General features: G+C 41.3%; 3 protein-coding genes across 11 annotated transcripts; all 3 read right to left on the bottom strand.

The window, feature by feature from the left end:
* Nucleotides 1–946: 946 nt before the first annotated feature.
* LOC117759303 (SHC-transforming protein 4-like) lies at nt 947–13,749 on the bottom strand. 3 transcript variants are annotated; one of them, XM_034581369.1, is made up of 14 exons: nt 12,606–13,749; nt 12,387–12,436; nt 11,744–12,299; nt 9,537–9,607; nt 8,617–8,677; nt 8,419–8,538; nt 8,257–8,307; nt 5,936–5,987; nt 5,681–5,807; nt 4,858–5,047; nt 4,478–4,550; nt 3,967–4,054; nt 3,738–3,885; nt 947–3,661 (listed from the first exon to the last, which is right to left on the bottom strand). In XM_034581369.1, the coding sequence occupies exons 1-14, from the start codon at nt 12,672–12,674 to the stop codon at nt 3,533–3,535; spliced, it is 1,785 nt and encodes a 594-aa protein (XP_034437260.1). In that variant the 5' UTR covers nt 12,675–13,749; the 3' UTR covers nt 947–3,532. The 3 variants fall into 3 exon arrangements, with proteins under 3 accessions (XP_034437260.1, XP_034437259.1, XP_034437261.1); XM_034581368.1 differs by having other exon boundaries at nt 8,257–8,310; nt 12,606–13,748; XM_034581370.1 differs by having other exon boundaries at nt 8,257–8,310; nt 12,387–12,470; nt 12,606–13,747.
* A 451-nt stretch (nt 13,750–14,200) lies between these two features.
* On the bottom strand, nt 14,201–31,216 carry secisbp2l (SECIS binding protein 2-like). 6 transcript variants are annotated; one of them, XM_034574867.1, is made up of 18 exons: nt 30,905–31,216; nt 27,083–27,315; nt 25,242–25,569; nt 24,965–25,124; nt 24,172–24,395; nt 23,341–23,365; nt 23,074–23,189; nt 22,223–22,333; nt 22,003–22,113; nt 21,344–21,511; nt 21,000–21,141; nt 20,617–20,792; nt 20,369–20,501; nt 20,110–20,272; nt 19,039–19,259; nt 18,519–18,697; nt 17,998–18,217; nt 14,201–17,546 (listed from the first exon to the last, which is right to left on the bottom strand). In XM_034574867.1, exons 1-18 carry the CDS (start codon nt 30,923–30,925, stop codon nt 16,921–16,923), a joined length of 3,357 nt encoding a protein of 1,118 aa, XP_034430758.1. In that variant the 5' UTR covers nt 30,926–31,216; the 3' UTR covers nt 14,201–16,920. The 6 variants fall into 6 exon arrangements, with proteins under 6 accessions (XP_034430758.1, XP_034430785.1, XP_034430769.1 ...); XM_034574894.1 differs by having other exon boundaries at nt 18,543–18,697; XM_034574878.1 differs by having other exon boundaries at nt 23,074–23,186.
* A 133-nt stretch (nt 31,217–31,349) lies between these two features.
* Nucleotides 31,350–37,150, bottom strand: cops2 (COP9 signalosome subunit 2). 2 transcript variants are annotated; one of them, XM_034574934.1, is made up of 13 exons: nt 36,945–37,150; nt 36,434–36,547; nt 36,265–36,342; nt 36,060–36,185; nt 35,887–35,976; nt 35,712–35,789; nt 35,406–35,580; nt 35,139–35,317; nt 34,891–34,943; nt 34,274–34,371; nt 34,094–34,176; nt 33,572–33,630; nt 31,350–31,942 (listed from the first exon to the last, which is right to left on the bottom strand). In XM_034574934.1, the coding sequence occupies exons 1-13, from the start codon at nt 36,996–36,998 to the stop codon at nt 31,798–31,800; spliced, it is 1,332 nt and encodes a 443-aa protein (XP_034430825.1). In that variant the 5' UTR covers nt 36,999–37,150; the 3' UTR covers nt 31,350–31,797. The 2 variants fall into 2 exon arrangements, with proteins under 2 accessions (XP_034430825.1, XP_034430816.1); XM_034574925.1 differs by having other exon boundaries at nt 36,060–36,194; nt 36,945–37,101.
* Nucleotides 37,151–60,948: the final 23,798 nt, after the last annotated feature.

Here is a 60,948-nt window from a genome sequence, read left to right as displayed (position 1 = left end):
CTGTGTTTTATTGTGAAGGGGTTTGGGGGAACTTGTGTGTAACACTGTCTTATTAGACTTTACCAGTGATCCGGTTTTATTTGGATCATCATTAAATCAGTTTACAGTTGGATACAGTTGTGTTTTTGGTGGTTCTAGATGTCATAAGTATGGCCGCAAGTAATTATTGTTCATTGTTGACTCCGCCAATTTTGTTGGTTAATTTTTTCAGCAGGATTACACAAAAACTACTGAACAGATTTACACAAAACTCAAGGTCAAGGGTCAAGAAAGAACCATGATATTTACGAGTGAGTACATTTAGTTGCAGATACAAATAAAAATCTGGATCTAGCGGATTTAAATGTGTAGGCTTTTTTCAGCCCCTGTATTGTAAACTATAGGGCGACAAACCGTTATCAGTGTGTAGCTGGGATAATGTTATGTGGCCTTAGCGAATGGCCAAAAGGCTAAAAGGGAACTGTTGGGCCTCGGAAGAGGTATGTGCTCTACTTAGGGACATTCTAGTCGATTAATCAATTAATTTTAGAAGTCTATAAAATGGGTGCTGATTGGAAAGTGGTACATGCTGAAAACAAGATTTCACCATATTTAGCTCCAAAGAAAAAAAAAAAGTGGTGTATTTTGTAAAGCCACATTTTTTTAAACCAGATTTACGCAATTTGTGGTCTGTCATATTCACTGTTTTTTTTTTTTAAATAAATATATTTAAAAAGTAATTTATCATTTCAAAAACAAACATTTTGAAGCTAAATATGGTGCAATGTTGCTGTTATTTTATTTTTATCGGCACCCCATAAATATCTACATCACGATATTCCTCAAAATCAAGTTGGAGCATTCAGATTTCTTGATTATATGACTGGTCCAAAACCCAGAGTTTCATTTGATTGTAGTTACTATATTGTGTCCACTTTGGACATACAGCTCAGGTACTCATCTAATATTATCACCAAAATAAAGTTAACCAAAATAGTCAATTACCCTTTAAATCTGGAAGTTAAAAAGGATTTCAAAGGCCTAAATGTTTCGGCACAAATTCCCATTAAACCAGAAGAAACCTGCCTTTTATGCTGAATAACGAAGGTTATCTGACCAGTGACGAGCAGAATCCCTCAGATACTGACCCAGTTCATGCTCCTCCCATAACCCACAGGCTGCCAGATGCTGCTCAGACATTAATGATTGGGTCAGAGGTCAACCGGTGAGCTCACAGGTTTGACAGCATGTGATCATCAGCAGGCCTCACAAATGTGCAAGAATGGCATCACACACTAGGTCATTGTTGTTCTTGGTGAGTTGTTTCGGGCGAGGTCCCTGTGACTCAGAGAAAATCCAGAGGGACGTAATCGAAGCAGGAAAATAACTTCGCTGGGCTGAAAAAAATGGCTTCATTTCACAGCTATGATAGCTTTCATCTTAGTGGATGATGGTTTTATCAGATTTTTAGTCGGGGGAGAAACACTTCGTCTGTTTGTTTACTGACGCAATCAGATAAGAGAGTGTAGGAAAGTGCACAGATAACATTTGAAGTGTGTTCATTTCCTGCTCATTGTCACACGACAGAGAAGTCTGCTTTCTGACACCCCAGAAGCTCGTTCTGTGCTCACATCTGACACAGTTATCTGAACAGAAAGGCTCCGAGTGTTGTTTTTCCTTCAGATGCCCTCTCAGAGTTTATCTCTTTCTGTGTCAGAGCTGCTTCTCTGCACATCAGCTGCCAGTGGTTCCCTGATCTCAGCTTAACAAGCCGCGCCGAGGGTGATTAATGTGGGCGAGACCCTCCGAGCCTCTCTCAGAGGATGACGAGGGCCACAGCCCGAAAAACAGTCCACCGCATACTTTCAGCACACAGTCATCTTTTACTCCAGCAAAATGTGCATGTGAGGGGCTGCTGAGAACTGAGGGAGAAGTGTGGCAGGAATTATTATCCTACATTCTACATTATATTTATCAATCATTTTTACTGGTCTTTCAGTAACCAGGGACATGAAGGATGTCGCTGTAGCATAAATCACTGGTTTGATCATATATGTATTGGCCATGTTGCATCATAGAAAAACATGTTACATATAAGATTCATGAGAAATGCAACAGCCACATAAACAAATGGAGAATTTCAGAAGTTGAGCTAATGAGTGTTTGACCAATCAAGAGATGGTATGGTAAGCTCTTGTGTAGACAGATAGCACCATCTTGTGGTGTTAAGAGTCTGGGCAGCTAAGAAAGTTAAATATATAAGATCTTAGGGCTATGAATCACTAATAATAACTATATATTTAGGTCATTTGTCTCACAATTTCGTCTATAAATTGTCTGAAAACTTCCAAATCCAAATATATTTAGTTTCATATCATGTACGACAAAGAAAATCATCAAGTCAATGCATTTGAAAGTTCTTCACAATAACTTTGACGTCAGCAGTCTTGTGGATCTCAGGTTTTATTCGAGGCCGACTGGAGACAGAAGCTGCTGAGCCTCGCCACGCGGTGTCCGCCGAGTTTCCTCGACTACGGAGCGACTGAGGCTGGTTGAGTCTGAAGACCCCCTTGAAAACGAGATGGTGCGAAGTGGTTTGTCCTCAAATTACATTTTCAAATAAACAAGACAACAAATTACACTGTTATGTCTCAGCTGGACGTGAAAATAAAACACTAAGAGGTTTTTACTAAAAACCTAAGAGTGAATGTAGTTTTGATGACATTGGAATATTTTCTTCCCATGAGCTGATTTAGTTTATTCTACTGACTGGAAGATAAACCAATACTAATAATATGTCAGTCACCTGAGTTGATTTGTGTCATTTCATTTGTGTGTCTATCTGAACTCTACGTAGTTCTACTGTCCACGTGTGAGAAGAGACACCAAGAGAGAAATATCTGTTATTGTGAAACAGAACTAAAGATGTATTAAACTACAATGAATGGGCAACAAAAACGTTATTATTTGATATTTACCAGCTTATCTGAGACTGGACTGCAATTCTGCGGCTGGTTACTAAGAGTATTTGAACTCCATATTCAGAAAGTAACAGAAAAGTGGAATGAAAAGTGGTTTTCAAGTTTAAAGAAAGGCAGGAACACAGAAGAATAACAAATCAAAACAAAAAACGAATGAAAGATGAGTTGAGCATGTAAAGAAAGTGAATCTGAACATCTGCCAACATCCTGCTCAGTTCCTCCCGACACCAGTGATTGTGCTTGGACTTTGAGTAAACACCAACAAATTCATCCTGAGACAGAGAGAGGAGGCTCTGCAGGCCAGCAGCTGTTCTCAACCCAGGGAGAGGCACAAGTTTACTTTCAGGAACTATTCACTGAACATATACAACACATGTGTTTTCATGGCCAAATAATAAAATACTGTGGAAAGTGCTGGATGTTCACATGTTGAAATTGTCAAGGAGCTAAAAGTGTTTAAAGGTTTTAGTTTTTTTTTTGGTACATTGTCCCTCATCTCACAAAAACGCTGAGACCCACCAGTGCTGAAGGCTAATGTCTGCACGTGTGACTACGGAGCCTATGAATGTGCATCAGTGTCTTTGCAGGATCGGCTGCTTCAGCAGCAGCTCGCTGCTTCCAGAGATGATGGGCGTCTGGTTGTCCATGTGGAACCGCACCAGGTGACCGACACTCAGAAACACCTGATCACGGGTCCGCACCTGCTCGCACAGAAAGAACAGAGTGTAAGCCAGCTGCCGGTCGGTCGTCCTCCTGCGTTCAAACTCGCACCTTTACCTTTCCATGGGGGTCGATCAGCAGCAGGTGCCGCACGGTGGCTCCCTCCATACCGCTGAGGACGTACTGACCAGACGCAGAGCTGCTCTCTCTGACCAGGAAGTCCCCACTGCAGGTGAGGAGGGACTCTGCCTGCTTTCGTCCCAAACTGGGAGGAAGGACACAACGTTACTGGGAGCAGAAGAGGGAGAGACACACCAGCAGACATGTTCAAGTTGGTTATTCATACCTGCCGTGGAACCAGCCTTCCTCCTGGATCAGGTCCTGGATCAGTGACTCAGAGAGAGGAGAGCACTGTCCACTGACCTCACATCCCACTGAGTTCATGGAGACACAGGAAGTCAGTCGCACCAATCAGGTTTATATCTTGGTTTATTTTACTATATCTTTAACTACAACATCACTCAGTAGAGAACATATCACAGCCAAGGCCCAGCAGTCCCCTTAGAATCAATCAAGCAGCACCTCATTGGTGTCAAATTAATTTTTATGAAGAGCAATGAATTTTTCCTTGGCAGATTGTTGAAATGTTGAAAAATGCCAGATCTCACAATGTTAAACAAAGTGATTTTTAAAAAGTCCCTGGATCTGCACCAACATTTTATTAGAATAAATAATATATATATATATTTCAGATTTAAATAGATTTTTTTTTACTGTTTTCTTATGCAGATACAGTTCAGTGTACAGGAGATATTGTGGTTTGGGAGTAAGACTGGAAATATAGTGATGATTTTCACCTCTAGTTGGAGCTGGAGTTTCTTCTGTGATGGAGCAGTTCTCATACAGTGAAACAGGCCGAGGCAAACAGACCTGCAACAGCACGAGATGAGTCATAGACACAAGACACAGATCTCCCTGTGTGTGTGTGTGTGTCTGTGTGTGTGTTTGTGCGTGTGCGTGTGTGTGTGTGTGTATTAGTATGTAAATATGTGTGAAAATTGATGTTAGGATGTGATTTACAAGGCGATTGGGGGGTTACACCTCCTGTACAACACCCCAAAAGTCACACTGTCACACTGAATGAAACATATTGTCTGTTATAAATAAAGTGGTTTTGACAAAGTGGTTGGTTTTCTCGATTGAAATGAATTAGCAGCACCAACAGCCTTTTAAATACCTCTTGAATGTCAGCATCTTGCTTGCTCTCCTCCCTTGTGATGCGCAGGTCCTCTATCCCACCAGGAGGGGGCGTCTTTCCTGGGATCACATTGTAATAGTCACAGTGCTCATGGGCTTCACCTTCCTGTTTGACCTCCTGCTCTGTTGTTGTCTCCTCTGTCCAATCGTTACTGATTCTCACTGCTGACCTGCAACCAGCGAGGCACAGGATGTTAACCTCACGCACACGCACACAGACACACACATACAGCAACACGTAACACGTAAAAGCACCGATTTCTTGGAATTAGTTTGTGAACACTGATGAACAGCTGAAAATTTATAATTTTCATTATTGATCAGTTAATCCACGAATCCTTTTGGCTGTGAAATGTACAGAATTATGACAAATGCTCGTCACTAATTATCAAAGCCCATACTAACACAACACGTTTCTTTTGTCCAACTGAGGACAAAACTCCAAACTAGGACTTCTTCACTGAATACCTACTGACACACTTTAACACCCACATTTGTGAAGCTTTGGAACAAGTAAATGTTTCAAATTGTTGCTTAAAAAATGACTCAAACAACAGATTAGTAAAATAATTAGATTCTCGATAAATGAACTGATCAAACTTATTTTCAGCCGAACAGAAATATGAGAAAAGTCTGGACCAAACTCTAGAAGTTCTACATTTACTATGATAAAAGCAAATCTATGGTGAGGCATTACTAAACTGCACCTCTGATCAGATGGGTGAAATATGCAGTGTATTAAATGTGTGTTAGTTTATTGTGTCACATTAGTTAGATACAGCTACAGTGCACAGAGGGACGACCTGGGATCGGTGCAGAGGAGCGAAGGGGTGTGGCTGAGGAGTTGGTGGAAACGATTCTCAAAGGCCTGACCGATGCTGTTGATGAGCTCGCAGGCCCGACCCTGCGGACACTCCAGGATGTGACACGCTGACAGCGACAGAGAGAGAGATATCGTGTCATCGCATTTGCAATTACACGACAAATTCAGCAAATCCAATGGAGGCGCAATTCATCCTAATGATAAGCTATGAGAGGAGCACCAAGCTTCTGCCTACCTCTCTGATTGGTGAGGTCTTTGGCAACGTAAGCGATGTAATCGACCACGTCCTGGAAAGAAAATGACAAAAAATAATATGCAAAATGCAGCTGAACAGTAAATTTGAATCTTCAAGTCAGAAATGAAGCCATGATGAAGTTTGTATTCATGGAAGTAATAAACAGAATCACTGTAAAGTTTGTATGGGGAGTGTCATGTGCAACTAATCATAGAGACAAGAGACAATATGAAAATACACTTATATCTGCATTCTTGCCGAGAGTTAGATGTAAAGAATAAAATCTTTCTTCCTCCCAAATCAAAAATGTTTTTTTTCCCCCATTTTGAGAATAAAGTCGTAATATTAGGACTTTATCTTCATAACATTACAACTTTATTCTCATATTATTATACTTTTTTTCTCATTGTATTATGACTTTTATTCTTGTACTATTCTGACCCATATACTTTTATAGTCTCACATAACTTATTCAAATGAAAAATTTACATTTGAACATCCGTCAGTGTGATAAGAACTACCGGACATGAAATAAACCGTCTCTGAATTTCTTTTTATATTTGACGTGTACTTTGACTTATAAGTTTGGCCTGTGTTTCGTCCACTAACATGGAGGAGTTGTGATTTATGACCTATACTGCAGCCAGCCACCAGGTGGTGATTGTGACGCTTTGGCTTCACTTTTTGGGCGCTGTCATGTCGTCCATCTTTATTCACAGTCACACCAGTTTAAAAACTTTGAATATTTCCTATATTAAATTGAGCTGGGTGTTTTATTTTATTTTTGCCCTTTAATCAAACTTTTCATTTGTTAAAGAATGAATGTGTTGTTGTTTTTGTCTGTGTCTGTGATAATAAACCTCCCGACTGTGTTGTTGTGCAGTTCAGTTTACAACCTGTACATGTCAAGGGCTTTAGCATCTGTAATCAGCTGCTCCATTCATAATTTTATCACCGAATCACTGAAAACCAAAGCGGACATTTCCAGTGACTGGTGATTTGTGTGTAATCACTGTTTAATGAATTCACTCCTTATCAGTTGTTCTCTGACACAAGAGCAGACTCAGCTGTTTCACCATAAAGCCTCGGTGGCAGATTGATTTTAATTCCCTCGCTATCTTCCACGCGTCCGATACAACTCGGCGAGGCTTAGAGCACACGACAAGATTATTGCAGCTAATTAATTAAACAGCGAGCCATAATCCCGTCCAGAGCTTTTCGCCAGTGTTGTTCCCCCCAGAAGAGAAACTACCGCCCCACTCCCTCTAATCTTTGGCCATTGCAACCTCACAGTATCCAAACTGTTTATTAACCAGGGTCTGACCCAGACAGCGGCTAATAACTGACACTTCCTGTTGGCTGCACTGACATTAACAGAGCTGCATTGATTTTCCATTTTTTCCGATAGAGCGTGTATTCATTCATGAGGGTGAAAAACCCAAGTTCTGTCACATGGAATTAATGTGGGCCTGGAGGGAACAGGCGGGACAGTAGAGTTATTAGTGTGAAACAGTCGGGACGAGGTGTGAAGCTCATGAAAGCTCCTGCAGGCTTTGACTGTCGCATCAAGCCAAAGGAGAGGATTTCTGGATTTGATGCGCGTGTATTTGTCGAATGCTCCGAAGAGACAACTTAAGAATAGAGCAGATATTTACTGAGTATGAAAAATATATGAGACACAATTATCAAGTGACTCATTAGAGCATTCCTCAACTCAAGTCCTCATAAGACTAATAATACATATGTTCTTTCTTTTGCAAATACCTCATTTTCTAAACTAAACAACTATTTATAAACATATATAGGTCTATCATATATATTTATAACATGCATAATTTGTTATGTTCAGACAATGTTTCCTTTCATCCTCATAAATGCAATAAAAGAAAAACAAATTATTAAATGTTTAAACAAATATCAAAAGTACGTAAAACCTATTGTACTATTATTATTCATCATGAACGCAGATATCATTTACAGTTATTTTTAAACAGTGCATGTCTGCATCTGTTTCCTTCTCAACATCTGGTGGCTCTTTTAACTTAAGAGCGATTTTTAGATCAAAAACATCTTCTTCTCTTAAGTTTGCAATCAGGACTAAAATCTTCCACTTAAGTCAAATATTTCCTTTTTAGTTGCTCTGATAAAAATAGACTCTGATCTTCCAGAGCCGAATAAAAGCTTAAAAAGTTCAAGAGGCAGGAAATACAAATAAATACTTAACAAATGGCAGCGAACCAAGTCGTAATCAAACACAATCAAATTATGTGTGTGTGTGTGTTCCCATGTTAAACATATGACATGTGAGGAAAGGAACATACTGGTTCTCCTCCCGAGGCAAATGAAATGGCCTGCATGGGGTGGTGGGCGATCTTCTGAGGAAGAGAAGAAAGGAAGACGAAGAAAACAGGGTTGGTTTTCAATACGTCAATACTTCTGATGCATGACAGTTCGAATTTGGTTCATGTGTGTGAAGCTGTCACCTGTGAGGAGGAGGCGGTGATCAGAGTCACGCTGTCTGTGGAGACGGTGACGATGATCCTGCGCCCAGAAAACTGCAGGTTCATCCGACCAAGAACAGCCGACGGCCCCTTGTACACAGACTGATGAGGACAAAAATCACTGTTACTCAGTGTGTGTCTGTGTGTGTGTGTGTGTGTGTGTGCGTGCGTGCGTCATACCGTTTTAGTTTTCACTGCTGTCTTGGCTGACGTCCTCTCGCACAGTCTGCTAATCGCCTCTCTGCACGCACACGCACACACACACACACACACACACACACACACACACTCTCTTTCATATTTCATTTTCATATATTCTATCAATCAAACATTAACCCGATATTTAAAGTTTTGTGATTGTCTTTTTCTTCATATTTGATCTAAATCATTATAAGTTTGTTTTCTATGTTTTAAGCCTCTGTGTCATGTTCTATTTGGAGCTGGTCTCTTTTTGAAAAGTCTGTAAATTGAGCGATTTCCTGCTTAGATAAAGAAGTAATATACAAAAAAAGAGCCAGATTACAGCTAGAAATGGTCTGAAAAATAGTAATAGAGAAAAAACTGAAGAAAAAAAAGGTCTGAGTGAACATATTCCCAGTTCTGTGGCTTGGGTCAGAGAGGTCAACAGATACAAACACACAGAGAACCAACATCCCACCACAGAACAAGACAGGAAGGGCTTTTCTTCTCACTGAAAACAAATTGTATGTGATGGACCCAGAGATCCTGAGACTTTGGAAGATCATTAGGGGGAATTTCATCTAATTAGATTTTCTACCCCATCATTAAGGAACGTTGCTGTGAACAGAAGTTGCTCTGTATGATGATGATGGGGAGAAACCCATGCTAATGAAATGTTATACATTTAATTAAATTTCCCCTTTTGAAGTATTTTATTTAAAGAAGCCACACATGTCTTGATAAATACATATTGATTTAATGTAGTCGGTCAGGTTCAAGCAAATGTTTGTTTCCTCCTCCGTTCATCAGCAATTTATTCATGCACAGTTTTATTCTGATGTCATATTCTCATATGTACAGTATATATATATATATGTAAATATCTTTTCATATTGTGTGGTGGTGGAGGGACATCCTACCGTGTCACTTTCATTCTCGTATCAAAGTCGAGGTTCCTCATGGACTGGGTTACCTCCACACTGCCCATGTACTTGAAAACACAACCAAACACCAGTTATTCAGATGTAATGTGATTCATCTAGAAACAGTCATGATAAGAGTCTTAAGTGATCTCAGACAGAGTGCAGATTTACATTAGGCACTGTTTCCGTCCTGCTCCGTCTTAATCTAAGAGTCCCCACGGGACTGAAAGATAAATCTGACAGACTCGGAGAGAATTAACAGAAAAGGAAAGAGAAACAAATAAAGTGTAGCAGACATGACTGACCTCTTTTCCTTTTTATTCTGCAGTCTGCAGTTTAGATTTACCCCCAAATAAACACAATAAAAACTCTCTTCACGCTTCTAAAAGTCACATTGATGTGAAGAGGAAAAATGACTCTATAGAAAAGTTGAAGAGTTCATGACCCATTTAGATTACACATGCTTTAACATGATTTAACATTTTGACTTCAAGCGATAAAAAGCCCAAAGGTCTGGAAACCTCATTGCACTGTAGGTTACTACTCCCCGTTCCTACTGGGAGAGAAAAAACATTCTCAACAGAGGATCACGATACAAAGGTTGGAAAATCAATGATTTAGTGTTGGAATTATTTGTAGCATTTAATTTTGCAGATTAAATGTAATATAAACCTTTCACTTTTGTCTTTGATCTATTAGCCTCTATGCAGACGACAGTTAACTGTATACCATATCTTTTCTGAATTAAAATTTCTGTCAAGCTTCTTCTTGGCTATTGGACCTACTAACACCAGCTAACATCATTTTTTTTTTTTTTCAAAGGGAATGGATTCAATTCCTGGGTCAAATGACAAGTCATTTGATTTTCAGGTTGTACGTCAAAGAAACTAGATGAAAAATTAAGGCAAGAGTTGTTGCAATTTTTTATGAGGAAGGTAACTGTTTATCAGATTTCATGGTATATTGGTTTAATAGTTGAAATACTATTATTTCCACTTCCATTTTTCACTAGGTAAAAGTCAAAGATCGTTTTTTTAAGAATTTAGTTCAGAAATTTGTCAAAATCTGTGTTAGTGAGCACTTCTTCTTTGTTGCTAAAATAATCCAGGCCTATATAGTTTACAGAAAAAGAAAACTTTGATTGGGAGATCAGCAAATTAATGAGGATTCGTCAAGTCACGAATAAAGAAAAATGTCAACCTCATGGTGGCGCTAGAAGAGAAGTCAGGAGGCGACTGCCCAACCTTGCAATCCTAAAGTTTCCTAATGGTTTTACAACCTTCTTCTTATATTGTTGCCTTGGGTCAAAGAACCCTGGAGTTAATTCTATGTACAATTGGACCTATGAACCAGAATCGTGCTCTTTAGAAATTGTTTATTTTATTAAAATAGTTTTTCACATCCCGACATGCTTTGATAATAAAGAGATGAGGAGGCTGGAGGAGCTGTTAACACAACCAGGCATCATTTAGGCCACGTGCTCAGATATACGCCTGGCCAGTCACATTTCTGGCTTCGGCAGACCCCACAGGCTGGAGGCAGGATGAGTAAGTCCATTGATGGAGACCAGACTTAAATCAATACATGTGTGTGTCGGTGGAGTGGTTGTGCAGGAGAGTAGTGTATGTACGTGCGCTTGTTTGTAGAGGACAACCAGACAGTCCGTTCTCATTTCCATCAGTGGTCAGCGCGCAGGGCCCCCGCTCCTGATCACCCATGCGGACACACCTCCGGTTCTAGGAGGGCATGGGCTCCAGTGATACCGGATACACACACACGCATGCACTCAAATACACACACGCAAGCAAAGCTGATGTAGAGAGGAGCAGAGAGCCAGGATGAGTCACTACTGCCTACACAGGAAGCTCCATCTGAGAGGGAGGGGGGAATGTACGAAAAGGAGTGTGATAGTGTGAATAGAGCACAGGGAGAGTGTGTGCGTGAGTGTGTGCGTGAGTGTGTGCGTGAGTGTGTGCGTGTGTGTGTTGGCACTGGTAATACTGTGCCACAACTCTCTGCTGAGACCCTGGATATGACATTAGCTGCACTTTCTTTTCCTTTGTGAAGTGACGAAGCTTTGCACTGACACACGTTCGCCATCTTTTTACATTCATATTTTTAGCCAAAGTGAAAAAACACAAGATTAGTCAGGGAAAGTAAAACTCCTGTGTCCCATGTACTGGTGAGCATGAGGGGATGGGTACCTTGATGTTATGATGAACTGCTCTGTTTGCCGTCACTGTACAGTCATCTGCTGCAGAGGAAGTCTTCACACAGCACGGACCACCTCTGTGCTGTGGGCAGGGAGGACAGCCGGGGGTCCAGGGGAGGCTGGCCATCCGGTGCAGGGTGATGGGTCTTTTTGCGCAGAGCAGGGCTAAGTGACTCCGGCTTTGGCCACTGGAAAACGGCACATGAAGGGAGGGTTGGCTACAAATTCTCTGCTCGGGTCCTGATCCCCATTGTGTTCCTGAACAGGGTCTGTCAGCGTGTCCATCAACGCTTCTGTCCCCTGCTGTGTTTCTCTGTCCCCTCAGGCCAGACAGAGGGAAGGGACTCTGCAGCCGAATGTTGGCCACTCGAGGGATGAAGTCCCTCAGGGTGGATAGCCCTTGGTGTGGGGGTGCCCCGGGGTCCAGTTGAGCAAAATCAGAGTCCAAGGGGAGTTCCCTCTTCAGGGGCGGCATCCTTTGGGGCCGATCCTCTGGAGATGTGACGGAATCGTTGCGAGACGACTGTATTTGGTGCGCTTGAGCAGGCATGCGGGAGGTGAAAGTGTCACAATCAAATTGTAATAGCTGCAAAAGAGATGAGCTCCCTGTAAAGAGTCCTGACTGGGATGTGTACCTGGGTAAGGTTTGCTGTCTCATAATCAAGTAACTGGACCGACGAGAGCACTGGGAAGTAAAAGAGAGGAAAAACTAAAAAACCCTGCCAGGAATTAGACGACACACTGTTGTTAGGTTGGACTGGAGACTGCAGATACAACAAGAAACGAGAAAGGCAATCTGATTAATCAGCTGATCACTGGGAGATTATCTGGCGTACTGTGGGATTCCTACTCACCAGCGTGGGACTGTGGATGTCCTGTGTAGTCTGAGGTCCAGTCGGCTCTCCTCTACAGTCCCATCTCATTCAGCCTCTCCGTCGCTCTCCAGGCTTCCAGCTCTGCTTCACCTCCACATCTACTCGCCTTCTCTCCCTCTGAGGCTCGGCACAGAATTGTGCAGCTTTTGTGAATGAACTTTCTCTTTTTTTTTTTTTTTTAATGAATGAGAGGCTCTTGCTCACTTCCTCTGTCTCTCCGTGAAGGTGCATGCGGTTGAATGTGTGAATGGAGCGGAGGGGAGATTGACAGACGGCCCCTAACTCTCTCTCCCCCTCCCTCACCCACACACGGCCATCCAATCACAGGCGGGTAGGGTGACTCATGCTGTACACACACACACACACACACACACATGCACACACTCTTAATACACTGAAGTAGAGCCAATAGAGTACATGAGCGCTCTAATCCTCTCTTCTAACATCACTTGCACCTCAGAGATGCTGTTGAAGTGGGTTATTAATACATTACTAACTTGGCTTTAACCTCAAAATGGTGTTTCCTGTTAATTTTCAGGGGTGTAGTGATTGTAGGAGCAGCTCAGATTGACTTGACTTGACAGTAGGAGAGTGAACCTAACGCATGTGATATTCAAATGAGCTGAAAGAGCACAAGAGGAAGGGATTTAACTGAGACATTTGCATTTCCGCGTGATTTATCAGAGCAATATAACCGACGCCGAGCAAAGTGTTTCACATCCTGCACTTATTCTTGATTAAAATATTATCTTCCATCCACAAAAAGGAGGGAGGGTAAACCGGAAGATTCATTCACTTCACAAATATAACTCAGCATGAATAAGTATTTCTGACATCTGGATTTTTCTCCACAACAACGTGATTACAGGTAACTTGACGTAAATAGGAAGATAAGATATGAGTGCATTCAAATTCTGTGCAGAGGAGCTTTGTCACTTCCTTGTGGTCATTCAGTAAAACTGCAATCTGGGCCTGAAATAAATTCATTTTAGGATCAATTAATCTTATGGCTGATTTCTCCATTAAGCAGCGTTTACCGTTGTTACCTCCGCCACGGAGGTTGTGTTTTCATCTAAGTTTGTTTGTTTGTTTGCAGGATTACGCAAAGACTACAGAACAGATTGACACAAAACTTGGTAGAAACATGCAGTATGGGTCAGGGAAGAAGCCTTTACATCTTGGTGAAGATCCAGAAAAGGAGCCAGATCTAGATGTTTTTAAAGATTTTGTTTTGTTGACATTTTCACCAAATTTTATGATAATTCATGTATCTTGATTTAAAAGTTTGACTGATTTTAAAGGGGACTGTTGTACCATTCTAGTTTTGTCAATAAAATACTAGAAAATATATTTATGCCCTTACATTTTCTTGGAGCTAAGCGGGATTTGATCTAATTACTTGTTTTATTTACTAAAAGGTCCAAAACAGAAAATAGTCCATTTACTCTCATAGACAAAGAAACAGCTTCAAAACCTCGAAATGAGACTAAAACTATTTTTGTTGTTGTACAGAAACTAGTTTCTGTACATGATGAAACTCCCGGGGGAACAAAGCATGAGGCAACAATCCAATGATGTACTTAAACAGACATTTTAATGATGTTAATCACCTGTTCATATAGATTAAGAGCGATAACAGGATTATGGGAAACAGCCTCTAACAATGATGCTAGTGATGTACAGTCTGAAGGAGACGGCCTTAAATATCCATATAAAGACGAGGAACACGCTGAAAAAAGTACTTCATCGAACCGTTTTTTTTTTTTGTTGTGTGTTTTTGTTGTTCACATTAGTTACAAGACCTTAACCAGTACTATATTTACATAGTGCAAAAATACACACTTGCTGTCAATTAACATACTTCAAACACTGTGATGGAAGTCATGGCAACAAAAAGCCTACACACAGCGTACCTTGAATCAAACCAGAAATACTTTCATCAGTAAGACATTCAGTACACCGTCATCTCCTATCTCAGGCTTCACATTGCATACAGCCCGACATACTGCATATACACGGCGCACCATCATAGACAGGCTGAGATCTCACCATGATTCACTATCAAATACCTTTTTATCAAATTGGATTCCAACTGTTAAAATGTTCTAACTATCAAATGGCTTTAAGAACAGGACGACTGTAATTTTTTTGTTTTTGTTGATGCAAAATCAAAGTCTCTTTTGTACACTTGTATTTACAAGGGTTTATCGTTAGCATGTGCATGACTGTGGGGTGACTGGTTTGACAGTGGCGACTCTGCCCGGAGGAGAGAGCGTCTCAGCTGTGGTGACGTGACTTTAAACTGGAGGTTGCAGTCGGGTGCCGAGAAAAAGTCTGAGCTCTACAAGGATTTTTTTTTTTTAACAGGCTTGGGCACTTGTAAACTTCATTAAGACGAGTAAACACTAGCTTGTCCTTTAGGTTAATTTGATTTAAGTGTTTGTTTGTTTTGCCCAGTACTTTAATATTGCTGTTAATGACTCCAGTGAGTAACTTAAATACAAACTGCATACTTTTGACTTAAAAAGATCAATTTGCCCTTTAAGGGCCGCAGGAGGAGCCAATCCCATCCGACACTGAGCAAGAGGCAGCGTACACCCACATGCAAACCCCACACAGAAAGGCCCTGGTCAAACTGGGGAGAACCTTCTTGCTGTGAGGTGACAGTGCTCAACACTAAACTTGACGTGCCACCAGTGATGAATCAGGTAAGGTTGGTGAGAGACAGCTGGAGAGCTCCGCCCCAATCTGAGAACAAACACCACCACGGAGAAGAGGAGGAGCATTTTCTTTTTTTTTTATGAAGCACAGGCAGCACATGGGAACTGAGGTCAATCCCAGTCAGAGGAAACAAACCCCAAACAGCTTCACACTTAGCAAATCAATGACACACCATTACACACCGTAGTAGAACCACCGAGAAGAGGTTATATACACACACAAAGCTTGTTTCGCTTCTTGGAAGTTAAGTCATTTGAATCATCTGAATACAGAACGGAAAACAAATTAATTTGAATGTTAAGAAAACAAAAAAGGAAAACACTCTCAGAAGACTGATGGGTGGGAGTGGTTTTGGTAGAAAGACAGAACCCCTGACACTGTAATGTTCTGTGAGGAAAAGTAAATACCAACCAAGCAGGGATACGAGCTACATCCATACGACAGCGTTTAGGTAGGGAAATGGCGTTTTCAAGCTAAAACGATCTCTGTCCACAAAAGCCTTTTGGCTCTATGAAGAGTTTTAATCCCTGTTCATACTAACACGCCTGAAAACGCACGTCACCACTCACACACACTGGGCACGCACCTGCCAGAGTAATCAGGAATCTACGACAGTCGTGACGTTGTAAAATGAAGAATGTAACTTCACAACAGCTGTTAGCAAACACAACAGTTAACATGTAATTAATTATCCATGTTGTGTTCTACACTGATAATCAAGGCTAATGCCGGTGGTTTTCTTCTAGAAGGGGGTCAGGTCATGTGATAGGAGCCTGACGCATCAGCAAATTGCCCGGAAAGAGCCAATCAGCAAGCGGTCTATGTCATTGTTTCCCCTCAAATGCCGGAGCAATGTGGATGTCAGGTGGATCTGCAGCAGGGATGAGTTTCAAACGAAAATGTAGTGGTATGGATGTAGCGTAAGAAATGCACGTCTCTCCTGCCCTCAGTGAGGTGAGAAAAACACATGTTATTTACATAAATAAAACTAATAAACACAGCAAAAGAAATGCAAACTACATGTGTCTGTACACACAGACACACGCACACACACATCCACGCACACACACACACACACAAATACTTGCAGAGCTGTAAACCTTCCTGGGCTCTGTTTAAAGTAAGATGGGAGCGGAAAGGTTCCAACCTTCCTTCTCTGTGAGCTACTGACAGCAACATTTCTTTAGCGCTCATCACTTGCTCCCAGAAAAGTCCTCGGCTCTAAAAGAGTTCAGTTAAAGAGGAGGAGAATCAAAAGCTTCCCTCTGATTTCAAGTGTAGCAGGTTGTGGGCAGAATAAATGTCACTACTATCCTTCATAATGTGTTGGCTGTTGGTTGGTCTGCGAGCCTGTGTGTTTGTAAGTTGGTCGGTTCCTCCGTGACACGTTAACGAGCTGCGTGTGAGTGTTGGTCAGTTGGTTGGATACCTGAGATTATGTCTAAGTGTCAGGGGTTAGAGACAGAGGAGAGAAGCTGCTGGTTGCTGTGAAGAGGGATGTGTGAGAGCCAGAGGACAGAGCGGATGACTGTATGTAAGAAAAGAGGGAGGAGGAGGAGGAGGACAAGTGGTTTCAGCCAGTGACCTTCTTAGCCTCCACTTGCTCTTGGTCCTCCGACGTCGTCTCTGCGATGTCTGCTGAGTCGAGGTCCTCCTCATCCTCACTCTGCCCTCTCTCCTCCTCCTCTTCCTCCTCCTCATCTTCTTCCTCCTCGTCCTCCGTACTTTCCTGGCTCTTTCCCAGCTGCAGGTTTTCCAGGGTCTTTGACACCCAGGATTCGATGCGGCTGCTGAGGGTGGGCACCTCCACAGAAATAGGTTCAGGGGTGTAGTCCTCTTCCTCCTCTTCCTCCTCCTCTGCCTCTTCCAACATCCCGGGGACGAGGGTGGAAGTGGTGGAGGTGATGGAGGAGTTCAGTGGACCCCTGCAGCTTCCATCCAACGAGCCCGTTTCTGTGCTCTGCTGTGAGGCCAGCTCCAGCCGATCGTCCACCCGCACCTCATCTCTCTCACCGGTACCCTGCGTCATAGGCCCTGCCCGGGACTGGAGAGCGGTGGAGGCAGACGGAGCTGCGATGGTGGGGGCTGCCAGCGGCTCACTCTCCTTCTGGCAGACTGTGGGAGGTGCAGGGCGACTCTGCTCAGCCTCAACAGGCTCTGGAGCATCTGAAGTCTCCACCATACTCCTCCAGTTGGTCTCTGGTGAAATGAATACATTTGTTAGGCTCAATTTTCTTATCTCAGCTAAATTACAGTCAGGGGTCAAAGCAAAGGACATTAATTCAGAGTTCTGTACTGTAGTTGGAAGAAATTGCACTTATTTCCATGATACTTTATACTTCTAATCTGCTACATGTCGGAGGGATGAACTTTTTACGCAGCTTTTATCTGACAGGTGTAGTTGCTAGTTACTTTTCAGACAAAGGTTTTGTATAAAAGAAATGACAAAATCTAATAAAGATTAAAACTAAACCAGAGGTCCCAACTAGACACTGAAGGTGGGACCTCTGGTTTAGTTTAAGACACAAGACACACAATCCCATCCTTACACTTTTAATTAAGTACATAATTGGAATAATTCTGATTAAAGATACCCCTTAAGAACTATGACAAAGGTGAAAAGCAGAGAGACAGAAATGAGGGATCTTACCATACTCCTTTTCATTGACTTCTGAGATGGGCTCAGAGAAGATGGAGCAGAAGGAGATTGCAGAAGCAGCAGAGTGGTTACGGGAATGCCCCATGTGGTGTGGGACTTTCTTGTCGTTTTTCAGCGCCTCCTCGGCCTGCTCCTGCTCCAGAGCTGACACCATGTCCTTATAGGCCTTCCTGGCTTCTTCTGTCAGAGCGACTAAACGGTTGAAGAGACCCTGAAGGAGGTGGAGGGATTTGATCGAGTTACAAAGAGGCAAAAAAAAAAACGGAAACTCAATGGCTCTCAGCCATAAATAAGTCTGATGTGTTACAAAAGTGAAAATGTCAATGTCAGACAGGGAAAACAACCGCCTTGGTGTTGTTAATAAATAAAAAACACAAGCTGCTCCAAGGTCCCTATATGTCTCTACAGCTCTATATTGTATTTTATATCTAGATTAGTTCATCAGACGAATGTACGAGTGGGTGGTTAGGTGAGTGGGTGGATGGATAGAAAGCAATTTATAACAACTTTACTTTTATTGGCTGCCAGTGCGTTACCTCGGCTCCAGAATAGTTGAAAATGCCGACCACGCTAACAGGCACTAGTTTGTTGACGCAGCGACCAAGAGCTTTTCTGCCCAGGGCAAAAACAAATGGGATCTCCTGCTCCCGAGCCATGGCAATCACATTGTACAACGCTTCGTCCAAACCACCTGAAACACAGGAAATAATTAGTATTACTCAAGTGAATCAAATTCAAGAAATGAACAAAAAGAACAGAAGGCAATGACTTTGACAGTGAGTGAAAACCCTGCTGTTTTGGTCATTTCTAAAATGAGGGCTGCAGAACTTGGCATCTATTAATGTGTGACTGATGAAGCTGGAATGCTGAACAAGCTGCTGCGACTCGCTCAAAAGCTCAAGAAACAAGTCAAAGGAGGCTGCAGATTTAGGTGAAACTTCTCTGCAGCTTTAAACATGTTCACAGCACAGTCAGACAATCTGATCAATAATATGAAGCTGTTGCAGTAGATGGGTTTGTGAAATTCTTCACCTTTGGCCTGGATCTTTTCACAGTTTGGAGAGATGATGACACACTTAATCTTGTGCAGCTTCATGTGCTTGGTGACCTCTCTGAGACCCATGACCAGGCGGCGTTTGGACTTGGCCTTGGTGGGATCGTTCTGGTAGACCCGCTCCTGGAAGCGAACCAGTTCCTGTAACAGCATAGTCACGCTCTCGTCGATCTCCTTACTCAGAACCTGGTTACAGTACCTGTGGAGAAAAGAAGACGTGAGAGGGCAGAGGAAAATAAATCATGGAGGTATTCAAAACATGTTATGACAGGCTGCCACAGTGTAGGTAATTAATCGGGAAACACTGAGGTTAATGTGTAGTGGTTGCTCCCATAATCGTGATTTGTTGATTTTCATCTACAGGTTTTGGGAGTGTGGGCTTATCAAAACAAGCCATTGAGAAAGTTTCTAAAGCTTCACAGACCAAACAAGTAATTGAAAAATACAATCACTATTATGATGATATATTATGATTGTTGACTTCCTTAAAATTACTTTCCCTGCATGTTTATACAGATATTCATGAAATCTTTTTTTGTCATGTTGACACCAGAAAACATTGTTCTACTAACTTTGTAGTAAATGAAATATCTTTCACAAGGTTGACAGAGCGGTCTGAGGAAAGAGCATCAGGCTGGTCAGAGCGGAGGGGCGGCGTTTGGCTACTGAGGCTTTTTGGAGGCTTTAAATGCAAAATCAGTTCGAGAGGGGTGGGCTGGGACAAAAGGCCGACAGCAGAGGACACAGAAGGACAAAGCTGTGTTTGTGACCACTGGCATACATTTTTGCTGAGAAGGGACAGTGTGCTAGGCATCCTTGCCGTATGCGACAATTCTTTATTGTACAGTTCCGCCCTTAAAAACACCAGTTAACTTTCAGTGCCAAGGCTCTGCGAGTTTTGAGTGGGACAAATATTTGCTTCTCAAACCCTTTTTTTGTCACCACATTCTGCATTTTTCAGACTTTCTCATGCCAGGGATTCCTACAAAAGGTCTTTCCTGTTCCACGTCCCGTTTCTCACTCCATGTGGGATAAGAGTGTGAACTTACTCTCTGAAACGTCGGCTGTGGATCTTGGTGATCGCGTTGGAAGCCATGGGACTCCCGATGCCAGAGCTGGCAGGAGAACCCTGGGACACTGGAGTGATGCTGTACGGAGAGTTCTGGCTGGCTGGGGAAAGGGACGCATCACTGGGCACACTCAGACCATTCTCTGTGGTAGAAACAACGGACCAGAAGTAATTAGGAACTGTTTAGTGGATAAAAAAAAATATAGGTTCGAAGTGTCTTGATAATGAATCGGCCTCACCTTCTTGAGAGGCAGGCTCTTGTGTAAGATCATCAGTAAAACGTAGACACTCATCTCCATGTTCCTCCTGGCCTGAGGACTCTTGTTCCACACTCGTCTTCCCTTTCTTCCCTTCACGTTCCTTCAAGATGATCTAGGAAAAAAAAGTACAAAACAGAAGGTAAAAAAACAAGGCTTCTTACAAAGCATCTTAATAGCATCATCCTCCCACCTCTCCTAAATCTATAACGTCAACTGAAATCACCAACCTTCTTCAGGGCTGTTGGCCGTTTGACTTTGGGAATCTCCCTCTCCTTCCCTCTCTTGATGCGGGGTGCAGTGGAATCCAGGGCATTATGTGGGGCCGAGTACGGCTGCTGATGAATCTTCAACATGGATGGCACGTGGGTCAAGCCTGAGCTGTGGAATGGAGTGGTTGTTCCAACTGGAGAAAAGGAGGACAAAGTCAGCAGAGTGACTGTGGCCATGTTTACAGAGGTTCATCATTTAGCCGGTAATTCGGGCTATTTTAAGTCACAGTTACTTTACCAGACAGTGTATCCCTTTATTGTAAATTAATGCAGGGATATAGTATTTTAAAATGTTTTTTATTTCATGCAACTCGTTAATGTCTGACAGAGTTTATGAATACCTGTAAAAGACAGTGGTTTGGTGTTGGTGATTTGTTTGGCCTTCACAGCCTGCTGATGTTTCTCCAAAGCTGCCAGCATGTCTCCCAGGTCCAGCTCAACGGAGGTTTTACTCTTCTTCCCGGCTGCTTTGGTGAATGCCTCCTGCCAGGCGAGGAAAGAATTGACAGAACATGTTCACTACCTTGAAACAGTCAAATACAAGTGGAGATCAATTCATAGGCCAAGACGGACAGAGCGGAACTGATAAAACAAGGCACAGAAATGCATCAGTAGGTCGTAACATTCAAATTGTTGTGTGAACCCAACCCTCATGACCAGCAGACATACTTGTACAGGTAAATACCTGTAATTTCTTCTGTTCCATGCTGATTTCAGAGTACTCCTGTGCAGTGGCCAAGGCAGCAGCCAGAGCCTTCTTCCTCTGGCTCTTGGCCCTCTTGGGAACAGATGTGGTGATGGGGATGGGTGTTTGCACAATGTTGATAGGGGAGTTTTCTGGTAGGTTATCCAGCTGTGATGCATGTAGAGACACAAGCGAGTGTTTAGTACGGGTCTAAAGGTCCCAAATGTCAATGATTAGACTTCCCTGTCTGATATTAACATCCCATCCACAGTGACCACAATATGCCAGGGGCACCACACCTTGCTACTCATTTCAGAAAGGCACCATTTGCAGTAACAGTTATCAAGAGGAGCAGTCAACACAAGTACTGTAAGTGCTAGCAGCTAATGCTAATTCCAAGCTTCTACTGGTTTAAGACAAAACTGTTACTCAAGCTTTTTGCTGCGTTTCTTTACATTCTAACCCATTTGTTTTTACCACAGAAGTCTGGTGCCACTTGCTCAGACAGAGCAACTCTCTTTTTTTACAAATAGTATCGAAAAAGTATCGGTATCGAAATTCAGATCTTGGTATCGAAACCTAAATTTTGGTATTGTGACAACACTACTCTGCAAACAGTAAATATACCGAGAACTTTTTCAGGAGGCACTTTCTCTTACCAGGCTTTTGGGCAGTTTGGGTTGCGTGTGTATCTGGGCTGGAGCAGCTTCTGGTTTGGTGCTACGTTGGACGGCTCCTCCAGAAGCAAGATCTGGAAACTCATCTTCATCCTGACCAAGTAGAAAATATTTAAGCAAAACAAAATACTAGAACCTAACATAAGCCTTTGATGTTAACAGTGAGTCATTGAAATGAAATTCACAAGAAACCTTCGCTGACCTCAAAGTAGAGGGGCTCTGGAGTGAGCTCAGTGCCAGTGGCCGCTGCTGGCTGCAGTCTTTGTTCTGACTGGTTGGGTGGCAAACGCCCTGGATAACCACTGTGGAAATCCTGAAAGGCAGAGAACAGAGGAGTCAGACAGGATTCTGCTATTCAACAACCTCTGTTATTTGATTTGTGCACATATAGAGTCTGGTGACTGCAACATTGTAAGAGAGGAGACTAACACACAGACAATCCTAGTGGCTTTGTACTCTTTGTATATATTCCTATTTTTATCTTATTGTTTACTGCTATGTGTGAGGGAAACTACTTTTATGTAAGTGATGTGTGAACTGGCGACGTTTTTTTAAGTTTTGATAGATTGCTCAAACTTCAGGGACGTGAGACTGGATATTAGCCACACAAAAGGTTCAATAAATATTCTGAAAAATTCTAACTTCACATGCCACCAAAACAACACTATGCTAATGATTCATGCTAAATATACTGTATGATTAGCATTTATAAAAATCTTCAGGGTTGTCAGATAATTACAAGAATTATAATTTTAGCAAGCAAGGTATGCTAATATTGCACATCACGTTTTTGAAGTCAAAACCACAATAGGAAAAAGTCTGACTGTTAAACTGCAGTGCCTTCTTGTTCACTTTTCTATTTTCTATTTATTCTTTTGAAACGATTGTCTTCAGTTGTAAACTGCTGTTTATTTGTTGTCTTAGTGCGTTTTTTGTTTCTTATCCCAAACCCCACTATCATCATTTGGACTCTGTTCCCTACAGTTGAATGGGGACTTGCTCTGTGACTTTCAGTCTTTTACTCAGTGTCCACTCCACTGGGATCTACTGTACCTGTGAGAAGTTTCTATGTTCAGGATTCTTCCTCTGCTCCGCTCTGTGAAACTGGCCGTTCCTGTCCCCCCAGGACTTTGGCGTCGCCTGAGAGGCTACATTCACCCAGGCATCTGCTACCAAATAAAAAGAACAATAGTAACTCTCAGGTAAAAGAAAAATGAATTTGTAAGACATTAGATACAGGGCGCATAATAACTATGGCTATGAAAGCATGATGTGAGGATATGAGGAAAGGAAAGATTGGAACACCATGTTCAAACTTACATGTCATGACACCAGCCTCTACTCCCTGTACGACACACCAAAAAACATACAAAGGATAGAGACAAGTTAATATATCTAGAGTATGTTAAACATGCTAGTAACAATGTGAGGGCAAAGCTAATTTAAGGATTAAACTAAATGCCAGTCACTGTTGCTCCATATGTGAAGTCTTGTGTGTTGTGGTATGTCCTAGTTTTTCTGCCAGGTGAAAATGACATCAAGCATCATTACTTCAGAACCTGTTATGAAAGTAACGTCTTTTAACTCTTTAAAAGTATTATTATTATAAGAGAAAAATGCTCGGGCTGTGACTCAAGTCAAATTAAATTTAGACACACAAAGAAAGAGTCTGGGGTAACATGCTAAGTCCACCTATCATACAAAAAACACACTTGACTATTTGCTGTGTAGAGAGCAAAGCAACGTCATAGCAGAAGCTTTGTTTAAATTTCCAAATATGTTCATGACGTCTATATTATTAATAGATTTTTTGCAGGTGAGGGAGGTGGAGGTGAGCAAAAGGATTTGAATTAAATATATCTTTTAACTAATGTCCACATATTTAGTTTTTGTCTAAAATACATTGCATTGCTGTACTTGCTACTTCCTGACTTGATATCTGTCCAACTATTCTTATTTTGTGCTTCACATTTTTAATGTGAATTTTTAGCATTGCTCCAAACCAGAATGAAAACAGTTCTGTTCTGAAGCATAATCAGTTTACAGGATTATTGGGAAAAAACTATTTCTTCAAAACGTGTTGGATCTGGGGCTGATGCAACAACATTGTTCATTCAGAGGTCGAGTTGACCCCAATAGTAGCCAACATACCGTAGGTGCTGCTGCATGCTCTGCTGGTCGTTGTGTTACCCCAGCGCCCTGGTTGTGTTTGGGGCTACAGTATCCGCTGTCACTGTCTATATCTGCCTCACAGGTGCCCTGCTCGTTGTAGTTTTCAGCTGGATGGGACGCCCGTCTTCTCTTTGTTCGGTTCTTCCACAGCAGAGGACTGGCTCGCTCCGCAGCACATCGCCCTGACATCTCACCTGGGAAATCTGAGGGCAAGGGAGGAGAAACTAGACCTGAAGTAAACTTGTTGCACGGTGTGACAGAGTGGAATAATACTGCAACTATATTTAACATGCAAGTAAGTTCAAAACTATTATACGTGCTGGAGATTAATCTACAGAGACTCACTGAACACAGACTTTGACCTGGAGTTAACTCTATGATGTTTTTCATGTGTCATCAAACCATAACAGAAATACCCAAGTTATTTACACAGGCTCTGGTTTCTCGGAAGCAGAGATGACACAGATTACATCATGAGCTGGACATGTCAATCATTCTGACTGGAAACTCTGCATTCCAGGTCTTTCATGAACTTAAGCACAAGCATCAACAACCTGTAAGACCAGACACTGCTCTTAGCTGCATTGTGCTTCGCTGACAGGAATAATTATTGTTGAAGGGTAAAGCTGCCAATTTTATCAGTCTGATGAATGTTTGGCGCCTGAACTTCCTTTCAGCCGCAGGACTCAAGAAAAACACTGAACCTGGCAATAAACTTTTCTGTCAAAAAATGTAATACACCCTACAAGGAGGCACTTAAATGCATATTTACTTGTTGCCACAGTATTTTTACCGGTCTGCTGTGCTGCATCAACCAGCATCACGGTCTTGGTTCTACCATCGGGCCCCATGGTGCACACCTCCTTCTGCACAGCTACATTCCTCATTGGAGGCCGACGACCTCTTGAAGCCTGGCACACACCCAACTGTTGCTACAGGGGAGAAAAAAGAGGCAGGGTTACTGACGACATAAGGTGACGATGAGAATAAACAAATGACCTATGACGTACATGTGACAGTATCACAATAGGGCTGTTGACATTCTGTACCTTTGGGAGAATGTTAGATCTGACCATGCCTCTCCCCCTCTGGCTGGCCATCCCATATGCTGGTCCCAGAGGCAGTGGCCTTTCCCCGACATCTGCTGAGACTGGGTTGATTACTCCAGTTTGCACAGGACCCGTGTAGGTGCCAGGGAAGGGCTGATAGAAGCCCATGACAGGTGGGCAGGGAGCAGGCATAATCTGGTAGTAAGCATACTCGTTGGACACAGGAGGCTGGGGGGAAGACAAGATGGGGTAGGCCAGGTACGGTCCACCAGGGGTAGGGTTAGGCTGCTGCCAGCGCAGCTCCCCTCCATTATACATCGGATGTTGCCTGTGAAACAGTAAAGTTTTAAAATTCATTTCTACAAATATTTCTTGAATACTGTGCTTTGAAAATGCTGACTTTATGAAAATGGCAAATTTAATAATTAGAGGCAGTTGGGGGATTGAGAAGCGGTCCAAATCAAATCCAAAGTGTCCTCCAATAACACAATGACCTTAACTGTCCTCCTCCAGTAAATCAGGACATAAAGACCGTGACGTTCAGGGTGGAAAAAACCCACACATGTTAAATGTGTCATTAACAGGCATCATGGCAACTGCCAAAAAACTAAAGTAGATGTGGAATTATGAGCCTTCCAAGACAAATGGACATAATAAATAAAAGACAAGTCAGTCTGCATAGTTTTGTGGACATGATCGTTGTTATGAAAAGGCCAATCTGGAGCATCATTCAAGCTCAGAAACACGCTCATGCTTTCAAGGGCAAGAACGAATGTGCATGGATAAAGTTAACGTTAAGTATGGCCCTTAAAAGATGTTCTAAAAATTGAATTGCTCTTGATTGGAAAAAGTTAAAATTAACACACAAGACTGAACAAAACTATAAAGCTGAGGTTGTGAGAAAGGTCATTTTGTTTTAATATAAAACTACAGTATTTAGCTGTCAATTGTTATACATTACTGTAGGTCAGCCTTAGGCTACGTCTGCACTATGTGCCTGTATTATGTGAGACAGGAAGAGATTCAATATACATTGTATGTCAAATCAGACTTTGTATTGACAAATACCCAATTGAAAAAAGTTCAAAGGTTTCTAAAACTTTGTGTTACTTATTCAAAACACTTTTCAGATTGTATTCTTCTACACAAACAACAATAATGCGGGGGAAACTTTTTTTGTGCTCCACAAAATAAGATTAAAGTTTATTTAGGAAGACGGAGGCGGCTCCCATGATGTGTGTGATGGTTAGTGAGTTAGGGAGTGTCACGCAGTATGGAGAAAGCTCTCGATAAGGATCCAGATGATATTTTCACAGCCGGCTTACTATAGTGGGTTATTTCCTTGCATTCAAATGGTGGGGAAGGAAACAAAGGAGCGGATGTGTGCAGGATACAGCAGATCACTCTGGACAAAGAAAGAGCCACTGGAAACACAAACTGGGCTTCCATGTAAACTCTGGAACTCTGGGGAGGTTTCCATTCATAATTAAGCAGTCTTAAACAACAGAGCAATCGAATGGCTCTCACTCAGTGCACTGTTTAAAGGCTGTGTTCGTGATCTCTTTAGTGAAGCACAACATCAGGGACACGGCGTTCTCTTCTTCTTATTATAGTACACAGAGTTATGCTGAAAATAGAATGGTCCAGAAGAGAGAAGATTGTTCTTGGGCAGTTCAAATTGGGGGCACCAGACTTCCCACAGTGCCACAGGGAATGGCCATAATTTTGCCTTAATTGACCGCATTGGCAAAATCCATTATTATCTTTAACCAGAGTTAATGAAGTTGAAGCGAGTGCCACTCATTACCTAATCTCCCCCCCCCCCGATAGAGAAACAGTACCTGTTGGCTTGGTTCTCCTGGACAAAAGGGTAGCAGGTGATGAGGTAGCTTGGTATGGGAGTGGTTTCCACCCCTCCACCACCTCCTCCTCCCCCTCCTCCTCCTCCTCCACCGATACCTCCGCTCCCTCCTCCACCACCGGCCTCTCCAGAAAGACTCATGCTGACCAGGGTTCCTTCAAAACCTTTCTTCTGTGGGATGAACGGTTCCACTTCGGCTGAAAGCTTCACATCCTGCAAAGAGACAAATGAGCAGCCATTACTATCACACCATGAGCGACGGCAAAGAGCACAGAACATCCATCCATCTATCCATTAGCTACACTGCTTATCCATTGAGGGTCGTGGGGGGGCTGGAGCCAATCCTAGCTGACATTATGAGAGAAAGAGCACAGACCTATTTGTCAAATTGCTGAAATAAAGTTGCTCAAGTAAATCACAACACTCTCTGCTTACATTTTTTTCAAGACCTTGTTTTTTGCCTTCTCCATATCTGTATCCACGTGAGACACCACATGATAGTATTGTATTAATCTTATCGCCATTCCTTACCTAACAAATGGGACAGTTGTAGGGTGTTGTAATTTGGGTTGTCAAACAGGTTAGTTAGTCAGATAGGCCTTAAAATAAAACTAGGTCTAAAGACAAAACTTTCCAACATCAGCTGTCAAAACACTGAAAACTACAACAGCATGACACAATCTTTCTGAGCCCAAGAATGTTTAGGTCCTGAATGTCTGACAGGGACAGAGAGAGCTGTACAGCCTCTCATTTATTTAGGGCAATGCACTATACACTAGTGACCGATTAGAGCAGAAAATATAACTCTTTCTGAAGCCCTTATAAAGAGTTGAAGGTATCATGGAACTTTGGGGAATCAAAAAATATCCAATCAAAAATAAAATCACTAAAGCAATTCAGTCAAAAAGCCAAAGGCCCAATAATGACCTCATTTAGTCACTGTGCACCGACTCAAGGTCTTCTTCTAGTCAGTCTAGTTTTATGCTTGTCAAGATTTATAGGCTGATTATATCAAGCCAACACTCAGGCTGTTGTGGAAAACAAATGATACAACAGACAGAAAGGTCAAAGATTAGAGATCAGGTGAGAGCAGGTTTTGGACTCAAACACAGATGAAACCCAAGCTCAACCAGCCACTGCAGACTACTGCTCTGTAGTAAAGTAGATTCATAGCCTTTAGATCGTTACATTATGCTTATTGACCATTTTTTTATGTTTACATTTGCTGATATATCGTCTTCAGAAATGTTAGCACCGGAAAATCCATATCAGTTGGCCCCTAATCAACAAACTATAATGTTTACTTTAATTTGAGACTCCTTACATGATTATCAGACAAAGTTAAGTATATAGAAATGTGACAATCCTAAATTTTCTCAGTTTAGAGATTTGGGAAATAGAGTTGATCATGTCATAAAACTTTAAAACAGTGAAGTACCTGACATTTACAATTAGAAGCAAACAACTAATTTTTCCCATGACCGAAAAATAACACAACTGCCCTTCTTGTTTTGTTTTTTAACTGTCTGTCTATTAACACTGCTATCCGTCTAGAAGCATCTTTTGCACCTCTCAGTGATCCTCACTTAACATCATGTTGACACTGGTCTACCCCAAGTTAGCAGCTCTGTGCGAGAGGTCCCATTCAAAATAATCTACTATTCTGCAAAGGATGAGGAGAGGTGACAGGGTTTAGAGTACAAAGACGCCCCCTCACTTCTGAAACAGTGGTCGGGATGCATGAATAGAGGAACAGTGCGGCCAGTGGATGTCAGACAGACAGCTATTGTTTTCCACTGCTACTGACTGTGGGTGGATCCCTCAGTTTTCCTTAGTTGATCTATAGGATCCATCCTACCGAAAAAAAAAAAAAAAAAAAGGTCATGGTGAATGGAATCTGTTTCGCCAGTTCAGTACAAACGAAACTATAAATATAAATACAGATTTCTTTTTTTTAACTACCGAAGATTAATAACAGATGCTTGGACTGATATATGATTGGAAGGATTTAACGCCACAGCGGTTGGTCTGAACCTGCACGATGGCACAGTATGGCTGAGAGGCTGTTGTTATAGGATTATGTTTGAGAGGATAAAGTAGGGACAGTACTAAAGGATAAGCTAATTACATACCAAGCCGCAGCATGGAGGCCACGTGCACAGTCGCTCACTAATGGTGAATCTTGAATTGTGAACGCTGACGGAGAAATCTGACTAATTAGAGAAGTCGATTTTTGAAGAATGGTCGAGTGCCGGTCCGAGGACGAATCTCTTGATTCAACCATGAGTCTTTGTGCATCTCTGTGTCGGTGAGAATAGCTGCGATTGTGAAAAAGACAATGAGGTCAGACCCAGATGTGCATCCGCTGGGGATGACAGAACTCGGGGGAGGTTCAACTGGGGGCTACTGATCTCACAAGCCTCTGTTTGTCCATGCGTTTTCACACCAGTTGCTTTCCACGTACCACCACCATACACTTGTGCTTCTGTACAGCAGCAGCAGCAGGGTGGGCTGTATACATACAGGAGCATGCAGATGCAGTTTATTGGGAACACCTACTACAAAATAAAATACTGCAGTCTGATACAACAGTCCTGCAACGACTCCTACCTTCATGGAGGCTGTGAGGTTTGGTTTGAGAGGATTTGGCACAAATTCATGATGATTTTGGAGGAAGTAGTTTTTTTAATGCTGTTGGATTTTTGTGCAAACATATTCAACTAGGATTGGCTCCAGCTCCCTCAAAGGATAAGGGGCGTAGATAATGGACTGATGGCTGTTGGAAAAGCTTCACTTATATAAATATGGAGGACAACAGACAATAATCAACAATAATAAACACATAGATGAGCTAATAATCTCCATGCAGCAGAACTGTTGTTGTTGGTTTCATCTGCATGTAGATACTAATCTGCAATCTGAGAGTAGATAGCACATGTTTAGGTGCAGCCTGTCCTGTATTTAGACCCATTGATTTAACATGTTGGCAAACCGAGCACAAGCAAACTTCCTGCATTGCGAGCAGCGTCGCAGGAATGTCATACATGCAGAAGAACCAGACATTCCTCCCGTGACGGTCACGAAAACCTGTCCGCCCCACCGACACCTCTTCTCCGGATCAACATTCCTGCCGTGATTGAAACCTCTTTGTGGAATCTCCCTCTCCGGGCCTGTTTCCATACGGTCACATTCAAAAACTAAAAAACGTCTCGGGCCAGTGTGTGCACCCGCGGCTCCGCGGAACACACGAGCTGCGCCGTCAACATGACAGCTGGGGCTGCTTAGCTTCAGCTAGCTAGCGAGCAGGCTAGCGGAGGAAAGCTAACGTTTAAACGCAGACTCGCTTTTAAAGGGTTTAACTCGCGTGAATGTTGTCATGAAAATACATTGAAGCCGGGGTTTTTTTATATAGAAAAGGATAAACACACGTGCAGCGTAACGACTGGAAATAAATGCATTATCCGTTTTTGTATTTCATAATGAGCTGCGGGTACCGTTAGCTGTTTCGATGTTAGCTCACTAGCCAAACGGAATAACAGTGCTGCTGCTCCCTGTTGTGCTACACAACCCACAAAGAGCGGGTTTACATGTAATGTAAGTAACACATCTGTTGGTGGAGTCAACACCACAGCAGTTGTTATATAAATTACGTTCACGACAAAAGAGAATTGGGCCTCGGCGGCTTTAAAACTAACGTTATCTTCCCTATCCCCCCCCCCCCCCCCCCCCCCACACACACACACAAGCTAACGCGTTAGCAACGGGGGAAAAAAAAGAAATGATGTTAAAATAAACTATTTACCTTATTGTCACTAGCGTCCATGTCAGTCAGCCTCGCCGCCGCAAACCTTCATCGGCCACAGTGTGGACGTCAGGAGCTGGGTCCTTTCAACTTCTCCATCGTCGACAGAAACGATAATAAGGGCGATGGTGGTGGTGGTGGTGGTCACCGGGGGCTCGAGGATCGGACTCCCCTGCTAACTGTTGCTAGATGCTGCTGCTGCGTCAGCTGGCGGAGCTCGGACCAGCCTGTGGTCGCGGAGCAAACTGCTGTCACTGTGGAAATGGGAGTCACCTGGAACGGAAGCCGCTCAAGCCCAGAAAGCGTTGTTGTTATGTGTGTGTGTGTTTTTTTTATTGGCTCAGAAATGTGCATGAGCGGTCGTGTGAGTGTGTGTGGCTGTAAAACATCATCGGGGACACAGGGATTCGAGTCAAAGCGAAAGAAAAAGTGTCTTTGCGGCTCGTTTATCAGTTAAAAACAGTTTTTTATTCAACTCCACGTTCATCCCGTCACACAGTCCAAAGGCAGCTGAATCCTTTTTAGTGCTGAGAGAAAATCTGTTTATTACCAACAGTATACATTAAATACTGTGTACACGTTTTCATACACATTTGGACTCTTGTTTTTTTAAGTAATTTTTTTTTTTTTTTTTTTTACAGAACTGAAACATTTTGTGTGTTGCACATGGATCTGCCAATCAGGGAACATGAAAAACAAAAATAAGTGTCGGTGATTTCCTCTCATCGGGACAAAACAACACACGTCTTCCAAGTCTTCTTCAACTCGTTGGCATTCTTAAAACCTGTGCTGTGTGTCTTGTCTCAGAGGGTTTTACTGGAAGAAGCACAGTAGCATACGTTATGGATGTATTCAAACATGCCATTTTCCTCGTCTCCAGACTTTACATGCCATCATGTGAGCTTGCTAACGATGGCTTGGTTCAGAGAGTTCAGCTGATTTGTCCATTTGTCTAAAGCTGTGTAGCGAGCCCCCCCTCTCTTCTGGTAGTCCAGTTCTAGTAGCTGGTTCACTTGGTCAATGCGGCCGTGGATTGTGCTGAGAAAGGAAAGAACAGAGAGTGAGCAGCAAGGCCACACATGTTGAATTGGAAGAATATTAGATTAAATCAAATGTGTATTGTGAAGCTTCCTGTATTTAAACAGAAAATGTTTCAGACATGAACTCTGAAACTCTGAAACAATGTCTACAATAATAAGGTCCGGATTTTCTCTGGAGTTTCACATTTACACATGAAGCAGCAGGAAACTCTCTGGTCTGACATGTTCACAACTGGAAAATTCCCCGTGTTTTCAGGTGAGGGGGTGGCGCAGCATGCAGGACATAACTCTGCAGAGATTAGTGTTTTGTTTACATCAACACGTTTCAACCCCTATCCCCAAAAGCTCTTAATTCTCGTTCTCTTTTCAAGTTGTTATCTTCCTCTATGTCTAATTTTTTTAATGCGCAGATATGTGTTATTTTTCTTTTTTTCAGCTTTGCGTCCATCGCATGTTGGAAACATCATCAACGTGCCAACGCGCTCACGGTGACTCCTCCAGATTATTTCTTGCTGTATTCTCACATCAGTTTACTTTGACATTATGCAGAGATTTTGCTCAGGGTCTGGCAGGAGGCACTCTGGAGAATGTCCACAGCAACTGACTGACTGGACAATTTCAGGAGATTATGCAGAGTTCAGTGCACATCTGAAAGCAGGTAAAATCTGATCTGGCTGCTTACTGTAGACATGTGAGACAATGCAGAAAAGAAAACAAACAACATTTCTTCAGGTAGCAGTAAGACTGTACAACCAGAACTGCTCACAGTAGAAGCACCTGCACACGACTGCACTTTAACTCCGGTTTAACCCACTTAAGTGCAAAATTAATTTCTGTCTGTGCAATTCAATGGCTTATGTGCAATCCGTTGTATATTTATATATTTCATATGTCCTTACATTTGTAATCATGCATGTAGGGATGTCACGAGAACCGATACTTTGGTACCAAGTCGATGCCAAAATTCAAAAAACGTCACGGTACTCTTTTGTTGCAGTACTGAAGGTACCGAACAAGACCGACCCGCCGCTGCAGGATGGTTGTTTCTGCATCAGGGCAGGCGCACATTGCATGTCCGGTGTCCTTGTACCATGCTGCATTACACAGCCGCTTGTCCTCCCACCTCGCTCCCCCTCTGACCTGCGCTCACTTTGCACTAGTCAGAGGTTCTTGGGACCCGTGCAGTGCTTAGGGTTTGCTTTGAGCTTGTTTGGTTTGGTCTGGAGTTTATGAGACACATATTTAAACAGAGTGACACAGACGAGCAGACACACGCACACACATGCGTTCCTGCGGAAGGGGGAAAAGAATCTTGTGGGTTTTTTTTTTTTTTTAAAACAAGGGATTTGTATTTGTCTGCATTTAAATGAGTGGCAATAATGAAAAACACAATCCCTTCAACATCGCAGAGCATGATGGCCAAATGTAAAAATGATGAGGTAAATATTTCTCTCAACAGTTTCAGTACTTGTGAAGTGAGAGTAATCTGTGGCTTTCACTTGCAAGACATTTTTCTCACGCCTGTCTGGACAAAATGATGACTGCTATGAGGAAATAGAACTCTTTACAGGAAGGTAGTTATTAAATCTCTTAGATGTCTCACCAATAACGTGAGAGTGAAACTTACTTATCCAAGATACACTGCACCAGCAAACTCTCCACATCACACACGTCAATGTTCAGCTCCTGAAACACAACAAATCAGACTCATCCTCAAATCTGTTAAGAAGTAGATCAACTAGTCTAATTTAACATTAAAGAAGTTCAACGCACTGCAAATCCTGTGGTAAACATTGTTTTAGATGTGTTAACAAAAGACCCATGGAGAAATTAAACCATGCAAGTATGTAAAGTAATAAATACATAGAGTATGTGTTGAAAAAAGCGTTTGGCCTGCATATGCAGGATTTTTTTTCATAAATATCTCTGCATTATTTATAGAGAAATAAAAAAAAAAAAAAGGCTAAAAAACACCCAATCTAACAATGTTACAGAAATTGAAAAATAATCCTCAATCCTCAATGAAACCATAACTTCCTTGTCGGAGAATGTCACATGGCCTTCAGTGCAAATATTGTCTAATAATATTCAGAAAGAACGTGATCATAGAGTAAAGACAACATCACATTTTTTGATGATGTAGACTTACCTTAGAAATGAAAGGGATGTGTATTCTTGTGTAGGGTTTGATGAGTTTGATAAGTACTTGAGTTCTAATGTTCCTCAAGAGCTCTGCAACACAACATCGCATGATCAGCAACTTTAAAAGCACAGCACTTTTTCAATAGATTTATTAAACATGTGGACTGAGGTCCCGGTCGCCACTCACCCTCTATGTGCTCTCTTATGAAGGGGTCGTCCATTATGTTACTGTGATTTGTTTTCAAAATTTTCTCAAATTCAGTAATGTCATTGTTCTGGTAGGCGCTGGAAAGGAAAAACAGCCAGTGTTGTTATAGTGTGTACATTGTGATCCGCGAGCCACAGAACAACTCTCATCCAAACACATCGCAAAATGTCAGACTTGTATGTAAACACTATTCTTATCACAGTTTTGGGTGTGGATTCCTGGCTATTAAATGAGTAGGAAGGAAATATAAGGTCCGTTCATCTGCACAACAACCAAGCTGTTAAACTAGGATGCAATCTGGACAAAGGGAATGAGAAGTCCAGATGAAACGCTGACCGAAGGCTTTAAAGTCAAGAATCTATGTCAGACAGATAAAATATCCATTCAAAACATGAAAGGAGCAGTTTTCATTATTTGCCTTGTGGGTCCATTTGTATGATTTCAGCCATCAACAATAACATGAGACTCCTCATCAACTCGGTTGTGACACGAAAATGCACAGTCAAATGCTACATGCCGAGTATGAAATGTTACAACACATAGAGGAGAATAATTGTGTTATGAACAAATGCCATCTTACCAAACTGCATGCTTACCTTACTAAGTTTGTCATTGCTAGGATCTCTGGGTCATTTTTGTATGGTTTGGCCTTTGGAAAAAAAAAAACGGAAAAAATATAAATGGAACTTAAAAATCTTCATATACATTCAGCAGTTCATTCTGATAACACACCGGTACAGACCTGCGCTTTCTCAAAATTGCAGGCTGCACAAACTTATGAGGCAACTCTTGTTTCATATTCTTGCATACAAGCAAAAGTAAACATGTAAAACAAATGTTATACCTCTTGAGAGTCAAATGGGTTTATTCCTGACTTCATCAGCATGTTGGCTAAGACCAGGTACTTCAGGCATGTTGTCCTTCGTGGGCTTCCGGACTCATCATAGTTTTTAAAGGCCTCAAAGAAGTCTGTGTGAGCTTTCTCAAACTCCCCCTCTCTCAGGTGCATCTTCCCGCCGCACTCTGGTTGGGAGCAAACAAGAACAGGTCGTTCAGCAAACAGCCACAACAGTGACTAACACCACACAAAGCTACATGTACACCATCGTACCTCTGATGACTCCCATGATGAGCGGGTGAGGAATGGCAGATTTAATGTGAAGTGACTGCTCATACAGGGCTTTCAATTTCTTGTTGTTTTTCTGTGCTGTGTACATCTGGATCTCCAGAGCATAGATCTCCAACAGCTGTGTGCCTTTCTTCAGATCATCCTCCCCATCATCTGTCTGCATGTCATATAAAAACAGAGCAATCACCTATTAGATAATGAGGAATTCAAAATAGCAATTATACATATCAATTTAAAGCAAGATGTTATTGCATGTTCAAATATTTTTTAAAAAAATGACCTAATTACCTGACATGACTGATGAAGTTGCCTAAGGATCTTCTGCAGTTTCCCATACTCTTCTCTCTCCAAGTACAGCTTCCCCAACTGCAGGGGAGGAATGAAAAAATAGCATTTATGAGCACATGTTTTCCTGGGAAATGATGATGAGATAACCTGGAACCAGTGAAGAATCTTTGTGTACCTTTGTGTTCGTTTTAAACCACAGTCTGTCATTTTTTGCATCTTTCAAAGCCTCAAGTGTGGTTTCATAGAACTCCTGTAGCAAGTCCATCTAGCAACATAGGAAACACGATTAAGCATTTCAAATAATTGATTCTCCAAGTTTCTGGATATTACTCCGTCTCATGTTTATACCTGTTTGGAGGTAGAGATATAGTCCAGAATGGAGTTGATAGACTTCTCCGAGTAGTTCCTGGTGACAGCACTTCTGATGTACGTCAGCAGCTGCTTGTACCGGTTCATCATCTCTGGGAAGTTGGTCTGCAGGGTCAAGATACACGGAAAAACAATCACTCATCACACAGTCATTCACTTCATCGGCACATGTTGCGCAGCATACCAGCTTGAAGTTGATTTTGATCATCTGCTTCAATGCTTTGAATCCCCATTCTCCTTTCTCTCCCTCCAGCTCCAGCACCTGAGCAGAGCACAAGACCGAGAGTTGTCAACACAAGTCACAACAGACTCACACAGACAACATGTTGTGTTAAGGAGCACCACCACCCCACCTTCTGGAAGCTGCTGAGCGCTGCTTTGGGATCATCCTCCTTCAGGGCTTTTGAGTTGTAGTACTGGTTCTCGAGGTCCACGTTTGGCTCCGAGTTGCTGTCCTCTGAGTATTCCTGTTGTTGGAGCACATGCACGTTCGTGAAATAACACACACCAGTAACTCTCAGCTAGCTAACACACCGCTAATCGTGGCAAACAGTCTCACTATCCACTACCAGGGCTTGTTTAGCAGCTTGTTGTTGATGACTGGACAGTGACACATACACGGCTAAAAGCAAAACCCCTAAATTAGCTTCCCGGCTCGGTTGCTGTTTATTAACATTAGCCAGGTGCCTAGCGGCGATAGCCAACTGCCGTTAGCCCGCTAGGAGGCTAACGACAGTCGGCCGCCCTCAGCTTAATATTAGCCGACAAGCTAACTAGCTAAACAGCTAGCCCAGCCCGCACTGTGCACTTAGCGCCCAGCGGAACACAAACATGGAGGTTTCGTCTGAACTCGGTCGCAAATACCAGGTCGTAATCTTCCTCATCGTCGCACATGAAATCGTCTTCCATGTCGGACATGTCGGCGATGTAGCTTATCCGGCGGCGGAGACAGACGCTGGCCCCGGCCTGTGCTGTGTTTGGCAGCGGCGGTGAGAGGACGGTGTGTCAGGCAGGGCTCAGAGGAGCAGGAGCCGCTTCACGTCCATAGATGGCGCTGTTGGATCGTCTCAGATAATAAGAAGCGACATTCTACTTTAAAACAGGATTCACCAGCTGCAGTGAAGTGGATGAAGAAGAGTGATGCTTCTATAATGTAACTTTTTATATAAGTTTACCTGGATTTAGAAGAGTGATGTTTCTATAATGTAACTTTTATATAAGTTTACCTGGATGTAGAAGAGTGATGTTTCTATAATGTAACTTTTATATAAGTTTACCTGGATGTAGAAGAGTGATGTTTCTATAGTATAACTTTTATATAAGTTTACCTGGATGTAGAGGAGTGATGTTTCTATAATGTAACTTTTATATAAGTTTACCTGGATGTAGAAGAGTGATGTTTCTATAATGTAACTTTTATATAAGTTTACCTGGATGTAGAAGAGTGATGTTTCTATAATGTAACTTTTATATAAGTTTACCTGGATGTAGAAGAGTGATGTTTCTATAATGTAACTGTTTATATAAGTTTACCTGGATGTAGAAGAGTGATGTTTCTATAATGTAACTTTTATATAAGTTTACCTGGATGTAGAAGAGTGATGTTTCTATAATGTAACTTTTATATAAGTTTACCTGGATGTAGAAGAGTGATGTTTCTATAGTATAACTTTTATATAAGTTTACCTGGATGTAGAGGAGTGATGTTTCTATAATGTAACTTTTATATAAGTTTACCTGGATGTAGAAGAGTGATGTTTCTATAATGTAACTTTTATATAAGTTTACCTGGATGTAGAAGAGTGATGTTTCTATAATGTAACTTTTATATAAGTTTACCTGGATGTAGAAGAGTGATGTTTCTATAATGTAACTGTTTATATAAGTTTACCTGGATGTAGAAGAGTGATGTTTCTATAATGTAACTTTTTATATAAATTTACCTGGATTTAGAAGAGTGATGCTTCTATAATATAACTTTTATATAAGTTTACCTGGATGTAGAAGAGTGATGTTTCTATAATATAACTTTTATATAAGTTTACCTGGATGTAGAAGAGTGATGTTTCTATAATATAACTTTTATATAAGTTTACCTGGATGTAGAAGAGTGATGTTTCTATAATATAACTTTTATATAAGTTTACCTGGATGTAGAAGAGTGATGTTTCTATAATATAACTTTTATATAAGTTTACCTGGATGTAGAAGAGGGATGTTTCTATAATATAACTTTTATATAAGTTTACCTGGATGTAGAAGAGTGATGTTTCTATAGTATAACTTTTATATAAGTTTACCTGGATGTAGAGGAGTGATGTTTCTATAATGTAACTTTTATATAAGTTTACCTGGATGTAGAAGAATTATGTTTCTATAATGGAACTTTTATATAAGTTTACCTGGATGTAGAAGAGTGATGTTTCTATAGTATAACTTTTATATAAGTTTACCTGGATGTAGAGGAGTGATGTTTCTATAATGTAACTTTTTATATAAGTTTACCTGGATTTAGAAGAGTGATCCTTCTATAATATAACTTTTATATAAGTTTACCTGGATGTAGAAGAGTGATGTTTCTATAATGTAACTTTTTATATAAGTTTACCTGGATGTAGAAGAGTGATGTTTCTATAATGTAACTTTTTATATAAGTTTACCTGGATTTAGAAGAGTGATGCTTCTATAATATAACTTTTATATAAGTTTACCTGGATGTAGAAGAGTGATGCTTCTATAATATAACTTTTATATAAGTTTACCTGGATGTAGAAAAGTGATGTTTCTATAATGTAACTTTTTATATAAGTTTACCTGGATGTAGAAGAGTGATGCTTCTATAATATAACTTTTATATAAGTTTACCTGGATGTAGAAGAGTGATGTTTCTATAATGTAACTTTTTATATAAGTTTACCTGGATTTAGAAGAGTGATGCTTCTATAATATAACTTTTATATAAGTTTACCTGGATGTAGAAGAGTGATGTTTCTATAATGTAACTTTTATATAAGTTTACCTGGATGTAGAAGAGGGATGTTTCTATAATATAACTTTTATATAAGTTTACCTGGATGTAGAAGAGTGATGTTTCTATAATGTAACTTTTATATAAGTTTACCTGGATGTAGAGGAGTGATGTTTCTATAATGTAACTTTTATATAAGTTTACCTGGATTTAGAAGAGTGATGTTTCTATAATGTAACCTTTATATAAGTTTACCTGGATGTAGAAGAGTGATGTTTCTATAATGTAACTTTTATATAAGTTTAACTGGATGTAGAAGAGTGATGTTTCTATAATGTAACTTTTTATAAGTTTAACTGGATGTAGAAGAGTGATGTTTCTATAGTATAACTTTTATATAAGTTTACCTGGATGTAGAAGAGTGATGTTTCTATAATGTAACTTTTATATCAGTTTAACTGGATGTAGAAGAATTATGTTTCTATAATGGAACTTTTATATAAGTTTACCTGGATGTAGAAGAGTGATGTTTCTATAGTATAACTTTTATATAAGTTTACCTGGATGTAGAAGAGTGATGTTTCTATAATGTAACTTTTATATAAGTTTACCTGGATGTAGAAGAGTGATGTTTCTATAATGTAACTTTTATATAAGTTTAACTGGATGTAGAAGAGTGATGTTTCTATAATGTAACTTTTATATAGGTTTAACTGGATGTAGAAGAGTGATGTTTCTATAATGTAACTTTTATATCAGTTTAACTGGATGTAGAAGAATTATGTTTCTATAATGTAACTTTTATATCAGTTTAACTGGATGTAGAATAATTATGTTTCTATAATGGAACTTTTATATAAGTTTACCTGGATGTAGAAGAGTGATGTTTCTATAGTATAACTTTTATATAAGTTTACCTGGATGTAGAAGAGTGATGTTTCTATAATGTAACTTTTATATAAGTTTAACTGGATGTAGAAGAGTGATGTTTCTATAATGTAACTTTTATATAGGTTTAACTGGATGTAGAAGAGTGATGTTTCTATAATGTAACTTTTATATCAGTTTAACTGGATGTAGAAGAATTATGTTTCTATAATGTAACTTTTATATCAGTTTAACTGGATGTAGAAGAATTATGTTTCTATAATGGAACTTTTATATAAGTTTACCTGGATGTAGAAGAGTGATGTTTCTATAGTATAACTTTTATATAAGTTTACCTGGATGTAGAAGAGTGATGTTTCTATAAAATATCATATATAATATAACACTTTAAAATGTTACGTTACACGTAACATTTTAAAGTTTTACCTATTGTTTAAGCATTTGCGTCATATTCATCAAGTGATCATTACCCAAATTGAGCCATTTTAGAATAATATATATTATTTTCTGAAAACTATTGATACATTGATAAGATCACTCTCACGATGCAGATAGTAAAGGTGGGGATAGTTTTAATTACTTTACTGGGTGGTCTCATACGTAATAGTACTGTCTTGAGCTTATCAACATCAACCACTACTTCAGAAACTGTAGCGAGAATACTCTCAATGACAAACCAGAAATAATCAGAGAGCGCTCACACAAAAAAACACAAAAACTACAACCACAACACACACATGCAATGGACCCTGAGTACTTAAGGTTCTGAATCTTTCCCACTGAAGGTGTGGACAGTTTTCCAAAAGCTCAGTCACTGGCAGGTCAAGTTCAGTGCTTCCCTCAGAAGTGTAGACTAGATTAGTTTTTAGAATACAGGACAAGATGGTGAATATCCCTTGTAGATACTGTGAAGTAGCTCCAAAATATTCTTAGATATAGAGCTTGAGTAAACTTGTTAGTTTCCACCACTGGAAATATCCCATGAACTCTCGTGTGAACCAGACTCGTGTTAAATGGATCTTGCGTGAATGTCTTGGCCACACGTAGAGACTGGCATGCGTCACATCCCTCTACGGCCTCGCTGTGGGCCATCCCACATGCAACCATATGAAAGATTTTATTACTGAAGACATTACTCTACTGTTCCGACAATTTACGCAATCGGCTTGTGCAAGTTATGTGTCATAGGTTTATTTCCAAAAAGTAATGAGAGTGGGTGAAAAACTCAAGTCCATCATCCTAAGCCGTCATAATATTTACAATATCCAGACATGAATCACCAACACCGATGCTGGAGGGGAGAGTGTATTCACACACTAACGTGTAACTCAAAAGGCAATAAGAAGTGTCACAGACAGTGCACGCTCCTCACTCATATTATCTTTTATGTGTGCACTGACAGATTTATTGCATCTCTTACATAAAGCCATGCTGCGGGTGTCGACTGGTTTCCCACAGAAACATACAAATATTCTAATTGCTCCGCATCAGATCTGGTGACGCCCATTTGTTGCATGTGTAAGATGCATCATTCCAGCGGCGGTGCGTCCACATCAACAACAGAGTCTGAACAAATGAGCAGTGCTTCTCTACCGGAGTCAACAACACCGAAAAACAAACTGTGGGTCTGAGACAAAAGACACGTGGGTGCTGGTACACCCTGATTTGTCATCACAGCATCCTCACACCCTCCTGAAATTACACAGAATTAGTCTTCTTCACATACCTGAAATACGCCATTGTAGCCACAGACTGATTGATCTGTCGACACATTCACAATCTCTTTTATCTCACCGTGTCGGTGGGGAGATGTTGCTGTACTTGACGTGCACAGGAAAACCCCTCCCAGCCCAAGCAACTCTATCTAACAGACCCACTTAGTGCCAAAGACTTTTATTTATCCGACTGTGCCAGGGAGATGGTGCGATAAACACAAGTTCATCATACCTACTAACCTTATTTAGAAATCGAAAGAGTGGTACAAAGCCTTATAAACACCTTCCGAGAAGTCCCTCTTCTTTCAGATAATCTTTGATGATTCATCTGATGAAATTAGTTCATTTATAATATTCCTTTGGCGTGGATGTATACACTGGGTTTTATAATCCGTTTAATCTTTGGTTGCCAAAAACTGTTTTATGCCAAACCTAATAACCTTAATAGAGTTAATATAATCTAATTTCTGACAGTTCCTTAAACATGAGACAAGGACCTTTAATATATCTCCAGCGTGGCATCTGGCAGCACAAGCCTATGTACCTCTCTCAGCAGGCTGTCTGCTTGTATACTCTACACAAATGGCTCTCACCACTGAAGCTCTCACACAAGGGTGCTAATCCTTTTTGTACTGCCGCCAACTCCCTTTTGATCATTACTCATGCATTGCACACAAATGCACACGCAGGCACACACATAGTTATTCACATCATGTGTATACAGTATATTTATGCTCTACTATACACACCTGCTTGATCATGTGTGCCTGTGCATGCACATATTGTTAAATGCCCTAAAAACCTGCTCAGTTGCCAGCCTTGTACAACCTACCCTGAGGTCATCGAAGCTGTTCTCACTTCTCAACTTGTGCAAGATGCGTGACTAGCCGGTTTGTTTTTCTCTTTTTATTTTTTTTGTTGCTGTTTTCATTTTTACAAGGTATGTAAAAGCGTGCCTCTATTTTATGCAACAACTTCCATCAAGTGGGGGTGTTATTACAGATGAAATCCAATTTCCAAGAGCTGAAACAGCCACCGAAGCCAAGTCCATACGCACGCCTCCTGCATCACACGCTAGCATAATGTGGTATGTGGGCTGTGGTTTGGGGTTTTTCTTTTTTCTTGAGTTTGTCTGTATTATAAATTAATTGAGGTTAGAAAAACTTTTATTCCAATTTGGGTTAGCTTGTGGAGACAGTGCTAAGCAGGACAACTCAATTAAGGGTCAATTAGCAATTTTGCCATAGAATAAATATGCAAAACTCCAAATTAGCAGCTATTGACATGTTGGAACATATTTCCTTTTTAATCTTCTTGACAAGAGTCAGAGGAGAAGAATAATGTCACTCTCATGCTCGTACATAAAGACGGGAAGCAGGGACAAACCATCCTGGCTCTGAGCAAAGGGGAAAAACCTCTCTTTCAGCACCTCTAAAGTTCACATAACACAGTAAATCATGTTTGTTTAATTCGTGCAAAAACCTTGGTGTAAAATCAAAACTGAGTTTTACGGAGGGGTTATGTTTCAGACTATTTCTTGGCCAGCTACAGAAACTGTGGCCCCAGGACTCTTGAAAGTAACTGCAAATACCTGTTTCTTATTAAGTTGCACTACTCCTTTAAGGATGACATTCAGCACCAATTAAAAGACATAACAAATGTGATATCAGACATATCTGTGGTTACTGTCAACTGAGATTCTTTAAACGTTTTTTCAATTATCCCACACAATCATAGATTTAATAAAATGACATGTTTGGAGACAAGGGACGATGGCATGAGTTTATTATTGTTTCATAACTTCAGACATGTCACGAAGTCCAGTTAAGCCAAAGCTTTCCCTGCACCACAGAGCACCAGAATATCCCTCCCACACTCGTTGATGTGACTTCCCCACGACAATGGCAGACTAACAGCTCTAAGCTGTCCTGTTTTTATTATTCTCTTTGGCAGATGAAAATAAAAACAGATGTGTGGACTTTAGGACACGTCCTGGATGCACAGTGCATGAGGGTCCCTGTGAATTACCCTATGACCCTTCCTGCCCTCTCATTTCTCTTCCTCCTCTGCCGCTTCATGTCCTCTCCATCTCGCCTGGTGCATTCATCCCTCTGAGTTTGGTTTTAGAAAATCAAAGTAGGGGACAGGGTATATTTAGATGCTCTTACATATTTTAAATGCCAAGGCTGAGACTATGGGACTCGTGGTTTCCTCTGTCAAGTTCATTCAAAGCAACAGGACCACATTCAGCACCAGTCTGACAGACCATTCCATTCAATCTGCTTCAAAATAACTGAACTTTACAATTTCAAATTGGGTGCAGTGCATGCAGCCAAGTCTAATTGTTAGAGAAGGTGATTTGTCAATCCATCTCTGATAACATCAATAAACACACCTTTTTCAGGTCAAAAGTATTCACCTATCAAACAAACCATGGATACTTCATTTACAATCATAAATCAAATAGGCAATGTGAAAGTCAGATCCTCACTGTAGGATGTGCAAAAGAGCGGGGATGTGTGTGCAAGTGTTGCAAGTGCTTGAAAACTAAATTAAAGAATATAACCACAACAATTAAAGCAGGGGTGGGGAACCTCTGGCCTCTGGGCCGATCACGCCTGTCAGACAGTGTGATCCAGTCTGGGAGTTGCGAAGAAATTCATGAATACAAAAAAAAAGGAAAATTCAGAATTACAAAATGAAGTTCTCACGCAAGCAATACATTTTTTCTGTTGATAAAAGAAAAGTTTTAGATTAACACGGCCTTCAGGGTGGTCCCTCCCAGCTGTACACTGTGCGGGTCACGGTGAACACACACGTGGCTGTTTTGTGTCGTTGCTCACAAGTATCATTGCAACAGTAAAAAAAATAATAATAAGGAAATTAGATGCAGAATGATGCAATTTTCCAGAGAAATTAACAAATTATTTTCATTTTTCGTTGAGTAAAAGACCATTTGCCATAGTTTCAGACACGATCGCAGAAATTAAAAGAGCATTCTTGAGAGTTGTTATAACTCAAAACATTCTTAAATGGCTGGGTTTCAAGGACAAATAATTTTGGATAAACTACCTGAGAGCCAAGAAGCTGAAACCTTGTTCAGTAGAAGAATTTATAAAACAGGGTATTGTTGCCATTGTGCAGCTGCTAGCATCGGAAAACAAAAACTTCTTCTGTTGGACAAAATAATTTAACAATGCATGAACAGATTAACATCAAACTTGGTGGAATTATTACATAAGAGTATTTCTACAGACACCAGATCAATCTGAAATGAACCTGTAAAATATCTCAAACCTGAATTATTCTACAAATCAGTCCAGGGAATTTACAGCATGTTGATGAAGTTTCTCAGAATGTCCATTCACCCATTCAAATACTCCTGGTTTCCTATGAAGTCTGCTCTGGTGCCACCCCTCACCTAAAGGGAGTATGTGGTGCAGGGGAGACTCACACAGACAGCTCCAAGTTGTTTGCCACATAATATGTGAAAGGGCAACTCTGGACAATATCCAGACCTGATGGATGTGAAAATGGCAAGATGCTTGTTCTGCAGAGTGAGTCGTTGGTCACAGCGCTGACCTGTCAGAGAATTGTGAGAGTGATTCATGCCCTTCACTGACAGCCAAGCTCTGAGGACCCGTGGCTGTGAGAGTGCTTGTCAGACGTGGAGTAAAAAACATCTGCTTGCACATAACTCATCCGATGAAAGGCTTGAATGAGTCTTCAGCTTCCACGTACAGTAAATATAGATCAAATATCGTACCTGTTAGTGGACAGGAAGCCTTCTAACGCTGGATTATCGTCTTCTTCAGGGTCTGTTTCTTTTCGTGCAGATGTATTTTCTGTCTATTGTCTCTTTCTGGCCCACAGCTGTCATAGTTTTCTTGTTCTCTCTGTCGAGGTTATGACTCTCTCACAGTAAAAAACAATATGACAAAAGGCTGGAGAAGATTCTGTTGAATTTCTGTGGATGCGACATCTGCAGTTATTTGCCTAAAACTACAATAGCAGCAACACTAATAAGCTTTACTGTCGTATTGAATTTGAGTGTTAGAAGTGGCTCAAAATTGCAACAAAGAGAGGAGTCTACATCAGTTTCTCACTATTCAGCTGGTCTATTTTACATATCAGTGAGTCAGCAGTGCGGTGTATGCTTGGATGAGTGAGGCATGTGTTCAAGAGGTCTCTCTGCAAGTATTACTGGATGATATCACCCCTAGATACTCAATATGACATACTCCTATTGCTCAGCAGAAATAACCACAGAGAGAGGAAAAGTTGGGGAACAAATCATGGCCTCAGAATGCCCCATTCACCCAGAAGTCCGACTCAATCTACCTCCATCTGTGCAGCAAACTAGTGCAGGTCAAGGAATGGGCATGGTCTCATCTCAATCCCCCTACAAGCTCCTACTTTCATCCATTAGGATCCACTTTGTTTATTCCCCCACTCATGAGTTCCCCAAATCCTGAACTGAGAATGGAAGTGGTACTGCCAGGGAGGCATGCGAGATTTTCCAGTCAGTCACAAATAGTAACTTTCCATCGCATGGAACCAAGGTCCGTGCTGAGAGATTACTTTGATGTACCTTATCTGTCCCTTAGTGGCCTCAATGTTAAAGAGCAACAAATTATAGTTCTTGGAAAGGCCCAGAGTATTTAAGTGGGAGGAAAACCTCTTCATCGGAGTGTCGATTGACGGCCATTCATTGGCTTTAGCCCTGTTTATGTTTGAGATAAGTGTCCATGTCATGTGTCTGAGTCTGTTGGTGCACACACACGTTAGTTGGTGCATCACTGTTGGGTTGCACAATGTCCCCAGATACAGCTGGTGCACTGTGATCTTCCATTTCCCGCACTCGATGAAATCACAGCGCGATTTGATAAAGAGCTGCTGCAGAGGTGACATACAAATCTGTCAACACTCTGGTCACTGCTGCAAGTTAAGCAAATATGAATTCACAAAAATACGTCACATTGTCACAGATTACTGTAAACAGAGTTATTTAACAAGAGGCACGATGAAAACCACAAATGTTTCCCCAGTGCATGCGATGCATGCATAAGCTACCACAGATGATGGTGTGGTTAACAACATTTGGGCAATCCCATAAGGAGGGGAATGAAAAGGACAAATAGCAGTCAAGCATTCAGCATTTTTTCCTCTGTGGTTCCAGATGAGTCAGGGCTTGCTGAGGCTGAGATAAGGATACAGAACGGAGAAAAGCCTGGAGAATGGCACAAGTTGGAGCAAGACCGGGGTTGACGCTGGGTCCAAGGCAGTGGGGTGGGGCTTCGGCTGAGGATACCAGGGCCAGTGCTGCATCAGATGAGACTTTGCACGCAGACGTTTTTGAACTCAAACTCGATTGCCAAAATATGTCTTATGAGCACAACATTTGTGCTAAGTATAATAAAACAATGTTATTACACATATTACTGATTTTGATTCGGCATGTGGCTCAGGTTTAGCCATGACCACAGTAAAGGCTGGCCGGCTGCCAGCGCTCCCATGCGAGTGCAGACTCTTACGCTTGTAAAGGGGAAACAGGCAAACACTTCACCCCCAGAGTAAACTCGTAGGCTTAATGCGTAACATACAGCACAATACGGTAAATCGATATCGTTCACAGTGTTGTCTACGTATAAATTGTCTATGTTATGTTGAAGTCTGCTGACCACATATTTACGCAGAAGCAACGGGCTATGGCATGGGTAGGTTCTCAAACTACCATGCAAACGAATACGTTCGATTTTAACGTGTGAGGTTTCAGACGACAAATATATTATGTTTTGTTTGATTGCATTTTTCCCCCCTTTTTTCCTTTGGTCTGTCGTCAACCACAGAGAGAAGGGTCAACAACTTCAGCAGAGTAACCTAATATAGAAATCCAGAGTTTTACAATCTGTAAAGAGTTAGGAGGCGGCAGAGAAGAGGGTTTACAAATGGTTCTGGGCATAATTCCCACAAAGGCGGGAATTCCATTCCACTTCACCAATTTGGACATGTTTACCTACAAAACGTGGAAGCATGATGCAGTGTCTATGTGTCAGTAACAGCATGTGTGTGTTTACAAGTGTGTGTGTGTGTGTGTGGTCAAAGGAGAGCCTTGGCTCTCGTGACTCTAGCTGGGGATAGGAGCAGGGGGTGGGGAAGATACTATCAGTCCCTGATTTCTGTGGTTATGATGACATCCAGATAATAGCACGCACGCACACACACACGCACACACGCACACATGCACACATGCACACACGCACACACAGACTGTCATGCACACACAACAGATATACATGCACAGGCATCTCCTCTGCTCTGTGCCCGCCACCACCGGCCTCTCTCTCACACAGACACACACGCGCACACACACCTAAACACAGACACACACACCAGAGCCTGAAAATTACAGCTTAGCATGCAAGCGTTGAGCAGATGGGTTGCCTAATGACTGTTGTGTACAGTGCAGTGGGAGTGCGCTGCTTTCCCATTACACGTCGTCCATACAACTCGCTAGACCCCAAAGCGCAGGTCTGGCTTTCATTTACTTTATGTCTTAACTGGCGCTAGCATGACATATGTAAGTTGCAGGTGGTCAGACTATGAAAGAAAAAAGAATGAAAACATATTGGAGACCGCTTTGCACTTGCTTTTTTTTTTCTGTGCATGAGAGGAGGGGTAATCATCACTTGTCAAAAGCAATGTGAAGTTTCTTATTTGCCAAATTGAATTACCTGATTGAGAAACATCATCTTCTTGTTTCCTTTTGTTTTTATACCTGCTTGTTTTCCGACATACCATATCGTGATAAAAGTATTTTGCGGTTGCAGCGTCTACAAACAACAATCCTTCCAGACGGGGGGGGCTTTAAATGACATCAGTGTGTTAGCGTGAGAGTCGAAGGTAGACTGCTGAGGATCTGTCACGCTTGCTGTCAAAGGATGATTACTCGAAGATGATCTCATTTAATGATCTAATATTTGAAAAGATATCACCCTGCTCTCCTATTATTAAAGGAGGGTAATTTTGCCTCCTAAAATCAACCCGGACTCCTTTCCTGGTCCCCGGAGAACGCTCGGACAATATCCTCACGTATCAGAGGACTTCCAGGAAATATAATCAATTGAAATTGGAAACCTTCAGGAATACCCGATTATTAGAGCTAATACAAAGAGACAAGAGGAGAAACTTGAGCAGTATAGTGTATAACTGTACAGCGGTCTTGTGCTCTGAAGTATTCATCATTGTGCTGCAATTTCTCCCTTTTCAACTCCACTTAGACAGATTTGAAACAAAATCACTGAAACACACGACTTAAAAATCACCACTGGAATGAACGAGTATTCTACAGCTGTTGTATTCAGTTTACTAGTGACATGCTCGTGGCAATTAGCTACTGTAATTATGTCATTTGGTGTAATACATCATCATTATCATCATACCCATCAACATGAGAATGATTGAAAGTATGTTTTTATAGACACTGGAACAAAAATAGATGAATCTGATGAAGATGTAGCCGAGCTTTGGGATATAGGAAATGTTTTTCACCAGTGTGTTAATGTTAATGTGTAATTTTATTTAGTTTAGCGTTTTTATGGTGGAAGCTAATTGGGATGAAGATTAAAGAAAGCCATGTGTGAGGTCTGGGTTTCCACACTTCCATGTGAGTTCTTCCCTCTGGTTTCAATCCTTAATCTTTTAGAATTTTGTTTTTTCATCGAGCAATGATTTATCATTAAAAAGTGATTTATGCTCTTTTTCCATCTACGACCTACGAACAAGCTTTTGAATGTGCGTCACATTTGTAGACCTTGAACTTTGCTACTTAACCCTGCATTTCCAAAACAATGTGCAGCATCAATGTTGTCCCCTCCTATTCTTCTTTTCCACCAATATCACTAATAATCAATAGATAAAATATATATATATATAAAAAGTTATATTAATAGAGATTAATAAAGGGCTCTGGCTGACACCATCTGACCTGTGTCCCAGATACAGTCACACATTCCTGCAGACAAACACATCTATAGAGCCAAACCCACAACAATGCACACATCACGTCACACTCCGGCATTTACTCACACCTACGTTTATTACCTATTTTAAAGGGGATCAGTCAGCGGCTCCCTCAGAGCCACAACAGAGCGTGATGGAAGAAGTCCCCATGTGCGTGACCACTCTGTGTGCATGTTCGGTGGGTGCGTGTGGAACAGACAATAGGGGGAAAGCCGTTGCATGCAAAAGGTGGTGTGTCAGGCAGCCATGAAGGTAACTTCAGATGGACGAACGGCCGCGCTGCATTACATCACTTTGTGAGGATGTCTTTGTTTCTGTGAAACCAAACACATCCACATGAATGACATGGCGGACTGGTTGTAATTGAGATGTCAGCGCAGGAAAGGCGTGTTGAACTTCTGTTATTCTCAGTTTCTCCCCTTCTCGCACGATATCTCCTCCATGATACCTCCCTTGCCCCATCTCCCCTCTCTCCCCCTCCATCTTCATCCTCATCACTCTGTCTCTCTGTGAGGCGCAGTGCTGTGATATCCTATACACTCTGCACTTTTGACCAGCGGTCCTGGATAATGGTTTTCAGATTCTTCAAGGTGGCCTGAATCTGTGCCAGAGCTGAAAATGGAAAGCAAACACGAGTCCACCACCCTCTGTTCCTACTTAGGCCCAATGTAAGCTGATTATTCAGGTTCTTAGAAATTTCTGTCATGTTTTTTTCATGTGAGACTCGCATCCCTCAATGGCCGCAACAGCAGAGCGTGAGTTTGTTTTATTACTGGCTGTCTTTATGCAATACAGCTATGGAGGAATCAGACGTTGCTTGCTGGGAGTGGGGGCATGTGCCAAGAAGCGAAGATACATCTTTGAGAAATACCTACATGTGTGACCCAGGTCTTTATGATGAAGTTAACTGTTACAGGTTGTGTGTGGATCAGTAAACACAACCTCACATACATAATTTCGGAGCTTCTACGAACTCTTCTCTCATCCCTCATGGTTTTGGTGCGTGGTTCCTCCTGACCACTAACTATGTTTATTCTACCAGCCTCCAGTTTTTCCCTGGTCGAACAATTGTTGTGGTTTTGGAATTGCCTAATATTTGTGTTGCGATCCACGATTCCACTGGTGGACAACAGAGAAAGTGAAATAAAATATTATAATGCAGTGGTAATATGTTTCATTGCTTTGGAATCTGCTGTGTAAACAGCCAATGTCTCAATCAGATCAATGACACGTAATCCCTGTGAGGGCCTTAGTGGGCAAGTAATCACCAGACAGCTGGGGCTACTTTCTATGAATCCATGACCAACGGTGGATGTCTAAGGTCTCACGCTCGTACACGACTGACTCCACCAGAGCTGATGTGAAACATCCTGCAGGATCAGGATGAGGGAAGAGGAGAAACTTATCAACCACTTTTACTTCATTCAGTCCAGTAAAGATTTCCAGTCACTGTCTTGTTTGATTCATACTTCCTTTTTGGCCCCGTTTGTTTTACTAAGCAGTTGCAGCAGTGGTCCAGTAAGGACACGGAGTTGCACACACCCCAGTGATCTAAAGAAAATCGAAGGAAGCTGCCGGTTTAAACTGTAAAACTAGACCCCACATAAACACCAATTACAAGGTCAATAGCTCAGCAGCCACCTATCTGCAAAAGAGTTAATGCATCATGGTGTTTTTTGTTTGTTTTATGGCCATTGTTTACTAATTACACCTTTTCCAAAAGAGAAAGATGCCAAAGGTTCAGCCGTTGGGCCATCAGCACTCACATGAGTATTGAAGTTGATTTCATGCCCTTCAGTATAGTTTTAAACAGGAATACTCTGCTGTCAATGGTACTTTTAATCATCACTGCGTGGAGCTCCTATTTTATGCTTGTACTTTTTTGCTTTTTCTCAATCTAATCTCACCAAGTGTTGTTTGCGCCTATGATTTTCTTCCCTCTTGTTTATTTTGCTCTATAAGATTGTATTTATTTGTGTGTTTGTACTTTCCATGTGTTACGTGCCTTTTTTTGTGTCTGTGCATGTACTTCTGTTTTTTTTTATTTGTATGATTTTCACCATCAAACCACCAGGGACTTGCAGATGAAAACTAGACTATACAGCTAAATCTGGCACATTTGCATGTTGGACTTAAGTGAGCTTGTTAAATAATGTGCTCTGTCCCTTCAAAAGATAAATAAACATATAAACTTCAATACTGTGGTGATAAAAACTCTTTGCTCACGAGCGCAAACGACCTGACTGGATCTTCCACAAGGTGAATCGCCCCTGTTTATTATCTTCAAACAAGCCATGCAATTGATTGGACAACTCCAACAGATAGATGCCCCGCTACATCCCTTGTTGTCTTTATTTGAAGTATTTTTACGCATCCTGCAGATGTACATCCTGATGCTTTCTTGCCACGCCAACATCTCCTCTGCCAACAATTTTATATCCAGCCCTGTGCTCGCTGTCTGTGCGGGCCACAGCTGTGAGACCACCTTCAGGGATGTGGCAGCCAAGACCGTCTTCATCTAGAACATGCAAAGCACGATAACGAGCTGGATTCAAGACATTTTTTAAAACTCTCGCTCAAATTTTTTTCGCCAATGGCCCGAAGAGCTGCTCTGCTCTTTGGTACAGATGAGTGCTGCGACCACATGGGAATCACACAGCAGAAACTATATTGATGAGCTCTGAAACTGATTAATGCACACATTCCATAGTTACAGGATCACATAGTCCCAAACTGGGCGGTATTTAATATCCAGAATGTGAACTAGCGTGTCCAACTGCTGAGTAAGGCCAGCAGTGGGCCGGAGAGGGAAAATACAACTGTGAGCGTGCACGGTGGTGTAAGATCAGAAAGAGACAGAATTTTGAAGAATGCACAATGCATCCAAGAAGTGGTCTGTATGTATGTGGTTCACATTATATCAGAGAAATTATCCAGTAATGAAGTCAACAACAGCTTGTAGTCGACATTTTTCTTTTGAAAACATAAAAAAAAAAGAGATGAGGAGGTGAAATAAAGAAAAAGAAAATGAAATACTGAATAATTTTAAACGTATGGGAGTGAAGTCTATATGTGCGTGCATGCCATCTACGTGTGTTTTTATGGGGTTTTAATACCCCACCATGTGAACGACCCCACTCCTGCAGCCACACGCACCGTCCTTTACATCACCCACCTCCAGCTGCATAGGTGTGAGGTGTGTGACAGGAGCGGGGTAGGTGTTCCCGCAGCCCTAAGAGGCGATGAGGCCCGTAAATCTGCACTGAGGGGTGGTCTGTGAGCCCGCCTCAGCCTTGGCAGGACCCCTGCGTCCAAATTGAAAGCAGACGCCTTTGGAGTTCATTCTCTGAGTTACTACTGTTCAATTGTGATTTACAAGAGTGTGTGAGATATGGAAATCTCTCACGCAACTCAAGATACGGGCTGAGTGAAAGCACATTGTGAAACAGGCCCCTCCACCCTGTGGGAAGGACTAATCTGTAAACGCATGCTATCCCTCCATTTGGACAGAACTGTTTATTCAGTGTTTTCATCCTTTCAGCTTGTCATCTTCTCAAATAGGGGAACAATGTCCTCTTTGGCTAATGGGAAAAGCATGTCCCAAAAGACAGGCAATCCAGGCTTTCCTATACTGGGGGGAAGGTGGGGGGGTGAAGGTGGGGGGTTGGGGGTCTGTGGTTGGGGGACTAACTAGTACTATCCTATATGATGAACTAATGACATTAGACAGTTTTTTCTTCTATTAATAAATTCATTAGAACAACATATTTAGTATTTAAATGTCAGTAACGTCTCGATAACGTTATCGCACCTCTCGCACTAAAATGCCAATGGCCAGACCCCCATACTCTCAATGCAGTGTTTTGCCAAAGCATCATAGAGATGAGGTACATTTCACAGTAACTCTACTTTGATCTACAATTTCATTCACATTTGCAAAATTATAGGACTAATATGTGAACATTGCAGATATATGGACCAGTTGTGTCACATTTTGGAGCAAAATAAGCTCAAATCTAATCACCAATGTCCCCATTAAATTAGGAATAGTTAAACCTAATTTATCATACAAATATGTAATATTTTAAGTCGATAATCATGTTTTGTGAATTCAGAGATTATTGTATCCAGACTAAAAGCCTGACCCATTGTTTACACACTAAAGATGGAATTTAAAACACAACCATGAGAAAACCAGAAACTCTGCAGAATTGCAAGCAGGATTTCTGCTTTATTTTGCTCAATTTGATGAAAGCCTTCTCTTCTTGGACTTGGACCAGTTCTTGTAGAACCGACGCTTGCACTCACTGACTCTGTGAAGTTGGTCTTAAAGGAACGCAGACCGTGGGGAGTGTTGACATGTTCTTTCAAAATCCTTCTTTTCGCAGAACACACACGGAATAATTTCTCTACTAAGCCCAATATCCGAAATCTTGTGTTCCCTTGGAAATCATTAAAGATCAATAAACAAGTGAATGATTGATTCAAGAGTTCAAAGCTTTAAAAGTGTAATTGACCAGAGATGAGTTTTACTGTTTTGGAGGAAAATGGAGGTCAATTTGATGAAAGTGGTGCTTCCCCCCTTTTCTCTCCCCATTTGGGGAAATGCACAGAAATATCTTTAATTAAAAAATTATATATATACATTACTGTCATATTATCTTACAACTGTCTACAGTGCAACCCTGAAGTGCAAAAAGGCTTAAACTAACTAATAAGTTAAGATAGAGCCGACACTTTTCATTGTGGTTTTCTGTTTATATGAGAATCAAACACTCAGCTTGACATGTTTCCTCTGTCATGGTGCAACATGTCTTGGACCACCTGTCTTGGTGCAACCAGAAACATGGTTCAAAACAGTGTGAGCACACTACATACAACACTATGTACAGTACAGCACATGTTCCAAGTCTTTGCAAAGGCGGGTTTCAACACAACCAGCAGCTACACCCTACAATCTTTGCTGTAATTCAATTTCTTTAGTTAAATTACCCTCCGGTTAAAAAAACAAAACACCGGAGACTAGACAACTAGCCTGTGGAAAGTTACAGATTTCATCAGTGTGATAAAGCAACTTTTCATCTTTTACTTTTACTTAATGAGATATGAATATCATGCGCAGTTCAGGTTAAAAATAAAAACCCTGATTGCGTAGTTCCTTTGGGATTCATTTGGTAATTGTTTTGATATATCCCTCAACTGTCTTCACTCTGCTGGCTTTGTTGCTAAGCAGAATGACAGTGAAGTAAATGTTTCTTGTGCTTTTTATGAGTAATTCCCTACAACAGATGTCCCAGGTAAACAGAAACACATGCCGCCCTTGTAGGTAAGGCAGTTTGTTTTGTTTAAGTGGACGACAGCAGCACACCTTTGGTCATAAACCAGGCCGGTTCAGAACATAACTGTTTTCCAAAGTTATTTCTTCTGGCCTGTGTTCTGGCCTCTCGCATGCATGTTGCATCACAATGGTCTCTGTTGGACACACGAACCCAAGCACATGTACACATACACAACACGCACCAGACTCTTTCTGCCAGACAACACCTGCTCTCCACACGAAAAACTCCTGTTCATCTCCCTGGCTACAAAACTCTCCACCATTTACGGTAAGTCCTGGCTTCCCATGCAGGTACGGACTTAAAAGGGGAATTCCAGTAATCTCCCAACCTGGGCACCTATCTTTATACATGTGGGAGTGTTAAATGAAAGGTACATACACTGGCAGTGACGACACAGCGGCAGTGGCTACAATGTAATCTTATAGGGCAACTGCGACAGTCCACAAAATTTCAAAGAACAGTGTTGCCGATAATATTTTGCAGTGTCTGGCGACATTACACATATCTCGCTCGATGAGAAGTCTCACGAGACAAGTGTTTGAGTGAGAGAGTTGAAGAGCGGAGTTTGGACGTTACTGAGAGAAACTATTGCGGCTGATCTTTTTCTGATGTGGACAATGTCGATGAAGCGTTTCACTTGGCCATGGCCGTCACTACTTGTTTGAGCCAGAGTACACAAGCTCATACAAACAAGGACAGAGAGGCAACAAGCAGAAAAGGGACAACAAGCTGCTGCATAGTTAAGAAGCTCTGGAAACTGGTGGTGGTTGCCAGACTCATAGCAAAGACCCATAATAACAGTTCCAGCCTTTTATTGAGGAAAAATAACAGCTTTTAGTGGACGCAGTTGCCCCATAAGATTACATTGTAGCCATATATGTCATGGCTACCAGCAGAGGTCCAATTCTAAAAGTTTTCATAAGTACCATTAATTTACACACCCACATTTATGAACATAGGGCCCAGGTTTAAAAATACCCGAATTTATCGTTTAATGAAACACGTAAAGACCTTAGATGCCTTTAGACATGCACTGCACTGATTAACAAGATTCAAGAGCTTTTGGTGATAACAGCTGTGCCACCCCTCATCTGTATGTCCTGATTTCTGTGTTGTTGTGAACGTGTCTGACTCAACAATCTCCGACTGAATTCTGTAAAATGTCTGGACCCGATTGTGCGGACATTCCACAGAGTTCTTGTCTGAAATCTCCTCTTGTAACGCCAGAGAAATGCTCGGCTATACTGACACCGAGCAGTGTGAGGTGCAGTTCAAGAGATAATGATGAATGAAATCACTTAAAAGCAAAATAAAGAAAAGCCAGGTGTGAGGCCATAATATCCAAGTTATCACCCAATCACCTGAGGAGCTCAGGGCCAATCACACGAGCCAGAGAGAGAGAAACTTCCTGGCGAGGGAGCTGCTTCAGGAATTCACAGGGATAACTCGTCTGTTCTTCTTCCAGCATCAGCTCCTGTTCACCAGCTCTGCTCTGCCTCTCCCACCCACACCATTAAAAAGACATCCATCCTTACAATGAGACAGAGAAGGAGGCACAGCGGAGATTGAAAGGCCCGGCCACGGCAGACAGCAGTGTTTTGCTTGTCAAAAATAACCACATGGATACATCACGTTGGACGTAGACGAGTATTTGCGCACACTCAAACAAATCCGCAGATTGACTTACACGTGACATCTGCATAAATGAGCCAGTTAGACAAACACCCGTGAGTGATGACTTATTTGTGGATGCAAACAAACGTTTAAATGCCACTGAGATTATGTTCAGTGTTGAAAGCAATAGATGTAAACTCAATAAACGATATTTGTTTTGGTCCGTGTTTTGAGAAGCCCTCGCGTATATACACCCCCGTCGCTGTGTGCGCAATGTGTGTGGCTGTTGCGAGCGATTAATGAATCCATGAACTTGTCAGACTTTTGTAATGAGGGTTATGAAAATAAATCACGAAACGCTGGTTCTCGTTAACTTCTATCATAACACATGACACAGACATTCCTCTCAGAAGCCAATGAGGAGTGGAGTGACTCAGTGTTATGGTTATGGCTCCACTAAAGCCAGTAGCTCTGAGAGGATTAAGAGGGACTTCAGATGAATCCAAAACGAGCTCTGCCCCAGAAGGAATCTTATTTGGCCTTTCACTCAAGGGGGGGTTAATTCTGATCATGAGTCTTTTATGTCTGCTTGATATTTTCACTAATTGCCATTACCGATACAGAAGTGAAGGACAGCTGATTAGTGTGTGTGTGTGGGGGGGTGGGGGCCTCGTGACTGCCTGGAGGTGTCCCTGCTCACTGCCTCCCCCGCTGGCCTCTCCTGCTGCCTGCAACCACAACTCCACTCTTCCATACAAGTGATTCACACAGGAGTCACTTCCTCTGTTTGCATCTGGGGCTTAGGTTTTCAATTGTTTCAGTGAAACCAAAGAGTGTTTATAGAGATGAACAATGTGTCTCCAGTTCCTCCCATTGTACAAAATGAAGATAAAGTATCCCAGATACAGGAACTGCCATCTTTTGACGTCATTCGGAGTCGGAAACTACGCAGGAGTGATGAGGGAATGAAGCTGCGGTATCATGGTCCTGTCGCTACGCATAATCAACTTACTGCAAGTCAGACTCAGCTGTCAATCATGATGTTTCTAATGAAAGCAAAACTTACTGGACATATGAAAATGTGGATATACATCAGTGTGAGGCCGAAAATGACAAAGATTTGACTTCTTTGTTTGGTTCAAGTCCCATCCACTAACATAGTTAATGACTTATTCTTCAGCCAGCCAGCAGGGGGCGATCAAATCTCTTTGCAAAGGGTTATTTGGTTAGAAGTTGTTCATGTTACCTTCCAAATCAGCCAGTTTTATAATAAACGTCACCTTACTTTAACATATTTAGCCGATCCACTCCAACCACTGACATCACGTATTGTTCAGACAAACAAATCATATTCATACACAGCTCCTGACAGAAACAGTTCAGAAACACATTGAGAAACATGAGGAAATGTGTCCACGACAGTCTTCGTGTCTTATTATCTTTTTTATTTGACATTTTATGTGTTGTAAATTTCTAGCTAACATGTGAAATTTGTTTCAAATTAAACCAAACAGTTTGAGGAAGGCAGCTGCAGTGTGTTATTCAGCAGGGCTGTGTAAAAAGCAGCATGTGGGTGGGAAACGCTATCACACAAAACAACATCAAAAAACGGTGCAGTATTATAGAGTGAAGTTTCTGTATAATATTACTGTAGACAACTATATATAATGTCATATATTATATAATGTTTTCAAAATAGTCTCAAACAAAATCACATTCTTTCATTTTATACATTTCTCTGTTATCAATAGTCACATAGTATCATGGCTGTTTATTCTGTTGTAGTTACTCCTGGTGCATCTTTGTACTATGACATATTTACTGTATAGTACCATTTTATATACATATACTGTAATATACTATGTTTTATGTGACTTTTGTGAATTTTGTTCAGAAAATATTCTGTAGGAAGACAACTTTTCTTTTCCTTTTTATTTTCCTTATGAGAGACAGAGTAGATTTTATCTGTAAAAAAGGCAACAGAGGGGATTAAAGCAAACCAGCATGTGTTTTCAGCCGAAGTGGCGTTCCCCGACCGATGAAGATGAGGGACGGAGGAGGAGGCTCCACAGCTGTTTGGAAAGCACTGGGTGGAAGAAACAAGTGATGGCCTGGACCAACATGAGAGGGAATCAGGCCTGGAGCCTGTCAAGTTTGTGTTTTACAGCTCTGAAGACATGTGGAAGTTCTGTGAAGAGATTATAGATGGTCAAGGGCATTAGGGGTCAGGTGAACGCTGAATGGATAATAATGAATGACTTTAACAATCGTAGTAAACCATTGTAATGTTCTGTGTTATTTTTATTTCGTGTGCACTTTTCTTTTTTAAAGAACCACTTAATAATTCACAATAGTACCATGAAGAACACAAAGCTGTTTGTCTGTTATTTAGCAGGATTACGCAAAAACTGCTGGACAGATCAGCATTGAACTTGGTGGAAGAATGTGGGACGGGTGAGGAAAGAATCTGTGAAATTTTGTTGCGGATCAGGATCCAGGATTTATTTAATTCTCACTTTCTAGAACATTATGAGATGTTTTAATGACGTTTTGCAACATTTCCGTTTATTTCTCACAGAATAACTCATAGATCTTGATGAAAAAAAGTCAGGCTTGGTCAGGGGACTGATATTTATTAGTGTAAAATGTGTAAATTACTTATTTGCATCTACTCTATATAATAAAATAAAAATAAATGAGTGAATGCTTTAATTACAACACCCATCTTGTGTGTAGAGTATTGTGTGACCTTAGAATTGCCTCGTTGTTGCAAGGTCCAGTATTTTGTCTTTTGATCTTGCCGAGTTTTAGCAATGTCACTCCCCTAATTGCAGTTTGGCAAAGGAAACCCCCAACAATACGTTTACTTTTACGGATAGAACAGTCTGAGAAATCTCAGTGACCGAACCCCCATAAGAATAAAAAGTTTTGAACCTGAACCCCCCTCCGATGCCAGATACATCCATGATTCACTAAGTGCCTCATTTAGTGAGCGAAGCCCCACGCACGACTCCTCTCATGAGCCTAATATGCGCGGTGTGTTTGAAACTCACACGTGTTATTACCACTGCACCCTGCTGTTTGATTACACCAGAATGTGCTGCACCCAGATAAGCCGTGGGATTTTATTGGCACGCTGTTTGTGAGTCTGTTTTTTTTTAAGTATGTTGTTTTTGCGTAGGTTTTATTTAACATGTCATTATCTGCATGTGTACGGCGAGTATGGAATCACTACAGATGCTGCTAACGTGACAAAGAGGCAAAAGGCTGGAGAGACACGGTGAAGTGAGAAACAGGATGGAGAGAGCGATGGACACACTCATCTGGAATCGTTTTGCATCAAAGAGGAAAATAACTGTAATTGGGAAAAAGGTCGTGACAGCGATCTCCTTGAACAGAGTGTTATCTGATGTATTCATCAAGGATTAATAATCCTTTAAATTAAGTTATCTTTAGATAACACATGGCTGCTGGCAGTAGTTGTGACCATGTATTTGATTAATCCAGTTGCGATTCTGAAGTTACCTACAAGCTTATTTTTACTCAGGATAAACTAACAGGCTTATTTAGTCACAGCCAGGCTTCAATGCACTTCAATGTTATTATCATGTGTCCATCAGCTGCATGACTTTGACGTCACAAGTCCCTTTTATTGCTGTTGATGCGTGTGAGTGATGCTATCTGTTTCTACGTAATTGGGTTTTTTATGTAATTGGGGCTTTTAGTGTAATCCCCAATAAACAACACTTTTTTTTTGGGAGTCTGTGGAAACAAAAAAGCTCTTTTAAAGGCACCAAATCAGAAACAGACAAATGCCACAAAGAGGTCATAAAGATTTCCACCACCCACTGCTTTGGATGTGAGACGCCTGCATTTTGTAGCACTTTCACAGACTGAGGTCAAACTAATGGCACAACTGAAATCTTAACGAGGACGACGAGTCTGTACCAGCTGCTCTCTGAGACTCTACACACAGCAGGTGCTTTGAGATACATTTTACATATAAGATGTATACGATTCTTTACATGAAAGAAGTGAGGGGCATTAGGGGGGTAAGCACTCTGAGAAGAGGGGCGTCTTCAGGCTACATGTAAACACTGAGGGACACTGGTGAGTATCTCATCCCACCACAGAGGAACCCCAGTGGAGAGGAGTTGGTTTTTCAATTTGCCAGAAGGGCCGACAGCATGACGTTCATGTTGTCATGCAATTCATTATTCACCTGCAAAATGAAGCAGCAGTTGTCCATCTACAGTTGTACAGAATGAATACAGAAGAGAACACATCACTCCGGTCCTATAGCTGAACTATACTGGTTCCCC

This window comes from Hippoglossus hippoglossus, chromosome 3 (assembly GCF_009819705.1).
Source record: "Hippoglossus hippoglossus isolate fHipHip1 chromosome 3, fHipHip1.pri, whole genome shotgun sequence".
Lineage (NCBI taxonomy): Eukaryota > Metazoa > Chordata > Actinopteri > Pleuronectiformes > Pleuronectidae > Hippoglossus > Hippoglossus hippoglossus.
The sequence above is the reverse complement of the archived record's forward strand: the minus strand, read 5'-3'. Positions and strand labels throughout refer to the sequence as shown.

What these genes read in the sequence shown, in the direction of transcription:
- LOC117759303 (XM_034581368.1), bottom strand. Translation starts at nt 12,674, where the DNA reads ATGAGATGGGACTGTAGAGGAGAGCCGACTGGACCTCAGACTACACAG. An exon ending in AGACCTCACCAATCAGAGAG is followed by an intron (nt 5,808 to 5,935) that starts GTAGGCAGAAGC and finishes TGTCGCTGTCAG; the next exon opens with CGTGTCACATCCTGGAGTGT. An exon ending in CTCCTCTGCACCGATCCCAG is followed by an intron (nt 5,048 to 5,680) that starts GTCGTCCCTCTG and finishes CGCTGGTTGCAG; the next exon opens with GTCAGCAGTGAGAATCAGTA.
- secisbp2l (XM_034574867.1), bottom strand. Translation starts at nt 30,925, where the DNA reads ATGGACGCTAGTGACAATAAG. An exon ending in TGGAACAGAAGAAATTACAG is followed by an intron (nt 21,142 to 21,343) that starts GTATTTACCTGT and finishes CTCGCCTGGCAG; the next exon opens with GAGGCATTCACCAAAGCAGC. An exon ending in AGAGCCTGCCTCTCAAGAAG is followed by an intron (nt 20,273 to 20,368) that starts GTGAGGCCGATT and finishes TTTCTACCACAG; the next exon opens with AGAATGGTCTGAGTGTGCCC.
- cops2 (XM_034574925.1), bottom strand. Translation starts at nt 36,998, where the DNA reads ATGTCCGACATGGAAGACGATTTCATGTGCGACGATGAGGAAGATTAC. An exon ending in ATATCTCTACCTCCAAACAG is followed by an intron (nt 35,977 to 36,059) that starts GTATAAACATGA and finishes CTATGTTGCTAG; the next exon opens with ATGGACTTGCTACAGGAGTT. An exon ending in AACTTCATCAGTCATGTCAG is followed by an intron (nt 35,581 to 35,711) that starts GTAATTAGGTCA and finishes TATGACATGCAG; the next exon opens with ACAGATGATGGGGAGGATGA.